The following is a 72,089-nucleotide window of genomic DNA, read 5'->3' on the forward strand; positions in this document are numbered from 1 at the left end:
GAAGCGCAACGCTAAATAAAGAAGAAAAAAAAGATTTTTATTTTTAGTTTACTTTTATTAAAATTCACTTTTGTAAAAATACGTTTTTAATTATTCGAAAATATAAAAAGAAAACAAAAATTTATATATTTTTTTTTAAGATTTTGTTAAATATTTAAGTTTTATAAAGTTTCTTTATTTTTATTTTATAAAAATATAAGTTTTATTTAAATATTTTTATTTAAAACATAAAAAAAACCGAAAAAAAAATTAATATATATATAAATCTATTTTTAAGATATTTTTAAAATTATAAAGTAGTTCTATTTTTATTTTAGTTTTTAAATATAAGTTTTTATTATATAAATATTTTTATTTAAACAGAAAATATAAAACAGAATATAAAAAAAAAAACGCGTCGAATTTTAATCAACCTGTCATCTGAAAATTGGAACCCCGCGACTCGCGGAGTTTGCAGCTTCGAATACCGCGACTTGCGGAGACACTCTGACAGAAACCCTAATCAGGCATTAAATACGGGGTAATTATTAATTATTATTATTATTAACCCTAATTACTTATTATTATTGTAATTAGTTTTAAGTTTCTTTTTATTTAATTTATATATTTAGTTAAATTAGTTTAATTAATGTAAAATTACTAGTTTTAATAAATAAATAATATAAAAATAATATTTTTATAAAAATTGTACTTTTTACAACTTTTTGTATATTTTTATATTTTCTCCCTTTTTAATTGTTTTAGCGTAATATTTGTATTTTTCGTTAATTTTTAGTTTTAAACTTAGTTTTTGCCATAATTATTTTTTACTTCTAGATTTTTAGGCTTTGCCGTAAAATCCCTTAAGTGCCTTTTCTTTAGACTAAGATTTAGGTACTTTAGAATTTTGCGACGCCTTTTTAAGTTTTAGTTTCTTTTTAAGTTATTGCCATTTGGGATATAGTTTTTCTTGTAAGCTTTAATATTTTTAGACACCTTTTACCTATGTATCAATTATCATTCCAATTAGTAATCTCAATTTGCGATTATAATTTTAAGTTAGTGATAGTAATAAGGTTGGGTTAGTCGAGTGTTTTTAAGTTCTATAAGTCACTCTTTTTCTTTCTTATTTTTATTTTTCGATCTTTTTCCGACACGCTCTTTTTCTTTCTTATTTCTCGCTATTCTAGTTTTTAGGACATAGATTTTTTATTCTACTTCTTATCTAAATTTCTTAAAATTACGAAAATTTATTTTAAGTGGTTAAATTGATAGACATCAAAATTTTCTGGTTCGTAGTAATAGTTGGATTTGTACGTGGACCGGGTTATTGGAGCCAAACAGTCCTCAATTATATTGAGACCAAACGAATCCTGCCCCTCTGCTGCATCTTTTGGCTATTCGAAACGTGGGCAAAATCAGAAAAGTCTATTAATTGGATAACTTATATAATTTTTCTTTCCTTTTTAAAAACTAATAGGATATTCAGTGAATGCACCGAGCAAGACGTTCACCACCTTTTGTACGTTCACCACCTGTAACTAGATCAAGACATTTAGCAAATATTACCGCCGTTGATTTTTCTTTAGAATCGTCATCCAGTCGACCAAGTACTCCAGTTCAAATTTCCAATAATCCATTTTTTGAACCCGACCTCACAATTGAGAATCCGGAGAATATTCATGGACGATTCATAGATCCTGAACCACTAAACTTTCCTCCGGAACCACCAATCATTCAAACAGAGATTGTTGAGGAACGAACCATTAAATCAGAATCCTCTAGTGATTCCGATTCAACAAATTCAATTATGGAGAATCTAGAACCTTTAAGTATGGAAGACCGAATGAGAGCTAAACGCACTGGCCAAGGTCACGCAATTACTCATCCTGACATTAATGCGCCAGATTATGAAATCAAAGGACAAATTCTACACATGGTGACTAATCAATGCCAATTTAGTGGTGCGCCGAAGGAAGATCCAAATAAACATCTTCGTACCTTTAATAGGATCTGCACTCTATTTAAAATAAGAGAAGTTGAGGATGAACAGATATATCTCATGTTATTTCCCTGGACTTTAAAGGGAGAAGCCAAAGATTGGTTGGAATCGTTACCTGAAGGGGCGATTGATACATGGGACGTTTTAGTTGAAAAATTTCTTAAACAATTCTTTCCTGCATCTAAAGCCGTAAGACTTCAAGCAGAAATTGTTACGTTCACACAGAAGCCAAATGAAACTCTATATGAGGCGTGGAAAAAATTTGGAAAGTTATTAAGAGGATGTCCGCAACATGGTTTAGACACCTGTCAAATAGTATAAATATTCTACCAAGGATGCGACATCACTACAAGAAAAGACATCGATATAGCAGCTGGTGGTTCCATTATGAAGAAAACCGAAACTGATGCTTATAAAATTATTGATAACACTGCTTCCCACTCACATAAGTGGCACCAAGAAAAAGATATCGTTAGATCATCTAAAGCAGCTAGAGCCGATTCTAGCCATGACTTAGATTCCATTTCCGCAAAGATAGATGCTGTCGAGAGACGAATGGAAAAGATGACTAAGGATATTCACTCAATACGAATTAGTTGTGAGCAGTGTGGAGGACCACATTTGACAAAAGATTGTCTTAGTATTGAATTAACAATGGAACAAAGAGAGAATATTTCATACATAAACCAAAGACCTGGAAATAATTATCAGAATAATTATCAACCGCCAAGACCTATTTACAATCAAAATCAGAACTATAACCGAAATATTCCATACAACAACCAACAAGGTCCTAGCAATTAACAAGTATCCAACAATACTTACAATCAGCAAAGACCTAATTTTCAAAACAAACCACCACAAACCGATGATAAAAAGCCAAATTTAGAAGATATGATGACGAAGCTAGTTGAAACTCAAACGCAGTTTTTCACATCTCAAAAACAAACCAATGAACAAAATGCTCAAGCATTTAGAAATCAACAAGCTTCTATTCAAAATCTGGAACAAGAAGTAAGTAACCTAGCAAGATTAATAGGTGAAAGAAAACCGGGAAGTTTACCTAGTGATACAAATGCTAACCCCGGAATGAAACAGCTAAAGCCATTACCACAAGAAGTGGTACAACACTTAAACCACCTGAAATACCTATAACTTCTGATGAAGCTATTCCTACTCCACAAGAACCACAACCTGATCAAGATAAGGAAAAAGAACCGGTAGTTGAAAAGGTTAATGAAGATAACACAGTTAAGGATAAACCTTATGTTAAACCATACCAACCACCACTTCCTTACCCGAGTAATATGAAGAAAGAGAAACTTGAAGCCGAGCAATCCAAATTCTTGGATATGTTTAAACAGATAAATGTAAATCTTACTTTCATTGATGTGATTTCAGGAATGCCTAGATATGCTAAATTCATGAAAGATCTAATCTCAAATAGAAAGAAAATGGAAGAACTCTCGGCTATTACTATGAACGCTAATTGTTCAGCAGTGCTGTTGAATAAGATACCAGAAAAACTATCTGATCCAGAAAGTTTCACAATTCCATGTTTTCTGGGTAGTCTTAGTTCAATAGAAGCATTGGCAGACTTAGGTGCTAGTATAAATCTAATGTCGTATTCACTATACGCTAAACTAGACCTTGGAGAATTGAAACCAACAAGAATAAGTATACAACTAGCCGATCGATCAATAAAATATCCTAGAGGGATAATGGAGAACATGCTAGTTAAAGTTGGTACTTTAGTATTTCCAGTAGATTTTGTTGTTCTGGACATGGAAGAAGATTCTCAAGTTCCTCTCATATTAGGAAGACCATTCTTAAACACGGCTAAAGCAATGATAGACGTGTTCGGTAAGAAACTGACCCTAAGTATAGAGGACGAGAGTGTTACCTTTTTAGTTGATAGAGCAATGCAACAACCTCAATCTGCAGATGATACATGTTATTATATTCAAACTATAGATTCACATGCAGAATTATTAGAAGAATTTCCAGAATTACAAGGAACAGGAGAATGTTCTTTAGGAGAAGGAACATAACAAATTGATGAAGCTGAAATGTTAGCTTCACTTATAGCTAATGGATATGAACCAACAACAGAAGAAATTCAAATGCTAAAAGAAGAAGACAGATATCGATATAAATCATCGATAGAAGAACCTCCGAAATTAGAGTTAAAGCCACTTCCAAACCATTTGGAATACGCTTATTTACATGGTGAATCTGAATTACCTGTAATAATATCGTCTTCTCTTACTGAAAATGAGAAATCACAACTCATTTCTGTGTTGAAAGCTCATAAACCAGCCATTGCATGGAAGATTCATGATATTAAAGGAATAAGTCCTTCGTATTGCATACATAAAATCCTTATGGAAGAAGGTCATAAAACGTATGTGCAATGCCAACGAAGACTAAATCCTAATATGCAAGATGTAGTTAAGAAAGAAATTATTAAACTACTAGATGCAGGTTTAATATATCCAATTTCTGATAGTCCATGGGTAAGCCCAGTTCAATGCGTGCCTAAGAAGGGTGGCATGACTGTCATTACAAATGAGAAAAATGAGCTTATTCCTACTAGGATTGTAACAGGATGGCGTGTGTGTATTGATTATAGAAAATTAAATGACGCCACCAGAAAAGATCACTTTCCCTTACCTTTCATTGATCAAATGTTGGAAAGATTAGCCGAAAATAGTTATTATTGTTTTCTTGATGGATTTTTCGGATATTTTCAAATTCCAATAGCACCCGAAGATCAAGAGAAAACCACGTTCACGTGCCCTTATGGTACTTTTGCTTACAAACGCATGCCATTTGGACTTTGCAATGCCCCTGCAACCTTTCAAAGGTGTATGATGGCGATTTTTCATGACATGATAGAAGAATGCATGGAAGTTTTCATGGATGACTTTTCAGTCTTCGGTGATACATTTGAATCATGTCTAGTTAATCTGGAACGAATGCTTATTAGATGCGAACAATCAAATCTAGTTCTTAATTGAGAGAAATGTCATTTCATGGTTAAAAAAGGCATCGTTCTTGGACATAAAATCTCAAAGGAAGGAATTGAAGTGGATAGAGCTAAAGTAGATGTAATTGCTAAACTTCCACATCCCACCAATGTTAGAGGAGTTAGGATTTTTCTAGGACATGCCAGTTTTTACCGACGTTTCATAAAAGATTTTTCTAAAATTGCCACTCCTATGAATAAACTCCTAGAAAAGGATGCTCCATTCATATTTTCAGATGAATGTATCAAATCTTTTAATATTCTTAAAGAAAAACTTACTAATGCGCCGATCATGATAACACCAAATTGGAATCTACCATTTGAACTAATGTGCGATGCAAGTGATTTTGCAATGGGAGCCGTTTTAGGACAAAGGATTGAAAAATGATTTCAACCTATATATTATGCTAGTAAGACGTTACAAGGAGCACAAACGAACTATACAACTACTGAAAAAGAACTCCTTGCTATTGTCTTTGCTTTTGACAAATTTCGTTCATATCTCGTTCTAGCAAAAACGGTGGTCTATACCGACCATTCTGCTCTTATTTTCGAAACAAGATGCCAAACCAAGATTAATCCGTTGGATCTTACTCTTACAAGAGTTCGATATTGAAATCCGAGATAAAAGAGGAGCAGAAAATCTCGCCGCTGATCATCTTTCTCGTCTTGAAAATCCCGAATTAGAAGTTCTAAATGAATCGGCCATACAAGACAACTTTCCTGATGAATATCTATTGAAGATAGATTATAATGAAATTCCATGGTTTGCAGACTATGCAAACTATTTAGTATGTGGATTCCTTGAAAAAGGATTATCGTACCAAAAACGAAAGAAATTCTTCAGTGATATAAAACACTATTTCTGGGAAGATCCACATCTGTTTAAAAGTTGTCCTGATGGAATAATACGCCGATGTGTATTCGGAGATGAAGCTAGTAAAATTTTAAACCATTGTCACACAGGACCAACAGGAGGGCATTATGGGCCTCAACTAACAGCAAGAAAAGTTTACGATGCTGGATTCTATTGGCCTACAATTTACAAAGACGCACACCTTCTTTGCAAATCCTGTGATGCTTGTCAAAGGGCCGGAAAAATAAGTCAACGTGATGAAATGCCACAAAATGTCATACAAGTATGTGAAGTATTTGACATTTGGGGTATTGACTTTATGGGTCCATTTCCAAAATCTCATAATAATCTCTACATTCTCGTTGCCATTGATTATGTATCTAAATGGGCGGAAGCACAAGCTCTCCCAACTAACGATGCACGAGTTGTAGTCAACTTTTTAAAACGTCTTTTTGCAAGGTTTGGAACACCGAAAGCTTTAATAAGTGATCGGGGAACTCATTTCTGTAATAATAAACTTGAGAAAGTTCTTAAAAGATATGGAGTAACTCATAAAATCTCCACTGCTTATCATCCACAAACAAGTGGACAAGTTGAAAATACCAACCGAGCTTTAAAACGTATTCTAGAGAAAACCGTAGGATCAAATCCGAAGGAATGGTCCATTAAATTGGAGGATGCACTCTGGGCTTTTAGAACAGCCTACAAAACTCCAATTGGAACCACACCTTTTAGACTTGTTTATAGAAAAGCATGTCATCTTCCAGTAGAAATTGAACACAAAGCATTTTGGGCTTTGAAGACATGTAATCTTGATATGCATGAAGCTGGACGTCTACGATTAAGTCAACAAAACGAATTAGAAGAATTAAGACATGAAGCATACGAAAATTCGTTAATCTATAAAGAAAGAACGAAGAAATGGCATGATAAAAGAATCAGAAGTTTAAAAGAATTTAAAGAAGGAGACAGAGTTCTTCTTTTCAATTCACGATTCAAGCTATTTCCTGGAAAATTGAAATCAAGATGGTCTGAACCATTCATAGTCAAAAGAGTTTTCCCATACGGAACGATAGAATTAATAAATTCAAATGGGATTGAATTTAAAGTTAATGGTCACAGAGTTAAACACTACATAGATAGTCCAATGGAAGTTGACAATGAAGTTAATCACAATTTCGATACCACAGCTAACTAAGTGTGGGGAGAATCAAGTCTTTAAAGGATAATATGTATTTCTGTTAGAGTTAGATTGTCTGTTTTCGTGTAGTTCTCGAAAATGGAACCCGAATGGTCTTTCCCTAGCTGACCCTAAAGAACTAGTCTTCTCCCCCCATTCTGAATTTTTATTTTTTTAGGAAATGAAGACTGCCTGTGAACTAAACCATGGTCTAATGCTACACGCTTTGATCACTAAACGTAATAATGACACACTACCAAGTGAAATAGTATCAGTAATCAGAGAAAGATTGGACGGAGTAAGAAAAGAATCCAGATGCGAAGATAATAAGTTACAATTTGGTAAAGGAAAATCAAAATCCGCAGCGAAAAGAAGAGCACGACACCTAAAAAGATGTCACAAATGCGGAAAATGGTCACATGGAGGTAAATGTTCAAATAATCAAACCTATTCAAATACCGAATTTGTTACTTTATGCAGAGACGGACCGTTCATATGTTTAGAAGAAAAAACACTGAATGCTCGAGGTTACGCCTATGTAGCCATGGAAAACCAATTAAACCGGCTATCTTATGAATGGGATAGATCATATAACTAAGAATACTATCTCACAGGTAAGTCTGTACAGTTTTTTATTTTTATTTTTATTTTTAACCTTTTGATAATAAATGCTAATTTGTTCGCTATAAAGTATTAAATTGGTATTGAATAAAATTAGGTTTGGCTACCGAAATTATTGATATCATACAAAAATTTATTACATCACTGCGAAATTTAACGTTTATTCTTAAGGTATAAAGATCTTTAATCAATCAACCCAAAATATTTCAAAAATTCGTCATGAGTTAAATTAGGTCTTGGAACCGAAATTACTTTCCCGAAAAGAGGGGCGCATATTTTTCATAATATTTGATTGATTAAAGTGGGATAAAAGCCAAAAAGATTTTTAATTTTATTTTTACCATATTTTTAAAATTAATATATAAATCTTAAATTAATCAATATATTTAAAATTGTAAATATTTGAAAAATTAATATAAGTTTGGTGTGAATTTATAATATAAATTTTTAAATTAAGTTTGGTGTGAATTTTTAATTTTTAAAATATGAATTTTATTTTTATGCATTTTAAATTGTAAGTTCGGTGTGAATTTTTAATATTAATTTTGAATTTTATATTTAAGTTGTGTGAATTTTAAAAACAAAAATTTACTTTATTTCGCTAAGTTAAAAATATGATTTTTAAAATTCGTCGTAAGTTGAAGACTAGGTCATTGAACCGAAATTGCTTTACCTGAGGGAGGGACGAGAACTTTTATTATCATTATTTTTAATCTTATTGAATTAAAGTATGCCAAAAACATATAAAAAAAAACCCCAAAAATCTAAGCTTTTAAAACAATCGCTTGAAAAAGACAAATTTTAAAATTTTGTTGAAGGACGGACTAGGACATCGATCCGAAACGACCTCGTCCTAAATAACAAGGGAAACAAAATTTTAAAATTAATTACTTAATTGTTTTAATTAGTATAAGATATATAAAAAAAAAATACAAACTCCGCGACTCGCGGAGTTTGAAGGGTCAAACACCGCGACTCGTGGAGGGACCAAAACCCAGAAAAAATAAAAACGTAATCAGCTCAGTCCACACACCACAACACAAAAATAAACTGCGAAAATACTGCGAAAAAACCCGAGAAAACACTCCCAAATTCACAATTTTTCACCGTTAATCATCAAATCTTTTACTAAAATCATGTTAAGAAGGATGCTATCAAGGAATTACTCAAGAAAAACGGTAAATTTCTACACCTAAACACCATTTAATCCGAAAATTAGTGTTCTTGAGCAATTTTATACCCAATTTGATTTTGATGCTTTTTAGTGTAATTATGCTTAAATTGTTTATGTATTATGCTTGTATAACCTAGATTGATGCTATTTAACATGATTAGAAGCCTTAAACTTTAAATTTTGAGTAATCTAGGGTTTGTGTTCTTGAGCAATTTGGGGCTTTTTGATATAAACAGGTTATGGCCGATTTTTGTCATGAATTGTTGCTAAATTAAGTAGTGTAACATGTTTAGGTAGTTAAATGATCCAAACTTTGAGCCTAAACATGATTTTGAGAATTAAAGTGGACTTTTTCAAGTCTAAAATTCATGAACTTGATTTTTGAGAGATAATGCCATTTGAAACTTGTTTAATTGCTATTAATGATTATTTTGACATGTTATTTGAGTTGAATGCTTATGAACTTGGCGAACATTTTCGTATATGCTTAATTGAAAAAGTGTAGATTTGATGAAAATATGAAAATGAACTTAAGTTTGATATAAATTGATCATGTCATTGTAATTATTTTGATTGATGATTTTGCTGACACTAATGCATATTTGGATACACAAAAATTGTGTTTGATGTGTTTTGCAGACTGAAAGGGGTGAATCTTCATCCCAAGCTCGCAATGCTCCTGCTGAAAATGCGGAACAATAGGAGGTGGATAACTACTACAAACAAGATATACCTCATCCAGTCATAACATTTTCTGATATGCACTTGGAAGATTTGCACCCGAACCTGAGATTTGACAGACTTTGGATAGATTATCCAAAATACCAAAGGGGTTTGCATACTCTTCATTCTAAAGCTGTTGAAGTACCTAGGGTCATAGAATGGGGACCATTAGAAGCTGTAGAATTGGCCAGGCCAATTAGGGAATTACTTGCACAGAGGTATGGTAATTCTACTTTTAACGATTGGGTACGGTTATTCAACATGCGTAGACCTGTATATAAAGTATGGTGTGAAGAATTGTTGTGTAGTATAGAATTAAATGATCGGGTAGCTAGTTTAACCGATCGATCTTTTATTAGATTTTTGTTAGGAGGTTCGATGCGCCACATGTCTTTACTAGACATGGCTCAGGCTTTACGTATATATACGCCTGAGGAGCTAGCATCTGCCGATTGTAGAGGGTTGATACTAAATGGTAGAAAGATAGACGAAAATTTTGATACGCATGGTGTATGGAGTCAAATGACTAGCCACCACCGATTTAAAGGGGGAAATTACTCTTATTTGGATATAGATAGAGCTGAATTAAGAGTAATTCATAGGTTTTTAGCCAATTCGATTACACAACGAGGTAAGAATAAGGAAAAGGTAAATGAACAGGATTTGTTTTACCACATGTGTATTCGAGACCCACAAAGTGCTGTAAGTATACCTTATTGTGTGGGTTATTATTTATCAGCTATGGTTAGGGGGATGAGACCGCATAGCATAATAGGAGGTGGTATATTTATTACTTTGATTGCTGAATATCTCGGTGTGGATATAAGTCAGGGGGGATTACTAATCGAAGAACCAGAACCCCGAGATACAATAGGTTTAAATGTATACCATGGTGCGAAAGTTTTGAAGAGGTGAAATAACGCCGCAGTACGATATAATGGTAGACATCTACAGGTTGAGAGAAACCAACAGCAAGGTAATGTAGGAGGGGGAAATGAAATGGCAGAAATGCAAAGGTTTATAGCTTCACAAGAGTATGAAAATGCTAGACATAGAGCATTTGAAGATTGGCAAGTTCATCAAAACCAAATCATAGCTTATTGCCAACATATAGGTAGAAACTATATTCCTACTCCATCGCCCATATTCCCTCCCTGGTCTATAGAGATCCAATCACCGTATCCTACGTATAACCCAGCCGAAGCATTTTATAGCACATATGGTTATGCATGGAACCCCTTCTGGTATCAGTATCATCCCTAGTCTACTTAGTTTTTTTTATTTTATTATTTGTAATGTTGATACATTTAATACTTATGTTGGATTTGTAATAGTTTTATTATTTTCTAAATTTTATTATTAGATTTTAATAATTTTTGAATGTGGGGTAATATACCAAACTTCAAAAATATGTATATATGTTTGCAGTTTATCTTATATACACAACAGGGTAAAACAACGCATTTTCAAAGACTGGCATTAAGTTCAGCAAAAGCAACTAATTTTGACGATAAGATGCAAAATATATGTGAAATAACAACAAGACGGAATGAACAAATGATATGCACCATTTATCATTCAGCAAGCAAACACAAATATGTTTGAAAACTTTGGTAAAATTTAATCATTTTCACACAAATCACCCTCAATAATTTAAATTGTTACTGATTTCTTGCAAATGAGGGCATTGCAAGATCTTAAGTGTGGGAAGGGGTTAAATTCTTTCGGATTTTAAAATTTTTACTTTATACACTTGGTTACCATTAGAAATACTAGTAAAGTAGTAGTTGTATTAGAATCTAGTGCTCTCTGATAATAAAGAACAGCCCTAATCTTATATACTGACTACCCAATTCTAATAAAATTTTTAAAAATTTTCAACTAAATGAACTCAAAATCATGTTTATACATATTTATGAACGATAAAACTAGGTGTTAACACCGAAATTATTGTTACCTCGGAAAGGACATAAATTGAGAAACAAACCAAAATGTTAAAATTCATTTAAAATGGAATAGAGGACAATAAAAAGGAAAATAAAAGCCAAGTGTGGGAAAATTCTCCAAGTTATTCAAAACATATGTCACATATTTTTATACAAATAACTGAAAATACTTTTGCTTTGGACTAAACTAAAAAGTTTTACCTGATTTACTGTAAGAAAGATGGATCTACACGATGAATCAATTCCATCGTTAAAAGGAAGTAAAGTCTTTCGAAAAAGAAACGCGCTTCTTGATTTAGGTCAGGAAATTATCGTCCAGACCAGCTGTAGGTTGACGAAAAATCTAGAAAAGTCATCACTAAAATCAGCAGGAAATCCACGGACCTCAGCATTAAACAGGGTCGCCAAGTGGTCAGATTTATCCTAACCATGAGAAGGATTTATCTCGTACAATGGGGGGCACCATGCAAATTAGCTGGATAAGACTAATGAATCAGATCCCCAGAAAGGATAATCTCCTTAAAAGATCAAAAATCATCTTTTAAGCCTGATATTACTCAATCCTTGAGATTGACCTTAAAGATTGAGAATTACAAACTCATGGAATTCAATGATATCTAAACTCGAGCCTGAACGAGAAAATATTTTGATCAAAATTACAAACCGATTTGTTTTCTAAAAACCCATTTTCAATGCGTTCATTACCATTGAACGTAAAATCCTAGGAATTCACATGGAATTCATTAGGTCTCCTGAACCAAATCGGGTGTCAACTGTAAGAACGGTGGTTGCATAGCATGGTCAAAGACAGGACCTTGTGCCAGACCGACAAATTAAGAGGGTGAGCTTTACTATTGCTCCTACAAAGGATAGTAATTGCGTCCGACACGTTATAGACCATAATTAAAAGCATGTCACTTTCCTTTACAACCGGACGGTAGTTTACCGAAAGGTAATATACGGGACAAGTAAACTGGACGTGTTGCTTTCCTAATACAAGGTTAGCAAGTGGGTGACACAAAACCATAAGTTTTGAGCTAAAATTTTCAAATATGAAACCCGCCAAACCCATAAAAAGAATTTGCAAACACCGGTGAAGGGTTATTCCGGAAAACTTATCTAGGGTAAAAACTAGATTTAATTTTCAAAAGATCAAATGTTTTCATAAAGATCCAATTTCCTTAATGGATCTAAATTTTATAGTCATGTGGGACTGTAAACCATATCGTTACTACCATTGTTTATACCGCCGTAAAGAAATCACTGATGTACAAAGTGTGAAGAATAAAGAAGTGATTCTAGTATTTCAAGACTATATTTCTTGAGGACAAGCAATGCTCAAGTGTGGGAATATTTGATAATGCTAAAAACGAACATATATTTCATAGCATTATTCCCCAAGAAAGACAAGCTTTTAGTTGCAAATGTTCTATTTACAAGTGATATTCATTTAAATATTAAAAGGTGAAAACAAAAGACAGATTCGACGAATTGAAGACGCAAACGACCAAAAAGCTCAAAAGTACAAAATACAATCAAAGAGGTTCCAATTATTGATAAAAAATGTCTCGAAATTACAAGAGTACAAGATTCAAAACGCAAAGTACAAGATATTAAATTGCACGCAAGGACGTTCGAAAATCCAGAACCGGGACCAGAGTCAATTCTCAACGCTCGACGCAACGGACTAAAAATTACAAGTTAACTATGTATATAAATATAATATAATATATAATTAATTCTTAAAATTAATATATATATTATAATATATTTATAAAACGTCGGCAAATTAAAAGACAAACCTTTGTGAGCTGGAATTACGAACTCCGCGAGTTGCGGAGTATGGAGGCCAAAAATGCCGAGACTCGCGGAGCAGCCAAATACGAAAATCCCTATAAAACCCAACGAATTCTGATCATTTTTATCATTCAATATATATCCATCCATCTATCTATACGTAATATTTATATTTATAATTTATATTTTAATTTTAATTTTAATTTTAATCCTAATAATAAGGGTATGTTAGCGAATGTTGTAAGGGTGTAAGTTGAAATTCTGTCCGTGTAACGCTACGCTATTTTTAATCATTGTAAGTTATGTTCAACCTTTTTAATTTAATGTCACGTAGCTAAGTTATTATTATGCTTATTTAAAACTAAGTAATCATGATGTTGGGCTAATTACTAAAATTGGGTAATTGGGCTTTGTACCATAATTGGGGTTTGGACAAAAGAACGACACTTGTGGAAATTAGACTATGGGCTATTAATGGGCTTTATATTTGTTTAACTAAATGATAGTTTGTTAATGTTAATATAAAGATTTATAATTGGACGTACCCATAAATTACCATATACACTCGATCGAACACGATGGGCGGGGTATTTATATGTACGAATAATCGTTCATTTAACCGGACACGGGAATGGATTAATAGCCACTAGAATAATTAAAACAGGGGTGAAATTATGTACAAGGACACTTGGCATAATTGTTAACATAGTATTAAAACCTTGGGTTACACTCAGTCGACATCCTGGTGTAATTATTAAACAAAGTATTAAAATCTTGTTACAGTTTAAGTCCCTAATTAGTTGGAATATTTAACTTCGGGTATAAGGATAATTTGACGAGGACACTCGCACTTTATATTTATGACTGATGGACTGTTATGGACAAAAACCAGACGGACATATTAAATAATCCAGGACAAAGGACAATTAACCCATGGGCATAAAACTAAAATCAACACATCAAACATCATGATTACGGAAGTTTAAATAAGCATAATTCTTTTATTTCATATTTAATTCTCTTTATTTTATATTTAATTGCACTTCTAATTATAGCACTTTTATTTATTGTTATTGTATTTAATTGCACTTTTAATTATCATACTTTTTAATTATCGCAAGTTTATTTTATCGCACTTTTATTTATCGCAATTTCATTATCGTTATTTACTTTACGCTTTAAATTAAATCTTTTATTTATTTAATATTTTACATTTTGTTTTAACTGCGACTAAAGTTTTAAAATCGACAAACCGGTCATTAAACGGTAAAAAAATCCCCCTTTATAATAATAATATTACTTATACATATATTTGTATTTTTATAAAAGTAAACTAATATAGCGTTAAGCTTTGTTTAAAGATTTTCCCTGTGGAACGAACCGGACTTACTAAAAACTACACTACTGTACGATTAGGTACACTGCCTATAAGTGTTGTAGCAAGGTTTAAGTATACCAATTCTCTAAATAAATAAATATCTTGTATAAAATTGTATCGTATTTAATAGTATTTCCTTGTAAAATATAAAGCTATTTTATATACACCTCGCATAACATCACACATTCAGCGACTCCGAACCAGAATTCTCAGATAGTGTTCCAGTCATTAACCTATCCGATGATGAAAACGACACCTTTGGGGAAGACTCACAATTTCCGGATGAATCAATTGAAGAGGAACCAGAAAGTGATCCTGAGGAGGAAGAAATACAGGAAATTACAAAAGACAAGTTCGAACGAGGAAAGAAACGAAAGGCTACTGAATTGGAAAATCCAAATCCCGAGTTTAGTGAGGATGTTGTGGCACCAACTCTACTAGACACTTCCACCCCTATTCCCGCTATTCCTATTAGTTCTATTCCGACATCCAGTTCTTCGGTCCCTCAGCCAAAACGCAGGGAGACAGCCAGGATAACCTTTAAGCGATTTCTTTGAACACAAACGTTTTGGGTTAAATGATGCGCTGTTGTTTTAAACCATGGGATCATATAACGTTTTGTATAATATTACTAGTGTGGTTTGCTTAATGTTTGATGTAAGATAAGCATATGTAAAATAGTGAAGTGTGAAATGCAATAATTTTCCATGGTTGAGTATTATTTGGGTGGTAGTAATTGATTTTCGTACTAAGCTATTAAGTATGAACTTTAACGGGTAGGTACTACCCTAGATATAATTATAAAATGCTAATAAGAAGAAAAGGCTTTTATAATAATAACTGGTTCATATTATTAATAAGCTACGATGTACTGTAAATACACACTACATCTATAATATTCCATGTGAATAATTATTTTTTTTTCATTCTTATTGAAGATTATGGCGCGATTGAACCGAATGACGGAACAAGAAATCGAGGAACTCATCAATCAGCGAGTGAACGACAGAATGTTATGGGTCGAGGCTGCAAGAGGTGCTGCAGTTAACCCAAATCCTCGTGTGGGATGCACCTACAAAACTTTTCAAGGTTGCAAGCCCTCATCATTCAGTGGAACAGAAGGACCAGTCGGTTTAACCCGGTGGATCGAAAAGATTGAGTCTGTGTTTAAAATCAGTGGTTGTATTGAGAAGGACATGACCAAGTATGCATCGTGCACCCTACAAGATAGTGCACTCACTTGGTGGAAAAACTATGTGAAGGCCGTAGGAGGAGATGTAGCTTATGATACTCCATGGGAAGAATTCAAAACAATGCTAATCAACGAGTATTGTCCAAGGAACGAGGTTAAAAAGTTGGAAGCTAAATTACGAAGCCTGAAAGTTATTGGTACTGAACTCACCAACTACAATCAGCGATTCATGGAATTAGCTTTGCTATGTCCCGAATTGGTACCAACCGAAGAACGGAAGATAGAACTGTACAAAGACGGTTTGCCTAAAAATGTCAAGGCAAATGTTACAGCATCGAAACCCAAGACTATTCACGAAGCCATCACCATGGCAAACGAGTTGATGGACCAGATTATTCTGGATAAGAACACCGATGTCAAGACATCGGAAAACAAAAGAAAGTGGGAAGGTAATCATCAACAATCCAACAAGAAACAAGAAACCACGCAAGGTGCGGGTAGTGGTTCAAGCTCAGGTTACAAGGGACGGAATCCTTTATGTAACAGATGCCACAAACATCACTCTGGTTATTGTAATGTGGTATGCAACAATTGTAATCGAAGGGGTCATCTTACTGAAGATTGTAGGGTTCCCGTTACAATTACCAATGACACCAAGACTCCTGCCACCAATGCAAATAGAACTGCCTTGGCCACTGTTACTTGTTATGGGTTTGGGAAACAGGGTCATTATAAGAGCCAGTGCCCGAATCCAGAGAAGAATAACGGACCTGCACGTGGAAGAGCATTTATTATTAATGCTAGAGAGGCGTGTGAAGACCCGGAGCTTGTTACGGGTACGTTTACCATTAATAACTTATCAGCATCTATTATATTTGATATTGGTGCCGATAAAAGTTATATGTGTAGAGACTTTTACGCTAAATTGAATTGTTCATCATTACCTCTAGATGCTAAGTACATGATTGAGTTAGCTAATGGTAAACTAATTAAAGCCGATAAAATATGCTGTGATTGTAAAATAAATTTAGCCGGAGAAACGTTTAAAATTGATTTGATACCCGTAGAATTAGGAAGTTTTGATGTAATAGTCGGCATGGACTGGATGTCCAAAATAGGAGCTGAAGTTGTGTGTGCCAAGAAGGCAATTCGCATTCCTCGTAAGGATAAAACGCCGGTAATGATTTATGGAGAGAAGGGTAACTCAAAGTTAAAACTCATTAGCTGTTTGAAAGCTCAAAAGTGCTTGAAGAAAGGGTGCTATGCTATCCTAGCACATGTTAATAAAGTCGAAATGAAAGAAAAAGAGAAGTGCAACCAGGAGCTGCACCAGTGGCTCGTGCTCCATACAGACTTGCACCATCTGAGATGAAAGAATTACAAAGCCAGTTACAAGAATTATTGGACCATGGTTTCATTCGACCGAGTACTTCACCGTGGGGAGCTCCAATTTTATTCGTCAAGAAGAAAGATGAATCCTTCCGAATGTGTATAGATTACCGTGAATTAAATAAGTTAACTATCAAGAATCGGTATCCACTACCGAGAATTGATGACTTATTTGATCAACTGCAAGGATCATGTGTTTATTTGAAAATCGACCTAAGATCGGGCTATCATCAACTACGCGTCAAAGAAGAAGATATTCCGAAAACTGCTTTCCGGACACGCTACGGTCATTACGAATTTTTGGTCATGCCATTTGGATTGACGAATGCGCCAGTTGTATTCATGGACCTCATGAATCGAGTTTATAGTCCGTATCTAGATAAGTTTGTTATCGTTTTCATTGACGATATTCTCATATATTCCAAAAATGAGCAAGAGCATGAGCAGAATTTAAGGTTGGTATTAGAATTGTTAAGAAAAGAACAGTTATACGCCAAATTTTCTAAGTGTGCATTTTGGTTGAAAGAAGTGCAATTTCTTGGTCATGTTGTTAGTAGCAAAGGAATTCAGGTTGATCTAGCTAAAATTGAGGCCATTGAAAAATGGGAGACTCCTAAGACACCAACATAAATACGTCAATTTTTGGGTTTAGCCAGTTATTATAGAAGGTTTATTCAAGATTTTTCCCGAATAGCTAAACCATTAACAGCGTTAACGCAAAAAGGGAAGAAGTATGAATGGACTTCTGAGCAGGAGAGTGCATTTCAATTACTGAAGAAGAAGTTGACTACAGCGCCTATTTTATCGTTACCTGAAGGGAACGATGATTTTGAGATATATTGTGACGCTTCGCGACAAGGTTTTGGTTGCGTCCTTATGCAACGAAATAAAGTTATTGCGTACGCATCCCGACAATTGAAGATTCACGAGCGAAATTATACGATGCATGATCTAGAACTGGGAGCAGTAGTGTTTGCATTGAAGATATGGAGACACTACTTATATGGGGTAAAATGCACTGTGTTTATCGATCATAAAAGCCTTCAACATATTTTCGATCAGAAACAGCTGAACATGAGGCAATGTAGGTGGGTCGAGCTGATAAACGACTATGATTGTGAGATTTGCTATCATCCCGGGAAAGCGAATGTAGTGGATGACGCTCTAAGCAGAAAGGAACGAGAGCCAATTCGAGTACGAGCGATGAACATAAAAATTCGCATGAATCTCAACTCACAAATCAAAGAGGCTCAACGAGAAGCTCTTACTAAGGAAAACATAGGAAATGAAATAATGAAGAAGTATGAGAAGCAACTCGTTATACGGGAAGACGGAATTCGATGTTTTGCAAAACGTATTTAGGTACCAAAGTTGGGTGGATTAAGGAAGTTGATATTGAACGAGGCACATAAGACAAGATACTCGATACATCCTGGAGTTAGAAAGATGTATCAAGATCTTAAGACGCATTATTGGTGGCCTAATTTAAAGACAGACGTTGCAACATATGTCAGGGAATGTTTAACTTGTTCCAAAGTCAAAACAGAACACCAGAAGCCGTCAGGGTTACTTCAACAACCAGAAATCCCAGAATGGAAGTGGGACGGTATTACCATGGATTTTATCACAAAGTTACCTAGGACTGCCTGGGGTTATGACACCATTTGGGTAATAGTTGATCGTCTCACCAAATCTGCACATTTCTTGCCTATAAAGGAAACGGATAGAATGGAGAAACTATTACGATTATACATAAAGGAAATTGTTTCAAGGCATGGAATACCTATTTCCATTATATCCGATCGTGATAGTAGATTTACATCAAAGTTCTGGCAATTACTACAGGAGGCCTTGGGAACTCGTTTGAATATGAACACCGCATATCATCCGCAAACTGACGGGCAGAGTGAAAGAACAATTCAGACTCTTGAAGACATGCTCAGGGCATGTGTGATCGATTTTGGAAACGGATGGGATAAATATCTACCATTAGCAGAATTCTCGTATAATAATAGTTATCATGCGAGCATTAAAGCTGCACCATTCGAAGCACTGTATAGAAGGAAGTGTAGATCCCCTATCTGTTGGAATGAAGTAGGAGATCGACGATTAACTGGTCCCGAGATCATACACGAAACTACTGAGAAGATAGTACAAATCAAGGAGAGATTGAAAACAGCCCGTAGTCGCCAAAAGAGCTACGCCGATGTCCGAAGGAAACCATTAGAGTTTCAGATCGGTGACATGGTTATGCTAAAGGTGTCACCTTGGAAAGGTGTAATACATTTCGGCAAAAGGGGTAAACTGAACCCAAGGTATGTAGGCCCGTTCAAGATCATCGAACGCATTGGACCGGTAGCTTATCGACTCGAGTTACCACAACAACTCGCCGGAGTACATAATATGTTTCACGTTTCAAACCTTAAGAAGTGTCTTGCAAAGGAAGACCTCACCATTCCTCTTGAAGAAATCCAAGTCGACGAGAAACTACAATTCATAGAAGAACCAGTCGAAATCATGGACCGTGAAGTTAAACAACTCAAGCAGAGAAACAAACCAATCGTTAAGGTTCGTTGGAATGCTCGAAGGGGTCCCGAGTTTACTTGGGAATGAGAGGATCAGATGAAACAAAAGTATCCACATTTGTTTCCCGACAACGCAAAATAGGTACAACTTTAAAATTTCGGTACAAAATTTATTTAACGGGTAGGTACTGTAATGACCCTGATTTTTCCGATCGTTCTATACTTATAAGATTAATATTTACATAAATTAAACCTTACCAACATGATAAGCAATCCAAATTGTTGAGTTTTGTGTTTTTGAAAAGAGTTTTACACAACGTTTGACCGTCCAATTTGACCGATGATATCACTAACTATATAACATACGATAATTATACATTTGTGTATATATACGTATTTATATATATTTAACATGATCTAAGGATGGTTTAACATCTCATTGTGTACTAATAACAATGAGTTATAAGTATACTTTGAAACTACTAACTTAAGTTTTCAAAACGATAACTATACGTAACGTTCTTTGATATATATACTTATAACCTATAATGCTTATACAAGTATCGTATAAATATATATTTAATCACTTTTAAAGGGCTTATATACATAAAATAATATAAGTATATTCACAAAAGATAGCTATATTTGAATTCTCGTTCCGTTTCCTCAAGATTTCTATACGTATATCTAGGGTATATGTACCCGTATCATACCCAGCTTCTATACGTATTTACTATTGGTATATACATATCAAATCAACATCCTAATCAGCCATATTACTGCCCTAGATATGAGGTAACTAGGATTTGTAAGCTAGCATGGATATTATTACAAAATAACAAACTAAAAATCTTGTCCTTGTCTCCCCATTCACGTTTTTAAGGGCTCTCCCCATTTCATTTCTAGTTCACCATTCTCACTTCCAATTACTCCCTAACTCACCTACTTACAAGCCATAAGAAACCTATATCAATTCAGCAAGTAACCATGAAGATCTAGCTTCAAAAACAAGCCTTAATCATCATAAGAAATTCCTTTCAAGAACACTTCAATAATCCTTCCAAGTATACAAGTTTACTTCCAACCTTTTGATCTAACTCCACCACTCTTTGATTCCAAGATTATTTCTTATCTTTTGCAGTAACTTTGTCCAAGTAACTTGAGGTAGTAACCTTGTTCATAATCTTATTCAATTCATATTCATATAGCTATCTTATTTTGTGATATAAAATTTTAACAACAAGAACATAGTTTGAATGATTTCAAACTTGTTCGCAAACTAAATAGATCCTTCTAACTTAACTTTTAAAACACTTCAAGACCTGTAATATATCATAAGGATATGCTAACTTAACAAGATACAACTTGTTTTTACAAAGAACACCTTAAAACTGAATCTACGTCGGAGTGCAACCGGGGGCTGTTTTGGGTTGGATAATTAAAAACCATCTTAAACTTTGAATTGGAAGTTCATATTCTGAAAAAATGATATTTCTTATGAATATGTTAATATATAAAAATCTCATGGTATAACTCAAAGTGTAAGTATTTTTATAAAAATGATCATCTAGATGTTGTTTTTATGACGGAAATGATCACTTTCATAAGATTCACCAAAGTTTGACCTATAACCTGTGATTTCAAATGCAAACTAAGGTATTTACAGTTCATATTCATAAATAATGACTCGATCCAAGAAAGTGGCAAGTTGAACCAACAAAAACGGAGTTATATTGAAGAAACTACGGCTAAAACAAAATTGGGTATCCGAAGCTAGTTTAGCTACGAAATTAATTGGAGTAAAACTAAACTAATCATATCTTTGCTAATTAATATGATATTTTATATATATTTACTTATGATTTGATTTTATATATTTCAGGACCACCCGTAAACAACGCGAGAAGATTAATTATAAGACCTCATGATTGTACGCAACACGTCATTTGACAACACGGTACTTTATGTACGCAACACGTCATTTGACAACATGGTACCATGGGTCGAGATTAATTCTGATCAATACGAATATGATGGGGTCTTTATTTATTTTATTGAGCAACTAATTGTGGACCATTAACATCGGACTGCTAACTACGGACTAATAGATATTAAAAGTATTATAAGTATATATGTAACGATTATTTGAAAAGAAAATATGTTAATATATTATATATATGGTTAGGTTCGTGATATCTATCGGAGACCAAGTCGTGTTAAATATCTTCAAGGCAAAAGTGAGTATATAGTCCCACTTTTAAACTCTAAATATTTCGGGATGAGAATACATGCATTTTATGATTTACGTTATGGACACAAGTGATTAAAAATATATATTCTACGTTGAGTTGTACCACTGGCATACTTCCCTGTAACTTGGTAACTACTATTTACATGCGGTATTGTAAACGCGAATCCTGTTGATAGATCTATCGGGCCTGACAACCCCAACCGGACTGGACGACCAGTATTCAACGGTTGCACAGTACTTCGTTTCGGTGACTACACTTGGTACGGTGTAGTGAGATTTCATAATAAAGGGAATATGCGACGTTGATTAAATGTTAAGTATGGTTATCAAGTGCTCAACCACTTAGAATATATTTATTAAAACATTTATGTATATTAAATCTTGTGGTCTATATTTATAACGCTGCTAGCATTAAACCTATATCTCACCAACTTTATGTTGACGTTTTAAGCATGTTTATTCTCAGGTGATAATTAAAAGCTTCCGCTGCATTATGCCGAATTTAAGCAGGATTTGGAGTATGCATATTTGTGTCAAAAATAAAACTGCATATCGGAAGATTTGTAATGTGAAATATGTTGGAAATCGTATTGTTATTATCAAATGTAAAGTTTGTAAAACTAAGATTATCGCTAAACGATAATCATTATTATGCTGTTTGAACCTTTGATTATAATAAAGATTATGGTTTGTATTATAAAACGTATGCAGATTTTGAAAAATGTCACATATAGAGGTCAATACCTCGCAATGACACCAATGAGTACGTGACGTTTATATTCGATATGAACGGGACGCTTCAGAACTTTTATCGAGTGAAATTAATCTTACTTATTTTCTGATGTGGACGATCCACTCCCGTGACAACCACAGAGCATACGATACGTAGATTAATACACACTAGATATTAGAACCTTAGCTCTTGATACCACTTGTTGAGAAAAGTGACACCGAATTATAGCAAACCGCTAGTAATACTTGAAATAATGACAATAAAGGAACACCAAGATTTAACGTGGAAAATCCCAATAGGGTAAAAACACGGGCAAGGAAAGAAACGTTTCACTAATATGAATAATAGGAATTACACTTCTCTCTAATTACAAGGATAAGTACCAAGTTATATATCTCTTGTAATTAGGAGATTTATCACTTACTAATTCTCTATTAGACTACTAGAACACAAGAAAGAAGAATGTGTTGGTATGATTTGAATGTGCTTCCATTGCTCTCTATTTATACTAAAAGAGAATGAGACTATGTGTAGTTAGTGAACCATAAGTCTTCACAATATTTTGGCATCAATTGTGTTGATTTAGTTTATCAACTCCACAATTCATCTACTCCATCACAACTTTATGTGTCACCTTTTTTTATTTCAACAAGTACGAGTATAAAATTGGATAGAATTTATTTATTCCTTTATCAATCAATTAATACAAAGTTATAAAACACAAACAAATTTTCAAGACAAACAAATTTATTAAACAAAGACACCTTGATATTTTATTGCACTCAATTTATACAGTATTGAAAGAGAAACCAGTATGTTCCAATGCCTCTCAATTGAATACATCATATGGGCAAATTCAAATGACATTGCATCGGATATTTTTGTATCAATTATTATTAGATTGCCACCAAACAAGCCACCATAATTGTAAAAGTATTAAACATTTGTCAAGACATTTGTCTTGGAATACTTGAACATTATCGACATAATTATTACAATTTAAAGGTCAGACTACACACAACAATGCACCACGATTGTTAAATGAATGTGCCCCGCTATATTTTTGTATACATAAACACTAAGTGGTTTTAGATGGAAATATAATTTCTGGTATTTCAACGTGGGTGCAAGTTCAAGTTTAGTTAGCATGTGTTTCCTATAGCCTTATATCAGTTAAGCAATGTAAAGCAACATTTTATACAAATATAATTTTCTCCCCTTCAAGAATGATGCCCCTTCAAGAATGATGCTCAAAATATGTGCTATAATTTACGGGTTTGGAGTTTTTTAAGTGTTTTAATTTATCTAAGTTTAGAAAAGAATATATCACACGTATTGTAATGTTAACCCTCGTTTTCATTTAACATTAATGAATTGATTAATTGAAGATTTATGTGACATGTAATTTTAAGCCTCATTTCCATATAAGAAAACTTTGTCAACAACTTCTAAATATTCAGGCGATTTTGCTAGTTCTTACTAACTTATAAAATCAGAATTAGTCGATAACAAACCAGAATCAGATTCTAAACCGGTAGGCAAAACCGCAACAGCCTCCTCGAGTTCATCAACAGAAATTTTAGGCGCAATAGAAAGGAATGTTGTAACCGGGGTAATCGATAGTCGGAAGAAAAGCTTTGATCGATGAAACCTTACAACGAATATCACCAACTGAATCCGACTGTAAAGCAACCGGAAAAGAAATCGGCACCTATATACTCTTGATCGGAGGAAGAAGTCGATATATGTTTATCATCTATTTAGACATTTATTGCCATCCGATTAATAGTACATCCATTGGCATCTATTGACTAATATGGCGTATTAACTTTGTAAACTTTTGTTTTACTTTGCAAGTGTTGCATTGCTAAGATAACCGCTACAAATGGTCTTCAAACCTACTATCAGACTTGGATTTTTTTTTTAAATAGTAATTTTTTCAAACGATCTTTAAAAAATGGAAACTGAATCATAATCTTCGCAAAAATGGTAAAACCGAACTTCCAAAGTTCGATTTTGGTCAAACCCGAAGTTTGGAAGTTCGGTATTGTTATTTTATTCGTTTCCACAGTGACTTGGCAGACAAGTGTACTAGGTTAGCCACCCGTGCCCTAAACTGAAGTTTGAAACTTCGGTTTTGCAGGCTTTTGAGCAAAACCAAAGTTTCAAACTTCGGTTTTGGTCCTGCCATCTTTTGTTCACTTTTTACCCGAATCTTGCTTTTGCAGGTCGTAATCTATGCTTTTGTACATCTATTTATACCAGTTGAAACTTCATTCTCAATAACAACATCACATACAACACAACCACATTTCAAACATCTGAAACTGAGTTTTAATTTTCACTGAATTCAACAGTTTAAAACTAAAAAAACACAAAATCAGATTCTAAAAAAATGGCCAATGATGAGAACGATGGATGGGAATACCTACTTGATATTGATGATTCCGATCTCACTCAATCTGTATCAGTTTCAAAACCCAATCAAACCATATTGGTGCCCACTGAGGCGCCCCCATTCCCCCGACCTTTAGAGTCCCCCCAACTTAACCGTCGAAAACAAAAGCAACCTATTTCACCACAACGACCTGTTCTTCGCGGTTCCGGGTCTAACAAAAAGAACAAATTATCCTACCGAATCCCTGGACCCACTGGTGTTTTCCAAGATGCGTATGAACTTCGAAATAACGAGAATAACGTTGTGGATGACATGTCTACGCAAGATTTTGTAAGGGAAATAATCAACAGACCTGAAGCGGATGATTCGTTTACACTGGATCCGTGGCTACGCGCGATGGAGTTTGCATATCCGTACGGAGGTAAACAACAAAATTGTATACTCATTCTTGAAACCATAAGCTAACAGTTTATGTGTATTGTTGTAACTGCAGGTAGATCTGATATAGCAAGCATTTTGAGACAACGTAGATTTTTACTAGCTGATCAAGTTGTTGGTGTTGTTAAGACTTGTGAGAAAAATTGTGTCAGTGATCTGTCTGTAACGCTCAAAGTGAGTTTACATCACTAACTTATGTATATTTTCATATTTGTATTGCGTTGACTAAAACAGGTTAATGTAACTGTATTGCGTCTGAGCGGGAAGCAAGTGTTTAACGCCTGGAATTGGCTGACCCCATCCAAACTGCCTACAGACCCGATCGGGAAGATGTGTCTCAATAGTAGCCCAGAATATAATAGCCCCACGGTATGACCATAAGGGTCTGTCAGCTACACACTGCTCGGGTAGTCGGGCGAATAACTCATCATCATAGGGTTGCCATATAAACTGCATCAACATATTATAATACTTAATAAATGTTTTGTATTTAACATAGCTTCTATAGTTTCACACCAAATAAATGTTACCTGTCTAGGCGTTAATGCCGAAAGTAGGGAGCGAACTGTTGACAATACATGTGCTGGCGTATTTTTGTTAGTCCGTTTACCATGCCACCTACACATGAATAACACATACAAATGAATATAGTTACAATAACTAAAGGTTTAAAGTTACAATGATCTCTTACCTAGAACCATAGGGTGCTGGAATAAGTGGAATCTGGTTCGGTGGCAAGTCCTCTGGAATCTTTCGTACATCATTTTTGAGCATTGGCGCGAGGGATGGAATTCGTTCATACACCCACTGTTGTACTAAAAGTAGCGAACCATTAATGGCCTTGGCTTCATAGTTTGTGGCCGCTTTACACAAATTTCTATAAAGATGTGCGAGAACCGCACTACCCCAACTAATACGATTAGCTGGACTCAAGTCCACGATGGTATGCAAGAAACTCAAAGAGACATCATACGCATTAGCATCAGAAAATAGAATGCCACCCATCATAGCCAAAATATATACTCTAGCCCGCTGTTGGTGAGACTCGATAGTGTCTCCAACTTCTTCATTCAACTCCGTCATTAAAACGGAAATTAATATCCTCCCTCTACGTATACCCCTATCACCAATAGCCTGAGGGGTGATCCCTAAGTAGGTAACAACAAACGGTATCCAATCGCTATCATTGGTTTCATACCAAACACCGGAGAATACATCCCCGTCTATTGGTAAACCAAATAAAACCTGAACGTCTTGCAACGTTACAGTTGCTTCTCCTACAAATATTAATATGGATTATATATAGTATTCCGATATATATATATATATATATATATATATATATATAAATATATTCTATTCGTAAATACTATTTTAAACAATTATCTAATACGTAGTATTTATATATTTATATATATATATATATATATATATATATATATATATATATATATATATATATATATATATATATATAAAATATAAACTTGACTAAATTAATGATATATATTACGAAGATATAATAATATATATTAAAATAAATAATTAATATATATATATATATAAGGTAATTATTTTGTACCAATCGGTAAATGAAACGTATGCGTCTACGGGCGCCATCTTTCAATCATAGCAGTAACAAGTGACCAATCCAGTCTTTGTTTACCCAATTTACAAACTAAACCCAAACCCAAATTATCGAGATACACCTGCACATGCTCATTAATTCTTTCGTTTGATAGTCGTGAAATATGCTGCCAAAAGCTCAGATCAGCTCTTCGTGGTTTGATCAACGTCTCCTCGTCAAGCTTCTTTGTAAATACCGCATACGATCTATGATTCCTTTCGGCTTGTAAAAATAATAAAGAACTATCAACCGGCTCCGATCTAGCACGTACTTGGTGTCGTTATTTCATTCGCCAGTTTAATTTTTTACGGATTATATGTATTTATGGGGATAAAAATGCAGTAAATGGGGTAGCTGGAAGTTAAAGCAAAACCGAAGTTCCAAACTTCGGTTTTGCCACGTTGCCCATCCAGTCACCAATTCAACGGACCAAATCAATAAAATAACAAAACCGAACTTTCAAACTTTGGGTTTGACCAAAACCGAACTTTGAAAGTTCGGTTTTACCATTTTTGCGAAGATTATGATTCAGTTTCCATTTTTTAAAGTCCGTTTGAAAAAATTACTATTTAAAAAAAAAAAAATCATCAGACTTGTGCATTTTTTTCCCTCTAACAATTAAATTCACAAAATACATCCTCGTGTTAAATTAAAACCTTGCAACTCCTTCGTTTCAAGTCCTGCCATGCCCCAACATCATCGTTATGCATTACAGGTTAGGGTTTATGTTAGCATCTAAATCCAAAACAACAACTAAACATCTTCTTTTAGCTTCCACTTTCATCACAAACAAAACCCTAAACACTTGCTCAACTCCAATTCCTCACCATCGTTCTTCAATAATCAATCATGGCGGTTCATTTACACGATTCCTTAATTCAATTTCTCTCTCCGGTAATAGTACACGATATCTCAGTAGCTACGCAATTGATCAGTTCTCAGATGATGAATACGAATGCGATTACGAGAATCATCCCGTACGTTTTATTTTTAACTTAATTGTTTATTCATTTGGTGTTAATATTTCTTCTACAAATGATTGAATTCAAATAAGTACGAATTGCACTCTCACAGGGAGGCATGTGTTATAATTGCTTATTCTGTTAGAATTGCATCATATTAGCAGATTAATTCACTATTATCCATTGAAAGAAGTTGAAATGATTGCAAATTAAAGTAAAATTGTGATGTAAATATTTGTGAATGGAGATACAATACCTCAATTGAGATAAAGAGTTTTGAACTTAAATTTTAGCTGACTTACATGATTTGAATTCTGTTTTTTTTTTTTTTTTTTTTGAAACTTCTTTCATGGATTAATATGTATTTAGGTTCTTATTTGAAGTTTGATCTGTGCACTATGTGTGTGTGTGTTTTGATTTGATATTGAAATGATAAATTTGTAATTATTGGTCAAGTAGTGATACTACTTTACTATATTAGTGTATAAGTGAAAGCTTGACTTTATAGGCATCGTCTTCGGTGGCAAATATTGATGAGTGGAAGTGGAAACTAAGCATGCTGTTACATAATGAAGCTGAACAAGAGATTGTGTCTAGAGATAAAAGAGACAAAAGGGACTATGAGCAAATATCTAATCTTGCCAAGAGAATGGGACTTTACTGGTAGTTGACTGTTCAATCATGTTCATGACTATGACTATGTATGTATTTGATGCTCTCATTCATCTTCTTACACTAATAATCGATGTTCAGTGAAATGTACGGAAAAGTTATGGTTGCAAGCAAGGTGCCTCTTCCCAACTACAGACCAGATCTTGATGATAAGCGGCCCCAAAGGGAGGTAAAGATCATTTGCAGTTTTACTTTTACAAATTTGTGTTTTTAAGTGATTGTGTGACTATGAATAATCATTATAAGATAGTCGTTTAATATTTGGATATGCGTTTGCTGTTTTAATTTAGATTATTAGATACTTTGATGTTTGAGTGTTTGGAACTTTTTAAATTTTGTAGATATTGATTCAATAGGTGTAATTACCAAAGAAGACATCTATACGACAAGAGTACATAATTTGTTAATGTTAGTTAAAGAGTCTTAAGATATGCTTAAAGAAAGGGTTAACATGTAATTATGTTTTACTCTTATCTAATATGATCTGTTAGCTGGTTAGGTACCTTATATGTGATCCCGAAATGAAGTTAATATACGCAGAATATGTGTATCTCTTTTATGTAATTGTGATAATCTAAACGTAAAAAACTGTTTAGTGCGACCATATAATCTGCTCCGAACCACATGTCCAAACTCTCATAAAATTTAGCGTGTATGTTTTGAGAATGTATTAAAGCTTACACTTTTTGGTATTGTATGTATCAAAGTTTTAATGTTCTATTGTGTGTATGAACTTTTCTAATAATGTCTAATGTATGTATTGAGTAACTGGCTTTACCATCACCGGTAATTTCAAGTTTCTTGGATACATACAAATATACAATAGCAAAAAGTTGTTAACTTGGATACTTACAATAGCAAAAAATATAAATTTGGATACATACAATAGCACAAATGTAAACGATGTTCAGGTTGGTGGTCACTCGATACATATTTTAGACATTATTAAAAAGTTTATACACACGATAAAACTTCAGAAACTTGGATTCATACAGTAGCAAAAAAGTGTGAACTTGGAAATAGACAATAGCAAAAATCTAAGTAATATTCCGGTTGCCAGACTTTCAAATACATACTTAATACATTTGTAGAAAGTTTCATATACAAAATAAAACTTCAATACATTAAGTATATGAAATTAGTGATGTGTATTTCATGGTTTACGAGTGTAGGTAGTTATACCATTAAGCTTGCAAAGAAGAGTAGAAGGTCTGCTTCAGGAGCATCTTGATCGAATGCAAATGATAAATGGAGATGTTGCCACCTGTAAGGATGAAGATAGTCATGAGGCTGAGGTTGTAAACAGGGCTGGTAATTCAGATCCTTTGGTAGATGGGTCTTTAATGGAGAAAGTACTTCAGAGACGAAGTTTGCAAATGAGAAATATGCAACGATCTTGGGAGGTACATTTGAATAAATTCAGTCTAAATTTTAGTATATATATTGAATAAACTTGGTCCGAGTTTTGGTACTTTTAATGCTTGAGTAGCCACTTCAATCTTGTTAATACTTTCAAGTTAGGGGTATCTTACATTGAAAGGTATGGCTTTATACGCCTTTGCCATGAGTGTTTTAAAGTTCCTTGAGCATTACACTAGAAGTTCTAAGGTGACCTTATGAAACAACCCCAATCCGTTAAACCAAAAACGGAGTACATTTTTTTTTTTTTATTTATATAAGTTAGGTCCCAATAATACACAATATTTCCAACTCTGTTTTAACCAAAAACATAACATCGTGACATTACGTTTAACAACTTACAATGACCCTTGGTATCCAAATGACACCTTACAAAAGCATTTGTAATAATAATCCAATTACACAAACACGGGTTAATACTCGATAACCCTACCCAATACCAAGAGCATAATCCTGGGGACTACCAAATCCCCAATTCGCATCCAAATCATCCAAAAGCTACCCCATCGAGCCAAGTGCTCCTACTCGTCTAGTCTAACAACTAGCTAGCTTCACAATCTCAAACCCTGTAAAAAGTAAACAACGAGAGGGGTAAGCTTAAAGCTTAGTGAGTGCAATAGTTATACATATACATATATAACCTACTTACTTGCAACCACTTACACAATACCGCATACAAACTTGTAACTCAAATAGCATGTCATCATACTCGTATTACTAACAAGTTGTACAATATCACAAAAACCGCATTAGCATATACTCATCACAATATATATATATATATATATATATATATATATATATATATATATATATATATATATAGGGGCAGGATCAATGGGGAAGTAACCAATCGGGGGGAAGCGGGGGGAAGCAAATTTTTTTTTTTTTTCCGTTTTTTTTTTTTTTTTTTTCCGGCATCAAGATCACACGAAAATATGAACATTTAGAAGAGACACTTCGTGATGAATGTTATTATTTAGGCGGGAAAACGATCGACAAAAATAACATTCAAGATAATATTGTTCGTGAAGAATATGAACCTTTTTTTTTCATGTTTTATGAAGTAAAATTTAGCCCGATTTAGAGTTTAGGGTTTAGGGTTTAGGGTTTAGGGTTTGGTGTTTTGGGTTTATTCCATAAACCCAAAACACTAAACCCTAAACCCTAAACTCTAAACCGTTCGTGTTAAAAACTCAATCTAAATCCTAAATCTAAACCCTAAACCCTAAATTTCTAAACCCTAATATCTAAACCCTAATATCTAAACCCTAATATCTAAACCCGAATAGCTAAAACCTCAAAATACGCTCGAAAAACACGATAATTGTTATATATTACTTCTTCGAGCGTTTTCCCGCCAAAATAAAAACATTTATCACAAAGTGTCTCTACTAAATGTTCATATTTTCATCTCATCTATAATGTTCGTGAACAAAGTTTTTTCAAAAAACGAAAAAAAAAAGTTTTTGCTTCCCCCCGCTTCCCCCCGAATGGTTACTTCCCTCTTGATCCATATATATATATATATATATATAATATAATATGCTAAACAATCAACAAACCCCCATATGGTTAACCATAAACGCTATGGTACTACCGGCTCGATGGTTCACAACATACGCATTTGAGTCATACTCTTTTATAGTGCTACCGGCTCAATGGTTCACACTTTGTTTTATAGTGCTACCGGCTCGTGGTTCACACTTTGATGCTACCGGCTCGATGGTTCACATCATAATTTTATAGTGCTACCGGCTCGATGGTTCACACTTTGATACTACCGGCTCGATGGTTCATATCATAATTTTATAGTGCTACCGGCTCTTTGGTTCACACTTCGGCGCTACCGGCTCGATGGTTCACGCCTCATTTTATAGTGCTACCGGCTCGATGGTTCACACTTTGACACTCGTCACATACATGTTATGGCACTACCGGCTCGATGGTTCATACCATAACATTCACAAATAAATACGTCATATACACATACGTATAATTACTCCACTCACCTCGAAACGCCCGCGCAAATCATGTATGTAAAATCGCCTTCAAACGCCACCGAGCAAACCTTTACCTATAATACGCATATAGGTATACACATAATCAACATACATTCTCTACAAGAGAATTCGACACAACACCCTTAACCAAGGGTTTATACCTACTTCCGCAATCCGCCCATTTAGACACTTAAGTGCAAAGTTCACCTTTTTATACATTTAATGACACCCGAAGGTCCAAACTAACGAGACTAGTTCCCGCGTTCCCGAAATACCAAAATACAACAACTTTAGCCTTTAAACGCATACTATCTCGTATATTACCCAAAAACCCGCTTCATGGTTGACCAAGTTTGACTTTTTGGTTAAAATGCCAATTTTAACCCGAAATCATTTCCCACGTTTACATTCAATCAAAAACGCCATTTAACACTTAACAAAAGTGTTTAACATCCCTTTGACCAAAACTAGAGTCATCATCAAGTTTGACCCAACTCAATTTACCCATTTTGACCAAAGTCGTAAAAATGCCCAAACTAGTCAATAATCACTAACACAAGTGAAAATGACCCTAATACACGAATTAAACCAAATCACAAGTGTTAAACACTTAGCTTACCCAATTTGACACATAAACCCTAATTTTGACCCATTTCAAAATTAATCAACCCAAATACACCCAAAAGGGTTTCAACACTTTCAAAATCACTAAACTAAGTGATTACACCCAAAACTATAGCCTAATCATGGCCAAAACGTCAATCAACCCAAAACCCGCCATGTAACAAAAATAACTAGTTTTCATAAACCCACTTCATCATCTAAATGGGTTTTACAACTAAAAAGCTCAAAACCCTAACTTGAATATCAAATCATAAAGATGAATTTCGGAGTTAGAACTTACCATCACTACCACAACGTAGCCGTGAACGAGGAGAACAACTTTAACTCTTGTGACCTTACCCAAAACACTCTTCTTCTTCCTCGATTCGAGCTTTCTCTCTCTAAACCCTTTACTCTCTCTCTAGGGTTTGGTGTGTGAGCGGGAGGGAAGAGAATGAAGAAAATGTGGTTTGGATAAGATTGGAATCAGTTTTATGGCCAAAAACCCGTCCACATGTGAAATACCAACTTTGCCCTTCATTTAACTCATTAAAAGGCTGAACAGCACCAGATCGTGCCTATTGTCGCGCCGCGGAGCAAACCCTCCGCGCCGTGGCCCAGAGGGTGATTTTAGATCACTTTTTTAAGCTTTCTGACCCTTAAAATAGGCATTTGTCGCGCCGTGGCCATTCTGGTCGCGCCGCGGCATTTGCCTGTTTCATCCGAACTTCAGCAAACTTGTTTTGGCCATAACTTTTTGACCGTAACTCCGTTTTCGATGAATCAAATATCGTTGGAAACGTAATGAGATTTCCTTTCTAATGGTAAGGTTTTGAAATATCAACTCAAACTTTATTTGGGGTCGAAAAGGTACGTACACGCCTTGTAACTCAAACAACGTCCAGTTTTCTTCGACATTCGAACAAGAAACGCGCACACGCTTGGTACACTTCATGCAATCATCGTACCATCATCTTTATACTATTATACAACCAAGTATGAACATTCTAAAGTTCATCACGTACCTTGGACATGTTATGATGAAAAACGGTATGTTACACCTTATCTTGAACGATGTTTTAGTTTTATACGGAGTGTTAGATTGTCTTTGTTCCATGTTTTTCGTTGATCCTTAGTTTCCATTTTAAAGTCAGGTATAGGTTTTCTGATTTAACTGGTATCATTACTCTAATAATATGGTAGAGTGACAATCTTGGCCCAATTTCTCATGAATGTGTTGGCTTTGGCTGTGTTTATATCAACAAGGTCAAATCACCTTTTATAATAAAAAATGGGAACGTGTCAAGTACGTTGAACGGGTTAATGTCCCGCAAAGTTTAACTATTTGCACACACTCATAAATTCTTTTTTTTTTTAATTTGCAGATCATTTTTTCGGTATTTTTTTTGTAATGATAACTATTTTGTAACTTTTCAAAGAGCTGACAGCGTTGTGGGCCAACACAACTCACCTGGCCCTTTCGGACCCTTACTAAAGTGGACCTAACCCATTTTGATTCACTATCCAACCCACCCATCTCACCACCATCATACAGATCAAATTTTATTTCTAGAGATGATCTTCTTGGCAATGTATTATTTAAAAAGAATTATTTCTTGTATCTACAGGAATCCCCAGAAGGCAAGAAGATGCTAAAGGCACGCATGTCTCTTCCCTCATTTAAAGAAAAGGAAAGACTGCTCCAAACAATTGCACAGAATCAGGTTTGTCTTCATAAAATCAGTTTTGCTTGAAAGTTAATAATCCACTTTAAATAAAAAATATATTCATCAGTCGTATGCCATGTACATATCATAAAAAGTCAAGAGACCATGTTTGCATGTGCTTATGCTAATGCATAAACATAAAATACTATCTTACATCGTGCGTTTGTAATGATAGGTTGTTGTCATTTCTGGAGAGACTGGGTGTGGTAAGACAACTCAACTACCACAATACATATTGGAATCTGAGATTGAATCTGGTCGCGGTGCATTCTGTAACATACTATGTACACAGCCTCGTCGAATTTCTGCCATGTCCGTTGCCGAAAGAGTTTCAACTGAAAGGGGAGAACCCCTTGGTGAATCAGTATGCTTTTATTACTCTTCACTTAGCTGTAGAGGTGGTAATTTTGTCCCATTTTTACTTATGGAGTTATGGTTGGAATAGTTTGGTTATATGTAGTTCTTTTTTAAAGGTGTAATAAATAAATTTTTTCCTAAAAGAACAGGTCAAATAGGTTGAGAGTCATATAAAAGTGTATGTGTTAATGCATACAACCTCCTAAATCTTTGTTATTCAAAGATTTTGATTTTTATACTTTTTTTGCAAGTATAGTTGATGCATTAGTTATTGTGCATATATAGGGTAAAGCTCTGGTGAAAACAAGGGGTTTATGTTTGCTTCACATAAGTTTTTGAAGCAGTGAAGTCTTATTTTCAACCTTCATTCTATTATTTTAAATTGTGAAGCTAAGAACAAAGTTTCACCCTTTCATAAACAGTGAAAGTCCTCCCGTTTTCACCTTTGTTTTATCTCCTTGTTTTCACACGCATGCACATATTATAAATGGACATGAAAGTGTTTAAGGGTCAACCCAACCTATTTCAGCCTTTTCTTTTTCCTTATTAACCCGCCACTCAATTTGCCACCTTTACAGTTAATTTGTAACATTCTTGAAGATGGTTTCCCTAATTCCAGAGATCCCTAACCTATGTGCATATGTGTGATGATTATAAACAGGTTGGCTACAAAGTTCGATTAGAGGGGATGAAAGGAAAAAACACCCATCTGCTTTTTTGTACAAGTGGAATTCTGCTTAGGAGGCTGCTGAGTGACCCCAATTTACACGGTGTAACCCATGTTTTTGTTGATGAAATTCATGAACGAGGCATGAATGAAGGTGCACTTTCTTATTTGACTTTGTTCACTGTTTTTTTGCTTTTAATAATCTTGTTACACTATTTATTTATTGTTTGTTCTTAATTATCAGATTTCCTATTGATTGTATTGAAGGACCTCCTTCCACGTCGTAGGGACCTGAGATTGATACTGATGAGCGCTACATTGAACGCACAACTATTTTCTAATTACTTTGAAGGAGCTCCTGTGATTCATATTCCTGTAAGAGCTTCTCTTTTCTTGTTACATCAAAACAAGTGAATTGACTTACAAGATAGCACTGGTTATCATGTGTAGAGGTTAAAATGGGTAGGGTCTATGATCTGAATTACATATATTTCTCAAAAATATTTTATTTACTAACGAATGAGGTGTAAAACATGATTAGTTAGATTAATCTTTCAATTATAATTTATAAGGTAAATCTTTAAATAAAGTGAGGTCAATGCTTTATTAGTTTATTCAAACCATGTTAGATATAATACACAGGATAGGAGAACTGGAAGTGGTGAGATAGACATGTGGTAAACCATGTTAGTTATAATACCTAATGGATTTTATATGGCGGAGCTATATGTCACAAGCATCATCAACAAGTTAAGCAAGTGGGGGACTAATCGGGGACTAGTAGGACATTGACATACTTTGACTTTTACTGTATTTGACTTGCTTTGACCGAATAAATCTGACTTTGAACTAACAAATTCGACTTTGACTGACTAAATTGGACTTTTGACAACTTTGACCGAATAATTCAACCAAGTTAGGGACTAGTCGGACTACTTCAAAATTCCGACAAGTCGGGGGACTTTTACAACCTTGCATACAGTCTGCCGAAGTTTCTTGCTTTCTACTTTCGGGTAGGGGTATGACGGTTTACGTCTTACATCTCCTAGACCCTGCCCTCAACAGGATTCTGTATTGTTGTTGTACATTTTGTGTGACTTTCGACCTGTAACCTTTCCGTTTTAAGTTATTTTCTTTCAATTTTTTTGATGGAAATTACCCGTTAGAGATTTGACATATCCGAACCTACTACTCATTAGTATATGGGTTGAAATTTCTTTTAGCTTAGTTATCTTCTTTCTGTTTTTTAATGAGAAATTACCCATAAGAGATTTGACATATCTGAATCTATTATTCATTAATGTATTGAAATTTATATTTAGCTACCATGTTTCTGCAATACAGGGTTCTTTTTTCAGAACATTTATTTATATTGGTTCTTAATGACGTCTATTTCTAGTTTCTGTAAGAAGATATATATTATGGTGATAGTGTGATACAAAGAATTCTTCATGATGTAGAGTATAGTCTAATATGATTGTATGTGGTGTTTTCTGACTATAGGGCTTCACTCACCCAGTCCGGGCACATTTTTTAGAAGATGTATTGGAGATTACTGGGTATAAATTAACTCCTGAAAACCAAGTTGATTATTATGGCCAAGATAAGTTGTGGAAAACTCAAAAACAGCTAGTTCAACGTAAAAGGAAAAACCAGATTACTACTCTCGTTGAGGTATGTCCTTGCGTAAACTTAATCAAACAACTTCATAAATTGATGACTATTGCTTTAAGTTGTTTACTTGAGGCCCATTTGCTTATGAAAGGGGGAACAACTGAAACAAGTTAGAACTTAGAAGGCGCCTGATGCACACAACCCTAAGTCCTTTTATTTAAATGGCCTAAGTTATTCTGTTATATTGTTTTGATATCATAATTAATTCATTAGTCAATTATAAAGTTCTTTAAACCAAACATGTTTCGGTGGATAAACCATTAGTAATCAAATGTTTAATATCATTAGTAATCTTAATCCTGTGTTTATTATCATTAGTAATCAAATATTGCATATTTATCCTCAGGATGCATTGAGTCAAGCGAGCTTTGATAACTATAGCTCCAAGGCACGTGATTCTTTGTCTTATTGGACATCAGATGGCATTGGATTTAATCTTATCGAGGCAGTTTTATGCCATATTTGTCGTAAAGAAAGACCAGGTGCTGTTCTAGTATTTATGACTGGTTGGGACGACATTAGTTGTTTGAAAAACCAACTTAAAGCACATCCTTTAATCGGAGATCCTAACAAGGTTTCTCTGTTAACGTGCCATGGTTCGATGGCAACATCCGAGCAGGTACTGCTTGCATTCTTTTACCATCATACAATTACAATATTATTACACTTTTTTTTCCCTTCTTTTTTAGGGTTTTGTTGAATATATGAACTTGTTATGTCTCAGAAACTCATTTTCGAGAAGGCGCCACCAAATGTGCGTAAAATAGTGCTTGCTACAAATATGGCAGAAGCAAGTATCACGATCAATGATGTAGTATTTGTGGTTGATTGTGGAAAAGCTAAAGAGACAACTTATGATGCTTTGAATAATACTCCTTGTCTGCTACCTTCATGGATATCTCAAGCATCTGCTCGACAAGTAAGTTACCTTTTAGTTCTCTTCCCACTTTTCACAAGGGATAAGGGTCTTACAACCTTTAAGAGGTCTCAGGTTGGGGCCTGAGTTCCTTGCAAGAGGTCTCAGGTTCGAATCCCGTATAGGGCGAATATTTAGTGGTGGCGAGGGATGGGATGGAAACAGCAAGGGAGTAATCAGAGTATGGGGTCGGATTACTCGCCCGCCCGGGTAGCCCGAACATGGAAAACCTTCTACCTTTTACCTTTTACCTAACCTTTAAACCTTGTAGATGGTTGGAAGGTAAGTATATTTCTCCAGTTTTAGGCATTTTAAATATTGAAAGATGGTAAAGTTGCAAGGTCCCTTGGCTCTATTTATTGAGGCAACACCAAGCGTCGATTAAGTGGCGTCTTGACTGCTGCTTAGAGCCTAAATTGATTTTCAGGCAGACTTTTAAACCCATGAAAATCTGATTCTACCATTTTCATGGCGTCTTAATTTTATTTTACTATTTTTTATTTTAAAAAAAAAAATTCCCTATTTTTTGGCCGGAGGTCCAGTCGGAAGCAATCTCTTTATCCGCCGAATAAAGAGAGGGATGACTTTCTCTAATTTCGAGATCACTCTTGGTGGAGAAAGGACTTGTTTTTATTCTCGGGTAGGGGAAGGATTGTCTACATCCAACCTCCCCCATACACCACTCATGTGGTATTGGGTTTTGTTGTTGTTGGTGGTGGTGGTAAAGTTGCAATCTTGAACAATTTAGCTTTGAGTGGGTTGTTGTGGTTATGTTCAAACTCTGATATGTCAAATTATAAAAGTTGGTTAATAATGGAAAGGGTTCAGCTGGGTGGGCCGGCTCAACCAATATGTTGCACACAATGTATTTATCAATGCATACAATGTCGTAATTCTTTTTGTTATATTAGTTCATTTTTTAAAAAAATTTAGCTTATCTGATCTACATAATGCCAAAGTTATTTACAGTTAACTTTATTTGTTTCTATTCAGAAAAGGTATATGAAAATATATGTCATTCAATCCAACCTAGGTTGTCATTTTCACTCGTTACAAAAACAAAACCGACCCACCCATTTTGCCACATCTACTTATTGTTGTTTTTACTGTTTTGTGTTATAGAGAAGAGGTAGGGCTGGACGTGTGCAACCAGGAGAATGCTATCATCTATATCCTCGATGTGTTTATGAAGCTTTCTCTGAATATCAACTACCTGAACTTTTAAGAACTCCCCTAAATTCTCTTTGCTTGCAAATCAAAAGTTTGCAGGTTGATAGTATTGGGGAATTCCTCTCGTCTGCTTTGCAGCCACCCGAGCCGTTGGCTGTAAGTATCAACTATTCATCATCTCAGTCATCTGTAATCTGTAATCTCATTAATTAGGTTTTTACATATATATCTTAAATGTTAAATCATATTATAGGGAGCTAACTTTTAGTTGTTTTAGGTCCAAAACGCTGTGGATTTTTTAAAGTTGATTGGAGCATTAGATGAAAATGAGAATCTTACACATCTTGGTTAGTTTAAATTTTATCACTAATCATTATTTATATTTCTGATAATGCACACTTATCTTATTCCTTGTTATTAATATAGGTAAATATCTTGCAATGCTTCCACTCGATCCGAAGCTAGGGAAAATGCTGATAATGGGTGCTTTCTTTCGCTGCTTTGATCCGATTCTTACAATTGTTGCTGGACTTAGTGTCAAAGATCCTTTTCTTTTGCCTCAAGAAAGGAAAGATGTGAGTTATCTTTTAATATTATTAGGCTACCTATCTTTAACTACTCAATTGGTTAAAATTTGAATTTCTATGAGCGGGGAGTAATGTCAATTTAGCAACCACAAAAATGTTCATTTAGGGGGGGGGGGGGGGGGGGGGGGGGGGTGGGGGGAACTAAGGCTACTTATTTACCCGTCTCTTTTTACATATTTGAAAATTTTCTAAAGCACTTGTCTTTCTAAGGCTCCTTTTTTTGAAGTCTCCGATTGATCCTTCAAATTTATCGGTAATCAGCCGGAAAAGGTAAAAATGGCCGGAAACTGTAAAAAACGGCCGGAAAATCTTTAAAAAACGGTCGGAAACTGTAAAAAACGGCCGGAAAATCTGTATTTAAAAGTCAGCATTGGTCAATATCAGATTAATCCCCTATTAATCCGATTAATCCCCTATTAATCCGATTAATCCTTTTAAGGTCCCGACCGATCAATCCCCGTTTAGCGTTTTTTGGAACCTTGGCCAATTCAGTCAAAAAATTTATTAGTTACTTTATCTATTAGCTTTATTGTATTATTACAACTTGAAAAAAACTAAAGCACATCCAACCACTACCAAATATCTGAATCTGAGTATTCATATTACATAATCATTTATTAAATGTTCAGTTTTTATGTCTGAATCAGTTTCCATGATTATGGTTTGGTTGTTATACTCTAATAATGTAACTGTATTACATCTTTTTCAGCAAGCTAGTGATGCAAAAGCTAGATTTTCTGTAAAAGATTACAGTGATCATATGGCGCTTGTTCGTGCTTATGAAGGATGGAAAGAAGCTGAAAGAGAAGGATCTGCGTATGAATATTGCTGGAAGAATTTTCTTTCTGCTCAAACACTTCAAGCTATACATTCTCTTCGTAATCAATTTATCTACATTTTAAAAGATGCTCAATTGCTCGAGGAAGATACAAGCATTAACAATCGATTGAATCATAATCAATCATTGGTTCGAGCCATTATATGTGCAGGCCTCTTTCCGGGCATAGCATCCGTAGTGGTATGTTATTTTATACATAAATTGTATACCTTTTTGATCATATTGACATGTTCTTGTGTTAGCTACCTATTTTGATGTGACCCGTTTGACACAAAACAGTATCCAAATTGCTAGATACATATTAAATGAGCCAGAGTTGCCAACTTACCATCTCTAATTCAAGCGTTACAAATTTTTTCTGATGTTTTTAAAAAGTAATTGTCTAACTTCAAGAGTTTTGTATATGTGCAGCACAGGGAGGTATCAATGTCCTTCAAAACCATGGATGATGGCCAGGTGTTCCTCTATGCGGTAAGGATACTTGTTGACTTAAGACTTGACATGTATTTTTAAATCTTAAATTCGTGACTCGTAAAAATCGACATCTATCTGTGTATGATATGTATGCATGTATTTACACACACACATACATGTATAAGGTGACTTGGTATTCATATGAGTCTAACAACTATATGATACTTCAGAACTCTGTTAACGCACGGTACCAGACGATACCATACCCGTGGCTGTTGTTTGGGGAAAAAGTGAAAGTAAATAATGTGTATATACGAGATTCCACCGGTGTTTCAGATTCAATCTTGATTCTCTTCGGTGGTGGTCTACTCAATGGCGTTTCGGTAATTTTCAACCATGGTAGATATAATCAGATGTTTTTTTACGCTAATGGTCCTAATATATGACTTGATATTGTAGCCCGGACACTTGAAAATGCTAGGTGGGTATATTGATTTCTTCATGGATCCATCTTTGGCCGAGTCCTTTGTCAAACTAAAGCAGGAACTTGATCAGCTCTTGCAAAAGAAGGTCAGACCTTTAGCTTACTTTTATTAGATTAAATACGTAAATGTTCACTGGAGGATGTAATCTTGACCCATTTACTTATATGTTAATGTAAAAATGGAGATGGATAAATAACGTGTTTGCCGGTCAGGTTATTACTTCTATGTTTTCATGAGCACCTTAAGTTTTCAAAAACAATGTTGCACCTAAATTGCTTTGTGTACCCTGTTTAGTAAAATGTGATCCCATTTTCATTGAAAGTTAAGATGTTACATATCTGGACTAGAAGAAAGGATAAAATGACTAGAATACCCTCGTGTGCGTGACATGTGACCTGATTTAACGGAATTTTTTAATGACCGTCACACAAAAGGGTCATCCCAGCAACTTTTGCAAGCCACGAGGACTGTATTGATAAAAAACCCTAAGGACTATTTAAGCAATTCACTACAAACCACAAGATCATCTTAATAATTATGTCTATTTTGTACTTTATAATTTATATATCATTTTGGACTTTTTTGCGCTTGTGGTCCCTCATTTTTACATCAAATTGCATGTGGCGTCCCGCGTACTCCGGTAGTCCCTTATTCAATTGTTGCGTGGGTGTTTCCTCTGTCTAACTTCCGTTAAAAAAGTTTGCAATGCACATGTCAAGAATTAACAGACTTTTTCAACGGAAATTAGACGGAGGGACCACCCACGCAACAATTGTAAAATGAAGGGATTACCGGAGTTGAGAGAAAATGTCAAGGACGCCGCATGCGATTTGATGTAAAAACGAGGGACCACAAGCGCAAAAAAGAAGTCATCATTTTGATCTGATAACAAAAGTAAAATTGTTTATTCATGTGTTGCTGTGCAGCTTAAAGATCCAAACATTGACATCCACAAAGAAGGCAAGTATCTGATGCTTGCCGTTCAAGAGATTGTATCAGGAGATCAATGTGATGGTAGATTTGTCTTTGGGCGTGAAAGCAAAAGGTTAAAGGAGTCAACTGACAACGATAACTTCACAAGAGACGGAGCAAACCCAAAAAGCTTATTGCAAACCCTGCTGATGAGGGCAGGCCACACTCCTCCAAAATACAAAACGAAACATCTGAAAACAAACGAATTTAGGGCGTTAGTTGAGTTTAAAGGAATGCAATTTGTTGGTAAACCGAAAAGAAACAAACAGCTTGCGGAACGGGATGCTGCTGTTGAGGCGTTAGGCTGGTTGACTCAGACGTCTGGTTCGAATAAACAAGATGATGATGATGATACTTCTTCACCTGTTGATCTTACTGACAATATGCTTAAGCTTCTGAGTCAAAGAAGAAATACAAAATCTCATTCTGGAAGAAGGTAAATTAGGGTTTAGAAAGTCTACAAATTTTGAAAAAAAAGCGCAAGTTTTGCTCGTACGGGGTACGTGAAATCCCGATCGGATACCGTGGCTGCAGCTCCGGTTAGTGCCTGTCTGTGTCGTTGCGATATGTTTGAAACCTTTGTGAAGTGTTGCTAAAGGGAGCTGGCCAGATTAGAAACCATTGGAGAGAAGAGGTTTGTAGGTTGAATAATCAGATATTTATTTGCTTATAGTAAAGCAGATATTTGTAAATATGTATTTAAGGATTCTAATTAATTTTTTGTAAGGGTTGTATTGTATGGATGTGTCTTGAAAGGTTTAAAAGCTATTATATGTTCAGAAGACGCTGATTTTTAAACGGTTAAAGCTATCATCAGATTATATACTTTTAGTTTTGTTTCAATAGGTCAAGCTTTAAAAATGTGACCGTAACTAATTATGTGATATTTTTTTTAACTGAAAAGTTATGCGAACAGTCCCTTAATTTGCTCGTTTTGCATGTGTAGTCCTTGAGGCTAACGAATTTATGAATAACTCATATACTTTCATTTTTATTCCGAATGTAGACTATATACAAAACAACGCAAGTATTATGAGGAAAACTTTTTCAAAGATATTATAAAATATAAAAACTTCAATAAAAATAATATCACTTTTACTTTTTAATTATTTTTTCTAAAACAAAAATATGTCTTCCAATAAAAATTGGGAAAAAATGATCATTTAGCAGCAACGTAAGCATCCAATTAGATGCTACTTTATCAAATCAGCCATGTCAAAATTCTAACTTTTACAAAATTAATGCGATACTTTTTGGCTCATAATTTAACTATCACAACCTATTTCAAACAAAAAAAAAAAAAAAAAAAAAACTATCACAACCTAGTAAATATTACACCATACGAAATGTAACAAGAGTGTTGAATGTTGTTAGACCATTTCAATATTCCCATCATATAGATTATTGAATCTTTGCATTTATCTATAATATCAAGATAAATAAACAACAATTGTCAAAAAGAAAAGAAAAAAAAAGTTACTGCAACCATGAATAATCCGAATAAGTAGGCATGACAATATAAATAATAAGTGAATGTATGACATACAGAAGTTTTCCATTTATCTCGTATAACCATCCATTAAGTCACAAAAAATGGCCTTTTTACCGAGTCAAATATCCACATTACAAAAATCAGCATGTCTCAATGCAGGTTATATGCACCATTTTATAACACTTGATACAGTTCTATACCATCACACAGGTCGAAATTAACTCTAAGTTTTCCCTCAAAATACATAAAAGAGAGACCGAGAGGCAGTAAATATAGATACATACTTATAACAAATTATACGTTCGAATTAAGTGTGTCTCTTCGAGAAATAAATATGACCACTGAAACTGCTGCCATCGCTCCTATTAATGTCACGAGCCCAGCTCCTGTTAATATCACCAACCCTGTTCCGGTTAATGTCATGAGCCCTGGTTCGGTTAATGGCATGAGCCCGAAGAAGAACCGCATTCAAGTCTCTAACACCAAGAAACCTCTTTTCTTTTATGTCAATCTTGCTAAGGTAATTAATGTACCTACTATGCGTTTAGAACGGCAAATTCACGTATACTACATAATTTTACACGAATAATGTTCTAAACATGACTTGAAGTCTTGAACCCATGACATCAAGGTCAGGGGCTCCTCGATACCGCTAGGCCAAAGGCTACCTACCATACGATGTTTTGTTGGGAAACTGATATTTAACCAAGAATAAAGTTAAACTTTCTTCGATGTAATCATTAATTTTTATTCGTGATACAACACAAGAATATAGCTAGCATGATCCTTGAAAGCATGAATCATAAAGGATATATGGAAATCATCCTATATATACGATATCAATTTAACAAATTGTATATTGGAAATTGATTTTATGATGAAACTGAAATAGTCTTAAGATGATTTAATATTAATATGTTTATTTACAAAGTTACATGTTTGTATTAAATTTGCTCTTTATGTTTTTTTTCAGAGGTACATTCAACAACATGATGAAGTTGAGCTATCTGCTTTGGGCATGGGTACAACATCTCTGTTCTATTTTATCATCATATATAATAAGAACCACAACAATATATATTAATTATCTCATTATTATATGCATATTTAAATTTTAATTAATTTATGCTTTGGGCATGGGTACAACTTTCTTTTATGTATGTATAATATGATAATCTAGCGGTTGGGGTCTTGATATCCTAATGAAAATATTTAAATTCATAGTTGACTAGTGACATATCTTAGGGTGATCAGGAAAAGGGTCAGAAACGGTCACGAGATAACCGTATAACCTGGTTAGTCAACGTAAATCTGGGTAAAAATACTCGGCCTCACCCCGAGTAACCTTAACAGGGTAAACCTTATTCTTTAGTGCATACTCTTTTACACGTTAATGATATTTTTAAGTTGTGCTAAGAATCGTAATTTTAAGATGAGTTTGTCACTATGATGACTAATGAGATATAACAAAACCACAAAACATATTTGAGGATACCATTATTAAGTTGTGCTTGAAAGCTTGTTGAATCGGCATTGTTTCCTATTGTTATAGCCATCACTACAGTTGTTACAGTTGCCGAGATACTCAAGAACAATGGCCTCGCAATTGAGAAAAGTAAGTAAACAACGTAAATATAAATTTTAATATTATGTACCTTAAGCGCTAATACATTAATACATATATACGCTAATGACAGAGGTTGTGACATCCACCATCGGCATGAAGGATGAAACGAGGGGCCGACTCATTCAAAAGGCCAGGGTAATCAATTTTATATAATCATCATTTAAAACAAACATATGAAACACTTAGACTTAAATTTTGTGTAAATCTTTTTATTTTTTTTAACAATGAAATGTAATGTAGATTGAGATCGTACTGGGGAAGACCGAGAAGTATGCAACAATGGCAACTCCGCCCAGTGCTCAAGCACGTGAGAAGGAAGCGCTTGCTAACAACAATAAGGAAGAAAAGAAAGAGTAGACGACATTACTATTTCCTCGTACAAATTGATGTGATGATTAATATAGTATATTTTGTGTTTCGACCAACCCAGATTTTAAAGATTTGAGGTTGTAATTTTTGAGTCAAAACTTTGTGTTAATATGTTGTTTCAGTTGTGTTTTGAGTCCACATCAAACCATTGGTATTGTACAGCAGTACAAGTGGTATACTATATATGCCTGTGTAAATAACAACCTTCATGCTTGCAAAATTGTCATTCTTTAAATCATAATATTAAAAACTTATTGATGGTTGTTGAAAATAACTAGACGGAGATTATAACAAGTTCAATCCCCACATGCTTTAGGAGCTCACCTTTCGAAAAGAAAGTGTGATATACCGCTACTAATCATTATCAATAAGTATACAATTTTTCAATTATGATTTACTTAATTTGAAACATTGAAGTAAATTGCCAACTAAGATAATCAAAATGTCATTTTAGGGAACATAGCATAGAAATAATTGATTATTGATGTATGAACAAGAAAAAAACTATTATAGCTTCATTTTTACACTCTAGAAATTGTTAAGGTTCAGCTCTATTTCTTCAAACAAAACATTCTTTCATTAAATACTATCTTAATTGCGCTAGCAATAACAAATATGAGGAAGATTGTGATTGGTAGTGGTTTTCGACTATGGTAACGATGAAAGACAACCAGGAAAGACATGCATCCCAGATTTGGTTTTTGGTTCCCATATGACTGCAGTTATGTTTAAACAGGGTACAATCAAAGTAAGTATACTTCTAACGCAACTCAAACAAATTTATAGCTCTGACGAGTTATTTGGCTCGTCAAAATACAAAAACTAACAATAAGAAAGTCATGTAGGAGAACAATATGCGAGACAACTTGTACACTTACAAACAAGGATATTGTGTGTGCAAAACTTGTAGTTATAATAAAAATAAAGAAAATAAAGAGATGCAAAACAGTTGATCCTAAAAATCTAAATCGGAAATACAAATAAATGAGGTATGCAAGAAAACCACCCTAGCAAAATGTGTACAGCTGAAATGAGTGGGATTTTTGTGAGTGATCAATGGCTCTTTAAGAAGTATGTATGAATAAACATCTCTATAACAATAACATCAATGGTGCTTTTGTCGATAACTCCGAGAAAACCCGATAAAAGCAACTTTACAATCAATCCATAACTGAGTCTTTCATATTTTTAAGTGACGCATAGGCAAATTTCTTCATCCAGTCAGGTGGTTGCACCAACTACTTGTTTGTGTTGCTGCAAAAGTAGCACAATGTAAATGTATAAAATGCCACAGATATATATACATAGTAGAGGTGGCAAGTTGGGTATCATGTAGAAACGGGTCTTTTATAGTGTAGGTGAAAGCAGGCCGTGTTGGGTATGACGACGGTGTTGAGTCCCAAAAACCTTATTATTCAATTCTATTAAAAAAAAAATGACAAACTTTTTTGATTGAATACTTTAAAAAGTTCGTCAGTTTAGATTATAGAATTAGGAGACTTTTCAATCTATTAACATGTTCTCCTTTGAACCAACTTTTATAGCTTGTCCACTTTGTGTAAAATATATAGCCCAAATCAACTCATCCATAACTAAATATGGGTTGACATGAAACCCTTACATTTTAAAAAGAAAACGTTGAGATTTAAAAATCATACTTTGTTTTTCACTACAAACAAATCATCATTCTCCATTTTGCAAAAATATGAATAAATTAAAAAAATTAAAAAATTGTTTCGTAGAAGAAGGCTACTCTTTGGGAAGCTTCTATATTTGCTTGTTCTTGCAAACCATAATGTTATATGAAGTTTTGCAAGAATGATGGTTGTATGCAAAAAAATAATATCAATTTCACATTTATTAAGTAAACAAATCGCTGTTAACAATTACCATCAAGAACGGACCCACATGGGTTCCAAGGATGCTGGCTTTTCACTTCTACTATGAGACACTGTCGGCGTGAAAGGAGGTGCGTGCACAGTTATCGGAAGAACCCATTCGCATTTGTCCCTCCCCTCTATTAGAAGTGGATGCTCATATCTGCCATAAAATTACAAAATAATTAAAAATAGAAGAAACCCACAACGATCAATTTTAGTCTGGTTTCAAGTTTACAGTACAATAATCTTGTTATTATTACTTTCTGAGCCCTAGAGACTATTGCTTTAAATTCAGTTAGTGACATCCAATGTATACCAACATTTGTCTTTTAACATAATCAAGTAAATACAAAACGGATGATAAATTAGTACCTCCCTATTCTAATTCCTTGGTCTATTTGGTTAACTTAATGGTTCATGATGGGATAGAAAAGTTAAAATCAAATATAAATTATGAGATTATTAATGAGTCAAATATGATCACTGATTTCAACAGTAGTCTATATTTTAAATAAAAGGACTAGGAAGTTTTATGCAGTAAAAAATACACTTTGGGCAACTTTTAACATGTCCGGCCCATTTCTTATTCAGATCCGAAACCATTTCACCAATTGAACACCTAATGTATAACCCAAATCAGTCCCTTCATAACTAAATAGGTCAAAATTGCCACATCTATGAACTATGATGGCAACTAGTAATGCTAATAATAACCACAAGGAGCAAATAGGCAATAGTTATGTACTTATGTTGTAACTTACCTGGTCCAATCTACATTCTTTGGAGTGGTAAAGAATTCAAACCGAAGCACCCATTGCACAGAAACATGTCTAGTGGAAAACGTCATTGGCCCGTCCATGGGAACTGAGAATAAAACGCTGGTCTGCACCAAATCTGCGACAACTTCATGGTGATCACTCTGGATCTGCATATACAAATATATTCATCCATTTCCATTTAGCATAGTGATTTAAGATTGGCAAACCATATTGAACTTGTGAGTAGACAAAGGAAGGTCGGAAATGGGCAAGGGGCTACCCCGGTAAGGCCGCATACATCCGAGTAAAAAATACTTATCATTTCCGGTCACACACACACACACACACACACACACACACACACACACAAAAAAACAAACACGCACATATACGGAGACATTGGAGGTGGCAAAATGGGAGGGTTGAGTAGCAAGTCAAAAAAGCGCTGGTAAAAATGGGAAAACTTTTAGTACCATAAAAAAGAAGATAGGATAATCCACCAAGATGACCCGCTAACACTTTTAGTCATTTAAAAATTAATAAAAATATTAATGTAGTAGTTGAAATTACAAAAGTTATCCTACTAATATAATAACCTACATTTTCCAAAATGTTTTAGGAGGTTATAACTATTTATATACACTTGGAACCTTCTGACTTGTTTCCTTTATAGCTAAACTTATCTAGTTTATCCATTTTAGAGATTAGAGTCGATTCATTCTCACTCTTCCCATATAAAACATTCTATTATTTGTTAGAGCATTAGTAGTCCCTCATTCATGAAATGATCACAAGGACTTGCCTCTTGCTACTTTTGATAGCACCTATGCTCTATAAAGCTCATGTAGCTAATTACCAATGTGCATATTCCTTTTTTTTGGAACGGCAATGTGCATATTCTTTAGAACTTCTCCTTTGATAAAACATTTTATTGATACTTTATTTCCTACATGAGGGTGATAAAATGATACTAGATGGTTCCTACATATACTCTCTAGCGGCAATTAAAAGGTAAAGATAAATTTGATTGCTTTCCGACCAAGCAGCATCTATTACTCAGCTAACTAGATAAAGTTTTATATTCATCAATAAAGTGAATTTAATAAGAGTTCATGATAAGAAGATAAAACCTTGGTAATTGTTGGTGAATGTCTTCGAGATGGGTGTGCAGAACGACGACTGATGGTCTCTGATAATTCCAAAGTTACTGAAAGCTGGAACAAATAATTTAAACAAGTAAATACTTAAACATTGAGCAGATAGTTCTAGAAGTGGTATTCTGACCCATTCATATTTGAATGGGTCAATTAAGATCAAACGGTTTCAAATGTGCTTAAATGATGCTAAAACATTATAATCAAAATACTCTATTGTTTTTCAAGAAATATAGCTTTGATCTCTTTGACATGGTGACTAATAATCTACAAACAAAATAATGAACTTCATTGTCTCTTGAGCCAACCCAACTGACCCTTGTAAGCCCAAACATAATTTGACCCATTATCCAACCCGCCCTATTTGACAACTTTACATTCTTCCATATGTGAGCTTGAATACAAGTATACCTCGAGACATCTTCTGGTACCTTCCTCGTGAAAAAAAGTGAGAGTTCCGCCTATCTGTAATCGGAGATACCCATATTGTGTGATTAAATCATACAAAATAATCATATGTAAACAGAGAAGGTTTGTGATTACCATGTCACCAAAGTAATAAGTTGATTCAGGTTTTGTGGGTGAGAATCTTAGTAGAACTTGGTCATCTAGCCTAATGTTGTACGATCTTCCACGAATGAAACCTTCTGCTGCAGAGAAGGTTAGTGACGACTTAATGTTTGAGGTACTAACCTTGAAAACCACCTTATTCTATGCGTAATTATTATGGAAAAATATAAGATACGATTACTTACATGCAACAGGTTCAACGGTTCTTGGGACAGCTGAGGCTCTTGAATCGTCATCCATGAGAAGAGACTTTGGACTTCTTGGCTGCTGACTTGAAGAGACGATTTCGGACGATCTTCGAGGTGACAAATTATCTATTTCCGTAACATAGTGTAATAGGAATTCAAGTTTTAGTTATAACAAGTACAACCGAAATAGAAACCGACCACTCAACTACTCATGTTTCACAATAAATGGGTCAATCAAGGTTATGTGTTATCACTAATGTTAAATAAAATCAACCATAAAAAAAACCTAGTAAATCACGTTACTAAATAAATTCTGGCTATAATTGTATAAGTTTTTATCCAAAAAAATATCATTGTAAAGTTAAGTTTTTGTAATCAAAATTAACACATTAAGTTTTTTCTTAAATCTGCATGATGTAACAAGCTTACCCAAGATCAACCAGTTTTGATCTGTTATCCAATAATCTAAACCACACAACCCGTCGATTTTGCCTCCTTAAGAGTTACTTCTCCAACCAGATCAATGAATATACTTCATTTATATTTCATTTAACAAGACGTATCACAAGCATTTTAAATATCTAATTCGCTTGTGTTCGAGAATAGCTTACCCACACTGGTACCATATAGCACCTCAGATGCAGACAGCCGAGGGGGTGCCATATATGAAGACATGGTGGACCTTTGGTCATGGTTTGATCTTGCTGTAGATGATTGCAAAGATAATGAACTGCCGAATGCTTTCTGTAAACTTCCCATTCCTGGATTGTAGGAAGAGACAGACGAGACATCATCGCGCTGACTTTCATGATCTTCCTCTACCCCATCAAAAGTTTCATTTGCTCTCGCCTACACAAAAGTAAAAGGGCGAGGATTCATTATTATTATACAAAAGCATGAGTTTATACCGGCGTTACAGGCAAATAAAGTGAGTTGTTAAACGGCCTTTAACAGAACCTAGAAAGTATGAGAATAACTTCTTAAGTGGATAGTAGATGTGACAATCCCAGCCCATATACTTAGAAACCGGTATTCCCAGGTCATGTCTTATCTCTAATGGATAATGTTGGTAAGATAGCAATAGTGGTAACAATGATAATAATATATAATTTTTGAATTATTAATAATAACAAGGGTAAATAAAAAAACGCGTCAAAGGGAACGAACGGGTAGAAGTGGTTGAAAGTAACTCATATATGCATAAACCTCCGAGATCGATTAACCACAGAGATTTGAATATTATTGAGATCGTATAACTTTTAAACTGCAATTGACACACTAATATGGAGAGATAAAAACTGCCGTACAAAAAGGACTTCAAGTCAACCTGTCAGCCCAATTCAGCGACCTTCAAAAGGATCTTCGTTTTAATTTGTTAACCACCCACCCAGTTTGACACCTATAGTAGGTAGCATAGTAGTAAACAGGACAATGGAGATGATATATGCAGCTTACCCATTCAGATTCAGCATCCATATCTTTCTGATAAACATCCAAAAGAATAGGTGTAGCAGGAACAATCCCTGAAATATTGGGAAGATGTTGATCTATCATAGTTTATTGTACTCGAGAAATGCAGGTGAAAGTTTGTCAACATAAATGTTAAATGAATTCGAAAAATCTTCAATAGCTGATGTTCCTTAACCAGACTTCACATACTACATGTGAAACTTTCAAGATTTTTGAATTTTAAATAGCAAACCCCCCCCCCCCCCCCCCCCCCCCCCCCCCCCCGTGTTACCTACAACTTTGTCCCAAATGGGACTTTAACCAAAACCACTAGGTTGAGGGGTACAATGTATGACAATAATCTTCTGTACGAATAGATTATATTGTAATATAGCATCATCTTCACAAATCTAAGCATCAACAGTAGAAGTTGATATATAATATAATAATATAATATAATATATAAGTTACATTAAAGTAAGATGCTAATGGTAAATCAAGTTACCATTTATACCACTTTCTTCATTTAATAAACCATTTGTTTTTTCAGTGACCCATATTTGCAGTGGCATGCGAGCTTCCTGCAGATGTAAATAGTTGCATACGTTGTTGAGTAATGAAGAAAAGAAATGGAAAAACATCTAAAAGAAGAAAGCACCAACCACCACATCAGATCCTAGCGAGGGAATCAAAGCCCTAATTTTTTACCAAGATAAGCTAGAGACTAGAAAGCAAGCTTAACACCATGTATAAACATTTAATGCATATCTTTCTATGTAAATGGAAATTATTTATGGTTTCTCAAGTTATGGTTTTCATTTATATACCTGAAGGACCAAATGATAACCCTGATTTGGTCATCATTTTGGAGTGAACCCAAGCCTTAGTGACAGTTTAAAAGTGACTTAAGGGTATTTCTTATATGGGATATATGAACCCCCTTGAAAAAAATCTAGTAAACGTGTGATTATTTTAATGCTCGTGGGATCATTAGTATATACGTAGTGAACAAACACAATCTATATATATTTTTCAATATCAACCACAAAATCTATTAACAAAAAACCTTAACTAATACTTCATGATAAAAACTTCTCATCCATGGTTTGATACAAATCATTGTTCATGAATGTATATATACAGAAATATGCATGGTGAGTCACTTATTTCAACTTAAGAAAGAAAAGTAAAGAATACCATAAGAGATGAAGTTTATTGGACTTAAAAATTCAGATAACGTATATATGTCAACCAAATAACTGCCAAAAACCAAGCTAAAATTACATATGGAAAATGTTTTTAGCCAGAAGTAAATAAATGTTGAGCAGAAAAGACTAACTATGTCAGGAAGGTTCTGGGATGATCCATCATCCATACTCAGATATTTTCCAGACAATTCACTTTTAACATGATATAGATAGCGCACGGTAGAGCCCCTGTATGATGGAGGTATGATTGTTGGCAAATTCATCTTCAATATATCTGGATATAACATATAACATAACCATTTGTAGTGAAGATTCATTATGGCTTATTTATATAAACAAAATGCTCTGTAATAAAGAGCAACAATTAATGTCCATTATACTCTTCGCAAGACCTTAAACAAAAACAAAAAAGAGAAGATAAAACCAGCATATAACAAAGAATTACATATATGTTAAGATGTGATAATTCTTACTATACTTGTACTAGTAATAATAATAATACTAATAATAATTATAATTCTAACACTTAATGATAATAATAATAATAATCTTAAATACTAATACTTAGATCCAGGCATGGTGACTAATGTTCAAAGATATTTAAACCGTTTCTTGGAATTTTACCTTATTTTCTCAAGAAATATTCTAGTCTTGGATCAGATATATGAATCTAAATTTTCATTTTTTTTCTGCAATATTCTATTTTCAACCAGGAAAAATTCTACATAAAATTCATTATATTGGGAGAATACTATGGAAAAGGACGAGTGTGGTAAAATATTGGTTCCTAGAAAAAACAATTTAATAAAAAGAGCCCAGTAACAAGCTCCTTTCGCACCAAAAATGTATCACCGTGATTCATAATTAATAATCATAACCCAATTATGACATGCTAATCCAGAAACTTCCCACAAGTAAAGAATTTGACGCGGTACATAAAAGATACACAGAAAATACAAAATGATGTGCCTTACATGTTCTAGAAGTCCCAGGTGACAGAATCTGATTTGATACCACAGACGGCACCGTAGACTCCATGAAAACATACTCACCTGGCAATATTTCATATAAATGAAACCATTATATAACATTCATCAAGATCACTACCTTAAATAATATGCACCACCTCTATTTACACACACACACACACACACACAATTTAAATAATATGTACTACCTCCGTTTACACACACACTAGAAAACCTAACTTAGACTGATTAACTTCATATCACTGAATTCACGTTTTCGTACTGACTTACATTCAACAATTTTTCAACTTGGAGTACTTGTTACCAAGAATAATGTAGTTATCAAATCCTATTCAATCTCTAAACACATGAACAACTTCAAAGATTCAAAAGGCAACCCCCTTGATCACTGATTGTAAAACGGTAAGTATAGTCTACAGGTGCAAAACAAGTTACACTATGTAATTATCGGATCATACATCTGATCTCAGTAATAAACAAGTAAATAACGCGTGTAACTAAAAGCACTAAAATCCTGTAACCATGAAACAAACATTTAAATATAGCATCAAAAGTACAATGGCAGTAATAGCAAATTACTCATTTGTTTTTTAAGATGTTTTTGTATGAAGATCTGCGGACCACGTCTGTAATAAAGAAAATGTGGTCCGAAGGTCTGTATGCTCAATAGTGAAGACTGTTTTTATGTCCGCAGAATAACTTAATTCTTTCTGCAGCACTTAGAAGGACATTTCTAAGTCTGCAATCTCGCAGACAGAAAAAGACATTATTTTATTTTATGTCTTCATAAAAACAAACAGTCGGCAGTTAAAAAGTATGCGGACGGCAAGACATAAGACATATGCAAACTGAAGAAAAAAAACAACACCCAAGTGTTCCATTTTGTGTGAATCCAAGGTAACTGAATTTATACAGGTATTAATTAAACTACTTATAGCAATGTTTCATCCTATCGATAGAAAAACCTTCGAATTTTCAACAACCGGAACAGATTTCACAATTTCAGTGACAGTATATACACACATAGTAACATAAATGAATACAAAAGACTATAAATTGAAATAAAATGAGAACCTTTTCTTTTGTGATTAGCAGAAGGATCAAGTAACGGTTTGTTAGTAAACCACTGAGTATCCAATTTCTCAATTCCTTTGGTTTCAAAGCTTAATTTATCAACTAACAACGAACATTCACCAGGTGGATTTCGGATCTCGATTGTAACTGTAACTGCATCGCCTGGTCTATACACTTTCTTATCGGCCTCTAACTTCAATGAAGGTCTATGTGCTGGTGGTAATGATTGCACGACGTCGTATTTAGTTTCTCGCTTTCCGATTCCGAACAATGAGGTGAAGGTTCTGGAAGGTTTTTGAGGCGGCATTGTTTGTTACAAAAAAAAATCGATCTGAATTTAGCCCTAAAATTGAAAATTAAAATTGATGATATTGAAATTGAGATTGATTGGGTGGATGTGATAACAAGTGTTGTGATTGTGATGATCGAATTGTAGTGTTAACAATTGGATCAAGAGGAGGAAAAATGGAGATTCGGAATTGGATACTAGTGTCGGTGATGAGTCAACATGACACGGTGATGGATCTACAAGCAAAAAATTACAATCACTGACATCAGTGACTTTTTTTAGAGAAAAAAAACATAAAACATACCGAAAATAAGGATAATTGAGAATCGAATACTGAAAACGGTACTGGTTCGGTATCGATACGAGTATTTTCGGTAATGTACTTGTAGTACCGAAAAATATAACTTTGGTTCTGTTTTCATTCGTCAAAAACCAAACGAAAAGTTTTGTTGGATTTCTATATTTGTCGTAAGAAATAAATATTGGTTTCTGGGACTTTTGTTCTCAAATAAGAAAGCAGACCAAAATTTCGTGGGGCATTTTTTGTTATCGCAAAACAAGTAATGAGTTTTATAATGGTCTTATGTTCCACGATTGTAGACTTAGTTGTTATTCTTTGTTTTATTTTAAAGCCACCATTGTAGACTTAGTTGTAGAAAAATTGTGTTTTTTTCTTGGTTTCAGTTTTCATATATTGGATATCTTCAACTTTTGATTGCCATACACATATTGATAAGTTTTGTTTTCTCAAGTGGATATTCTTTTTTCGGTACATTTTTTCGTTTTCCCCATCCCCTACCGGTACCGTACCGATTTGTACCGAAACCGAATTCACTTAAAATCAAGAACCGATACCGAATCCCTATCGGTATCAATCTTTGGTACCGGTTCGGTTTCGGTTTTTCAGAATATTTGCTCATCCCTAATCCATCTATCTACCTGTTAAATACAATATACATACATACATAGAATACAATACACTAACAACGAAACTAATCATAACAATATTACATAGCAACAATAGAATAAACAAACAACAAAATTAATCACGTTGAAGCCGCTACCGCCGCTACCACAACCACCACCACCACGAATGTTCAAAAATACATCAAACAAATCCTCATAATTAGTCGTCGCATAAACCATTGATGAAAGTTATATGAAACTCTAGATAACCCTGAGACCGCATGAAGACCCGAGTGATTATACAAAACACAAGCGAGCCGGCCTCAACGACAAAACAAATATATTGAACCATCAAATCAACTAACCACATCCCAACATCGACGACCAAACACACCAAAGCCGCTGCTAAATCTCAAAAGCATCACCTGGGAACCCAAGAACACCTGCCTCAAAATCAAAGCCAACACCCATCAAACCACGAACCGCCAGCTAATGGTAGCAAACCTTTCTAAAATCTTATGAAAATAAAGGCACAACAAAGATCGGCAATATCGTCGATCTTCAGTATTAGGAGACCAACGTTGAGAAATATGGAACGACGAGAATCATGAGGAAGCGGCAATCAGAGAAAGTGAGAAAGGGGAAAGGAAGAGGAGATGCATCGGTGAAAAAAAATGAGTTTGAGGATGTGACGTAAAGGAAAACAATGACAAGAACATTAATATTTCGGTAACAAAACATCAACGAAGTCCGATGACCACCTTCGCCTGAAAACACCCCTGAACGAGTCCCGACCAAAACCAGTCGGCCATGTATACAAACAAACACCATTGTTCCCTCTAGGTGAGTTCTCATTTTGGTTCATGTTGTTTCCCTTTGAGAGGGGATGATTTTGTTTCGAAAAACACCTTAGTCTCTTTCGTCAATCATCTGATATTGTTAGTGATTGACAATATTCCCTATTCTTTATCAATAATGATGTTATTCCTTATTCTCGTCGTAACACACGTTCTTAATAGTATGCTCTTCACCGTCACCCATATATAGTTTTTTTTATTTTCCTTTTCTTTTCTCTACATCAACCACTAATATTTTTTTCTAGACTTTTCATTAATAAAAGATTGGTACCAACCGTCAATAAATAATATTGTAACTATAAATGTATGGAGAAAACCTATTTCCCGCAAAAATGCGTGTGACATCTTTCCTTGAGTTTCATATTTAATTACTCAAGCACACGGTTATCTCCTTAATTTATAAATTCGGTATACATAAATATAAATGTATGAAGCAAACCTATTTTCATAACAACGTGCGTGACATTATTTATGGAGTTATATATATACGGTGAGCATTCAGAGAGAACCAATGTTATGAGAGAACTCGGAGAACTTACAGACTGCGCTCAATCAGTGTGCAGATTGAGCTCAATTTATGAATTTTATGAGTTCTCTGCCACTCTTAGTTTTATCTGGATCTCTTCACTATATATATATATATATATATATATATATATATATATATATATATATATATATATATATATACTAGGTTTTTGAGCCCGTGCGTTGCACGGGTATGTAAAAAACCGTGCAAAAAATTGTAATTTGCAGTTCATATTAGTATGTGAATAGCGATACTAAAAATTATGAAAACAATAAGAATTATTTAAGAGCTCGTGATTTTAACAAATTTTAAAAATTCTTTTTGAGTTTAAGAGCCTGTTGTGACGATCACTCCAAATCCATATGGACGAATACGTCATTCATCGATTTCATTGCGAGGTATTTGACCTCTATATGATACGTTTTGTAAACATTGCATTCTTTTGAAAAGGCACACCATAAATGAAATATTTAAATCAAAGGTTTTTGACATCTGGTGATTTCTACATATAGACAATCACCGTAAATAATAGTTTACAATAGTACTTCCGTTGACAATACAGTCAAAATAAGATGCATGGTAATGATTTGGTGAATGCAACGTTTCCTTGAAAAAAATATGTCATGTAAGACTCCATGCACATAGCTTGTCTAACATATAAGCAAACAGCGGAAGACTTCTAGGGAACCTGAGAATAACCATGCTAACAAGTGTCAACACAAAGGTTGGTGAGTTCATAGTTTTAATGTTTCGTATAATCTGTATATAAAGGTGGGTCACAAGATTTCAGTTGTTTCATCCAGAAACGTTTATCAAAATATTCTACAAGATTGAGCACCCTGGTAACTAAACTTTAACGTATATCTATTAAGTACCCCCGTTTTAACATACATGCAACCAACATGTACAATACACGCAAACCAACGTGTACTACACTCAAATAGCATACGTCTGTTTTATAGTTCAGGCTAGGGTTTCTATACCTGGAACAGACGGGGATGTCAAGTCCTATGGATCCATATACAACTACTCGCGCCCACCAGTTCTTATAACTGGCAGCTACTAGTTACCAAAGCTAAGGGATTTTCGATTCAAACTCGGTGTAGAATTTAGTACGTACTTGTATCCATTGCGTTTAAAATAAAGTGCATGTATTCTCAGCCCAAAAATATAGATTGCAAAAGCAATTAAAAAGGGAAAAAATGAAACTCACCTTAGCAGCACATAAAGTCGTTCACCGAAATGTGACCGAAACTCGAAATACCAAATAACCGTAGATCTCAACCTAGAGAACATATGTTGGTCAATAAATGTCTATCAAGCTAGGTCAGGTCATAGTGTATCACAATCCTAATGCTCGAGATCGACATACAAAAGTTATCAAAAGTCATTTCAAAAAGTCAATTTGACTCAATACTATAGTTGAATGATCATGTCAATCGAAACATTTTAACATTTCACATAATTTCCCAATTCTTGTAAAATTAAGCTATAGTTTTTATAAGGCTTTAAAATATGATAAAACAATCAGTTTTAACAATTGCTCAACAAGACGAGACGTGCCTTATATAAAAATTCACTTACTCGATTAGTAATATTTGAAAATTTAATTTATCAATCTTATAATAAACAAGTTGTTTAAATATCAATTGCAGATTCAAAAGCAATTTCAATTAATGTTAATCATAATTTAGTTGACCATATCTTTAAATTCGTTCATCGAAATTACACGATTTCTAAATGAAAAGTTATTGATTTTTCGCCAGCTTTCCAAAAACATGCATATCATAAACCTTTTATCAGTAATATATGTATTTAATTCGTGATTCATCATAAACTGTTTAATGACGAAATTTAGCATACAAGCATGCATAAACATATATACTCGAGCACTAGCCATGGATACACTATTAATATATAAAAGATAAGATATGAATGCTCACGTATCAATATTGTGATTCAATATTGCAGGAAAGTACGTAGACGCAACAGAGATGATAAACACTAGGTTTGACTTACAAATAATACCCGCAAACATTACCCATAACCTCCATAATTATAATCCATAGTTTCCTTAGCTCTATCCCGCTTGAAAACCCATTTTGAAAGTGACACGCTCATGACTTCATCGTAGTATTTTATGTATAATACTAATAATATTAATACCAATACTACTAATAATATTAGGATTAATAATAATGATAATAATAATAATAATAATAATAATAATAATAATAATAATAATAATAATAATAATAATAATAATAATAATAATATATTAAAGAGACAGAGAGATTGAGAGATAGATTGTTGAGTGAATTCGTCCGAAAAACTGATCGAGCTTTATAGAAGTTTTGTGACCCTAACTGCCATGCGATCGTATGGCTTTGGAGGGTGCTTCCCATGCGATCGCATGGGCTAGCTGTCATGCACTCATCTTTTTAACTTCTAGTTTGTTGACATGTTTTTATAATATAAATATAATATATTTAATTTATGTAATTAATTATATATTATATTAAATTCACGTGCATAGTTGATTTGTAATTTTTGGTCCGTTGACTCGTACGTTGTCACTCGGCTTATGTCCCGGTTCCGGTTTCTCGAATGCATTTTCGTACGCTTAGAAAACTAGTACTTTTTGTTACGCGACGTGTACCTTTATCAAAAATTAAACTTAATCATTGATAAACTATGTCACTCGAAGTGTAGCTTTAATCAATTAAGTGTTTTGGTTATTTGCTTCTATAAATTATCGTCTCGTAGTATATATATATATATATATATATATATATATATATATATATATATATATATATATATATATATATATATATATATATACATTTTCATTTTAAAATAGGGTTTTACTATAGCAAAGTTACTGTAGCAAAGTTTTTTTACTGTAGCAAATAGTAATTTTCGAAAACACTGTAGCTTTTCGGGTACTGTAGCAATTCGAAAATACTGTAGCAAATTAGTGTTTTACTGGTTCATCTTAAACGTTTTAGTTAACTTATCTAAATATCAATCGAATCAATAATCGAATGTTACTATCGTTTACTAAATAACTTGAAATCATATATATATATATATATATATATATATATATATATATATATATATATGTGTGTGTGTGTGTGTGTGTGTGTGTGTGTGTATATGCACATTAAGTTATATATATATTGTTCGTGAATCTTCGAGAACAGTCAAAGAATAATTGATTACATGAATATAGTTCCAAAACTTTGAGACTCGACATTACAGACTTTGCTTATCGTGTCAAAAACATTAAATTATTTAAAGATAAAGTTTAAATTTGGTCAGAAATTTTCGGGTCGTCACAGTACCTACCCGTTAAAGAAATTTCGTCCCGAAATTTGAGTGAGGTCGTCATGGCTAACAATAAAAATGTTTTCATGATGAATATGAGTTGATAATTAGAGTTTTATCACCGTTGAATAATATGGATAAAACAATCAAATTACTCGAAGCGTATGAGAGAAATTATCGTAAAAAAGTGAAATGAAGGAATAGAGATTCGTCTTAATTTTTGATGTAGTAACGATTGATTTCCGGAATTTAAGGAATAAAAAATCTTCATATTATAAATAAGATTTGATTCTTCGGGAATTAAGGAGATTAAGATCTTCTTTAATTAAATACGTAATCTGCCTCGATTACTATGTCTGATATTTCACTATAAATTGACCTCTTCCGTTTCATTTATTTTCACCACTCCTATAAGCTTCTTCCTTATTTCATACTTCCTAATAGATTGTGAAAATGCTTAATCCAGTTCTGATTCTTGATATTTTCTTGGCTATCGTATCCTTCATTCTTCTTTTTCATCTGCCACCAGAGGAGGTTATTTTCTTCTACTATTACCTTGGGGTTATAGTGTTTTTCATTCTCCCGTGTCTTTATATTGCTATACGCATTGATATACACGGTTTGTAATTTTGGGGTTTTTATCGGGCTTTTTATTCTCCATTATATTTCGGAGCTTCATGCTTTTGTTTTCTCTTCCCGACCTTAAGTCAAGCGGATAATGGTCCAAAATTCGTAGTTATGCATTTCGGAATGAACATAGTCAATGTTCTAAGAAAGAAATTGTAATGGCACGATCTTGATTTGTCAAATTACCAGAATATCCGAAAAAGACCGAATCATCAAGAAAAATATTTTCTTGATATATTTAGAGGTTAAATAGAATGAAAGAGTTATGTAACATGGTTCATGATGAGGGTATGATCTGTGAATCTTTATCACGTTCCATTAGAAACTCAGCATGACTTACTGTAATATAATCACGTTGATCAAGTGTCATTGTATTATACTAACTCATGCTTCAATTCCCAACACTACTTCAAAAACATCCATTTTTCGAAATTTTCAGGATTTAGAAACTAAAATAGTTTCTTTTATGATGTAATACAGATAGCGCAAAGAGATAAATGATTTCAGATAAGAATAGTTGTGAAAATATCATCAGAAATATTGAAGATATTTATAATGAAAGATACGATGATATCTTAGTGAAATGTTCCGTTCTTATTGATTAAAAACGTTCCATATTAATTGATTTCGTTGCGAGGTTTTGACCTCTATATGAGACATTTTTCAAAGACTACATTCATTTTTAAAACAAACCATAACCTTTATTTCATAAATAAAGGTTTAAAAAGCTTTACGTAGATTATCAAATAATGATAATCTAAAATATCCTGTTTACACACGACCATTACATAATGGTTTACAATACAAATATGTTACATCGAAATCAGTTTCTTGAATGCAGTTTTTACACAATATCATACAAACATGGACTCCAAATCTTGTCCTTATTTTAGTATGCAATAGCGGAAGCTCTTAGTATTCACCTGAGAATAAACATGCTTTAAACGTCAACAAAAATGTTGGTGAGTTATAGGTTTAACCTATATATATCAAATCGTAACAATAGACCACAAGATTTCATATTTCAATACACATCCCATACATAGAGATAAAAATCATTCATATGGTGAACACCTGGTAACCGACATTAACAAGATGCATATATAAGAATATCCCCATCATTCCGGGACACCCTTCGGATATGATATAAATTTCGAAGTACTAAAGCATCCGGTACTTTGGATGGGGTTTGTTAGGCCCAATAGATCTATCTTTAGGATTCGCGTCAATTAGGGTGTCTGTTCCCTAATTCTTAGATTACCAGACTTAATAAAAAGGGGCATATTCGATTTCGATAATTCAACCATAGAATGTAGTTTCACGTACTTGTGTCTATTTTGTAAATCATTTATAAAACCTGCATGTATTCTCATCCCAAAAATATTAGATTTTAAAAGTGGGACTATAACTCACTTTCACAGATTTTTACTTCGTCGGGAAGTAAGACTTGGCCACTGGTTGATTCACGAACCTATAACAATATATACATAGATATCAAAGTATGTTCAAAATATATTTACAACACTTTTAATATATTTTGATGTTTTAAGTTCATTAAGTCAGTTGTCCTCGTTAGTAACCTACAACTAGTTGTCCCCAGTTAGATGTACAGAAATAAATCGATAAATATTATCTTGAATCAATCTACGACCCAGTGTATACGTATCTCAGTATTGATCACAACTCAAACTATATATATTTTGGAATCAACCTCAACCCTGTATAGCTAACTCCAACATTCACATATAGAGTGTCTATGGTTGTTCCGAAATATATATAGATGTGTCGACATGATAGGTCGAAACATTGTATACGTGTCTATGGTATCTCAAGATTACATAATATACAATACAAGTTGATTAAGTTATGGTTGGAATAGATTTGTTACCAATTTTCACGTAGCTAAAATGAGAAAAATTATCCAATCTTGTTTTACCCATAACTTCTTCATTTTAAATCCGTTTTGAGTGAATAAAATTGCTATGGTTTCATATTGAACTCTATTTTATGAATCTAAACAGAAAAAGTATAGGTTTATAGTCGAAAAATAAGTTATAAGTCGTTTTTGTAAAGGTAGTCATTTCAGTCGAAAGAACGACGTCTAGATGACCATTTTAGAAAACATACTTCCACTTTGAGTTTAACCATAATTTTTGGATATAGTTTCATGTTCATAATAAAAATCATTTTCCCAGAATAACAACTTTTAAATCAAAGTTTATCATAGTTTTTAATTAACTAACCCAAAACAGCCCGCGGTGTTACTACGACGGCGTAAATCCGGTTTTACGGTGTTTTTCGTGTTTCCAGGTTTTAAATCATTAAGTTAGCATATCATATAGATATAGAACATGTGTGTAGTTGATTTTAAAAGTCAAGTTAGAAGGATTAACTATTATTTGCGAACAAGTTTAGAATTAACTAAACTATGTTCTAGTGATTACAAGTTTAAACCTTCGAATAAGATAGCTTTATATGTATGAATCGAATGATGTTATGAACATCATTACTACCTCAAGTTTCTTGGATAAACCTACTGGATATGAGAAAAATAGATCTAGCTTCAAAGGATCCTTGGATGGCTTGAAAGTTCTTGAAGCAGAATCATGACACGAAAACAATTTCAAGTAAGATTTCCACTCGAAATAAGATTGTTATAGTTATAGAAATTGAATTAAAGTTTGAATATGATTATTACCTTGTATTAGAAAGATAACCTACTGTAAGTAACAAAGGTTTCTTGATCTTGGATGATTACTTGGAATGGATTTAGAAAACTTGGAAGTAAACTTGCAATCTTGGAAGTATTCTTGATTTTATGAAACTAGAACTTTTGGAATTTATGAAGAACACTTAGAACTTGAAGATAGAACTTGAGAGAGATCAATTAGATGAAGAAAATTGAAGAATGAAAGTGTTTGTAGGTGTTTTTGGTCGTTGGTGTATGGATTAGATATAAAGGATATGTAATTTTGTTTTCATGTAAATAAGTCATGAATGATTACTCATATTTTTGTAATTTTATGAGATATTTCATGCTAGTTGCCAAATGATGGTTCCCACATGTGTTAAGTGACTCACATGGACTGCTAAGAGCTAATCATTGAAGTGTATATACCAATAGTACATACATCTAAAAGCTGTGTATTGTACGAGTACGAATACGGGTGCATACGAGTAGAATTGTTGATGAAACTGAACGAGGATGTAATTGTAAGCATTTTTGTTAAGTAGAAGTATTTTGATAAGTGTCTTGAAGTCTTTCAAAAGTGTATGAATACATATTAAAACACTACATGTATATACATTTTAACTGAGTCGTTAAGTCATAGTTAGTCGTTACATGTAAATGTTGTTTTGAAACCTTTAGGTTAACGAACTTGTTGAATGTTGTTAACCCATTGTTTATTATAACAAATTAGATGTTAAATTGTTATATTATCATGATATTATGATATATAATATATCTTAGTATGATATATATACAGTTAAATGTCGTTACAACGATAATCGTTACATATATGTCTCGTTTCGAAATCATTAAGTTAGTAGTCTTATTTTTACATATGTATTTCATTGTTAATACACTTAATAATATATTTACTTATCATTTAACATAATTAACCAAGTGTATCAATATCTTAATATGATTCATATGTACCTAGTAAGACGTTGTTATAACGATAATCGTTATATATATCGTTTTCGAGTTTCTTAAAGTAATAGTCTCATTTTTATGTATATAACTCATTGTTAAAATACCTAATGAGATACATACTTATAATAAAATCATGTTAACTATATATATAACCATATATATGTCATCGTATAGTTTTTACAAGTTTTAACGTTCGTGAATCACCGGTCAACTTGGGTGGTCAATTGTCTATATGAAACCTATTTCAATTAATCAAGTCTTAACAAGTTTGATTGCTTAAAATGTTGGAAACACTTAATCATGTAAATAACAATTTCATTTAATATATATATAAACATGGAAAAGTTCGGGTCACTACACTTAGAATTTCTAATATTGAAGGATGATGAAGAAGATTTGTTCGTAAAGGTTTAGAGTCAGGAGCAAGGTATTCGTTAATGACTTCAGCAGATGCTGAATCATTTGGATTCTTTGAAGGCAGGTTTAGTCTTTGTGATTTGTCCACAGCCTCCTTCATGGTCTGCTCAATCCGTTTTCCAGTTCCAAACTTTCTCTTTTTCTGAGCTTTGCCAACACACTATTCTTTATCATCAAACTTTTGGCTTTTAAGGTCGTTTACAGTTTTTGCTGCTTCGTCAGCATTTTTCCAAAATTCGGAGAACTAGTTTCGCAGTTTGGGGTGTTTTTCAGAAACTTCACATTCGAAGTATGTAAGTCTATAAGATAGACATTATATGTATATATATAACTGTTGGCGTAGAATTGCTGCGAAATTCAAAATACTGATTGCTAATTCCCGGTAGTTGGTATGGCAATTACCGTTACAAGATGTGGATGAGTACATGATAGGGTTTCAATGAGTATAATGATTTTTCGGAAGGTCAGGGATCAATGAAGTTGTTGGTAAATTTACTGCTAATGTGGTGGAACATGAAAGGTTCTCCAGTAACAAGAACGTATAGGTCAAGGTTATAATAAGGCTAATCTGAAAAGTCGAAGTTGACTGGTTGGAAGTGTGGTAAAACTGGATACTTTGAACAGGGATTGCAAGATTATTTTCGATAATAACAACGCTAAAGGATCTTTCACAGTTTTGAAGTCAAAGTATAGCTTTGAAAAATGTAGAGATCTAAGAATGATGTCACTTGTTAAATCTTGACTTGGATCTGTTCTGTAATTGAATTTGAATAAGAATGGTTGTTCAGATTTCTATGAACGAATGTATAGCGTTGTGAAAGTAGTTGGTATAGTCAATAATTTTTGAATCAAAATTGAAGAATGTACAGTGTAACATATTAATTGTGAACTTATATATTTTTCGGGTATTACCTACCCGTTAAAAATTTCACAAGTAATATTTGGTACAGAAGAATTTTACTGTAGTCTTTATGAAAATATATGTATGAATATTTTCTTCAGATGTAATACGGATTTAATGAGTTAATATCATATTAAGCTCATTTAATTTTCGGCTGGATTAGAAATGAATAATCTCTAAAACATTAAAGATTTCATAATCTTCGTGGAGTATTTTACTAATGTAACCAATACTTCGTTATTCAGTTTTATTGATATTTCCTCATTGAATTATGTTGGTGCTTATGGAACTCTTGCTAACTTTGCAAGGTACGAATGATGTTTTCTGGAAAGTTTCAAGTACATCGAAAATGAAAGTGTTAAAATCAATCATGTATTTGAATAATACACTTGATTTATTATGAAATGGAATCTATTAAGTCGAAGCAGAGATTATAATTAACGATTGTTAAGTCATTAACAAAGGATGTATAGCATATTAGTAACATGAACTAACCGAGTAGTACCTACCAGTTATGATTTACATGTAATAGCTTAGTACGAAAAGATTTATTTTGATTTCAAATTTCATATATATATATATATATATATATATATATATATATATATATATGTATATATATATATATATATGTATATATATATATATATATATATATATATATATATATATATATATATAATATACATATAATTTCTTCAGGGGAAATGAGTTAATACTTCATAACTCGTTGATACAATATATGCGTTATTGATTTGTGATGATGTTGGTGATTATGGAACTGGTGGAAATCGTGATGTTATAGGTGCTGCTAGTGCTGACGATGCTGATAGTACTGACGTGCTGGTGATACTGACGGTACTGTTGATGCTGCTTGTATAACAAGTCTAGCTTGTAAATCGCGCACTATTCCTGTCAGGGTTTCACTTTATTATTTCTATCCGCCCACTACTAATTTACAATATATAATCTCTAAAACTTTTAGAAACTACATATTCTCTGCAGAATATTTCTTCGATGAAGTTATGAATCAATACTTCATCGTTTGTTGTTGTTGATATTCCTTGGTATCTATAGGGAGTATGACATTGATGCTCGTGGGACAGATTGTGAAGTTGAGGTTTGCGGTGCGGTTATTGTTGGTGGTGGTAATGGTACTGTTGGTGTTGTTGTCGATGGTACTATTGATGCCGGTGATGCTGCTGGTGCTTGTAACCTTTGCACCATATTCTCCAAAGCCACTACCCGAGCGCGAAGCTTGTTGACTTCTTCTATTACACCGGGATGATTGTTGGTTCGGACGAGTGGATGAATAAGATTTAGAATTTGAGATAGTATATTATCGTGACGAGATACTCTGGAAATGAGAGAGAAAATGGTGTCTCGAACAGGTTCGCCGGCAAGTGCTTCAGGTTCTTCGCCAAGAGGGGAATGTGGTGGATGGAAGGGATCACCTTCTTCTTGTCTCCAATTATTAAGTAGGCTACGAACCCATCCCCAATTCATCCAAAATAGGTGATGGCTGATTGGTTGATCCATTCTGGTTACACTGTCTTCGGAATTCAGGTGAATATCCATATCGGAATAGCTGTCAGAGTTTAAGGAATTTGAACTAGATACGGGATCCATCTTGTATAATTAGGGAGATGATTTTTGATATGAATTAGATTATAGAATTTAGTTTGGTATTCTTCAATACATAATTTACATATGTATATATAATACCAAATTCCATAAATCACGGAGAAATTTTCGGAAGATGTCAGGAAAAGTTTACAGTAACAGATACGCTAAGATATGAATTTTTGCCTATACACTATTTATGCAATAAATGCAGGAAAACTTGTATAGACTTAAGAATGATAAGCATGTAATTTTCGACAAGAAATGATAAGAAAAACTTTTAACATGCAGACACGGTCGAAGTCCAGACTTACTAATGCATCTTAACAACTATCAGTTAGACACACTCATGCAAGACCTGGTTCGCTAGGACCAACGCTCTGATACCAACTGTGATGATCGCTCCAAATCCATATGGACGAACACATCATTCATCGATTTCATTGCGAGGTATTTGACCTCTATATGATACGTTTTGTAAACATTGCATTCTTTTGAAAAGGCGCACCATAAATGAATATTTAAATCAAAGGTTTTCGACATCCGATGATTTCTACATATAGACAATCACCGTAAATAATAGTTTATAATAGTACTTCCGTTGACAATGCAGTCAAAATAAGATACATGGTGATGATTTGGTGAATGCAACGTTTCCTTGAAAAAAATATGCCATGTAAGACTCCATGCACATAGCTTGTCTAACATATAAGCAAACAGCGGAAGACTTCTAGGGAACCTGAGAATAAACATGCTAACAAGTGTCAACACAAAGGTTGGTGAGTTCATAGTTTTAATGTTTCGTATAATCTGTATATAAAGGTGGGTCACAAGATTTCAGTTGTTTCATCCAGAAACGTTTATCAAAATATTCTACAAGATTAAGCACCCTGGTAACTAAACTTTAACGTATATTTAATAAGTACCCATGTTTTAACATACATGCAACCAACATGTACAATACACGCAAACCAACATGTACTAAACTTAAATAGCATACGTCTGTTTTATAGTTCAGGCTAAGGTTTCTATACCTGGAACAGACGGGGATGTCAAGCCCTATGGATCCATATACAACTACTCGCGCCCACCAGTTCTTATAACTGGAAGTTACTAGTTACCAAAGCTAAGGAATTTTCGGTTCAAACTCGGTGTAGAATTTAGTATGTACTTGTATTCATTGCGTTTAAAATAAAGTGCATGTATTCTCAGCTCAAAAATATAGATTGCAAAAGCATTTAAAAAGGGAGCAAATGAAACTCACCATACTGTATTTTGTAGTAAAAATACATATGACGACATTAAACAAGTGTAGGGTTGGCATCGGATTCTTGAACCTATATTATTCACATATATATTAAAACATATATATTAAAACATATAATAACATTTTAACAAGTTGATATTATTAATATGCTAGTTATATTAATGATTTATATGTTGCCTTAATAAATATATTAATTATATCTATTTTATATATTTTAATTTAATGGTTAATATTTATATATATATCGGATTCTTATTAAAGTATTCTAATTAAAACATATATAATATATTAAAATTTATATATAAGGTTATATTAAAATATATTTATATCCTATATGTAATTTAATTAATAATAATAATATTTTATTTTGGAAACAAAATAGTTTGTAATTTTAACATAAGTATTATATATGTGTTAAATACCTTTTATGTAGGTTATATTAGTTGTAATAATAATAATAATAGTATTAATAGTAATATTGATAATAACAATAATATATAAAGTGATAATAATGGTACTATAAATAATAAAATGATAATTTTATTTAAAAAAATGATACTTTTAATAATAATAGTAGTTTTTAGTAAAAATGATAAGTTTAATAACAATGATAATGAAAATAGTAGTTTTGATAATAATACTTAATACTTAATAATAATAATTATAACAATCTTACTACTATGATAATATTATATGTATTTATAAACTTAATCTAATCTTAATCATACATATAATATTCATAATCATTAAATATAATTATAATTACTTTTATCTTAATATTTCATTATTTATATTTATATATCTTTTATATCATAATTATAATAAAAACAACAATAATAATATAAATATAAATACTAATAATAATAATAATAATAATAATAATAATAATAATAATAATAATAATAATAATAATAATAATAATAAAATTATTATTATACCATATCATTTTCATCATCATTATGGAATCATCATCATTATCGACATCATTTATCATCAACATCATCACATCATCAAAGTATCATTATCATCATCTAATCATCACGTTATCATGATCATCATCTTCTTCGTAACCATCAAAATCATCATCATACAACATCTTCATCATCATATCATCATTATCTTATTATTATCGTACGTATTATCTTGACCATCACTAACTATCATAATCTCAATAACGACTTAACCATCATAAACATCATCATCAATTCCTAATCTTCGATCATCCCTTGTCATCCTTATCACGCGTTTTACGAAAGGAAAAATTATCATTATTTTATGAGATGATCCCCGTTACCATAAACAATCTAAAATTCCAAGTATCTCTCGGCCCAACAGTTTAAGTATTGGTGATATTCGGTCCATTTAGAAACATAGGAACATGGCAGCTCATTTAAGCAGGACACGACCCAACAAAGAAACTATGTCTCGGCCCAACAGCTAAACTTTTGGTCCAACAGTTTAATTGCCCTGGTTTGCGAATAAATCAGTCGACAATAACAAAAATTGGTGGGGTTTATGAAATAGACAGAAAGAAACCTAGTGCTGCGTCCGTTATCATCATCAATAATGATTTTTAACTTCTCATCAATTATCATCAATGATTGTTAATCATTATCATCGTTGTATCATCATTCTTTTCGTTGTACCAAAATAGTTTAACAATGCTTTTGTAACAGCAAACAACAAGGAGGAAAAAATAAGGTGTTCGTTTGTGTTGGTTTAAAACAGAAAAATACAGCGGTAGTAACAGTGATTTACGGTGATGATGGCTCATGGTGGTCGTAAAAATGAGTATACAAAGATGATGGATACGGTTTTCGATCATAAAGAGATAGATAGAGAGAACGAGAAAACGAGAGAGAAGAAGAGGTGAAGGAGATGGTGATTCTTGGTGGCGGTTGTCGGTGGTTGTAGGGTTGTGTTGGGTTTATTCGATAGAAAACATAAAAGTAGTAACAATAATCGATTGGTGGCTGTAAATGGGAAAAAAAAACCCAGCTGTAGCAGTAGTCGAGCATAAGTATTAACTTACGAGGGTTGGTGTTGCTTCAATGGTGTGGAGTGGCGACAGAAGCTGAAACAACTGCAGCTATAGCAGTAGCTGAAGTAATACTTGTTGGTGGCGGTTCGAGGCTTGAACAGAAACATTCGAATAGCAGAAGTGGGTTTCGAATAGAGTGGGTTTTTGAGTTTGGTACTAGGTAGCTTCGAAAGCTGTGGA

At 33.6% G+C, this 72,089-nt stretch overlaps 4 protein-coding genes across 5 annotated transcripts; 2 read left to right on the forward strand and 2 right to left on the reverse strand.

Moving 5' to 3' along the window:
• Positions 1-25,835: 25,835 nt before the first annotated feature.
• LOC139859626 (serine/threonine-protein phosphatase 7 long form homolog) lies at positions 25,836-27,924 on the reverse strand. The gene is made up of 4 exons (XM_071848404.1): positions 27,894-27,924; positions 26,302-26,887; positions 26,141-26,228; positions 25,836-26,060 (listed from the first exon to the last, which is right to left on the reverse strand). Exons 1-4 carry the CDS (start codon positions 27,922-27,924, stop codon positions 25,836-25,838), a joined length of 930 nt encoding a protein of 309 aa, XP_071704505.1.
• Positions 27,910-43,514, forward strand: LOC139858513 (DExH-box ATP-dependent RNA helicase DExH3). 2 transcript variants are annotated; one of them, XM_071847353.1, is made up of 19 exons: positions 27,910-28,214; positions 28,708-28,862; positions 28,953-29,040; positions 30,044-30,274; positions 34,525-34,620; positions 34,799-34,987; positions 35,642-35,801; positions 35,892-36,022; positions 37,151-37,321; positions 37,668-37,940; positions 38,046-38,240; positions 39,360-39,563; positions 39,685-39,754; positions 39,834-39,982; positions 40,704-41,012; positions 41,226-41,303; positions 41,477-41,629; positions 41,706-41,816; positions 42,658-43,514. In XM_071847353.1, the coding sequence occupies exons 1-19, from the start codon at positions 27,942-27,944 to the stop codon at positions 43,141-43,143; spliced, it is 3,522 nt and encodes a 1,173-aa protein (XP_071703454.1). In that variant the 5' UTR covers positions 27,910-27,941; the 3' UTR covers positions 43,144-43,514. The 2 variants fall into 2 exon arrangements, with proteins under 2 accessions (XP_071703454.1, XP_071703455.1); XM_071847354.1 differs by having other exon boundaries at positions 41,244-41,303.
• A 933-nt stretch (positions 43,515-44,447) lies between these two features.
• On the forward strand, positions 44,448-46,198 carry LOC139858531 (uncharacterized protein At2g34160-like). The gene is made up of 5 exons (XM_071847370.1): positions 44,448-44,715; positions 45,169-45,217; positions 45,748-45,810; positions 45,893-45,957; positions 46,063-46,198. Exons 1-5 carry the CDS (start codon positions 44,530-44,532, stop codon positions 46,177-46,179), a joined length of 480 nt encoding a protein of 159 aa, XP_071703471.1. The 5' UTR covers positions 44,448-44,529; the 3' UTR covers positions 46,180-46,198.
• A 920-nt stretch (positions 46,199-47,118) lies between these two features.
• On the reverse strand, positions 47,119-55,948 carry LOC139858139 (uncharacterized). The gene is made up of 13 exons (XM_071846991.1): positions 55,462-55,948; positions 54,373-54,450; positions 53,530-53,672; positions 52,696-52,771; positions 52,197-52,264; positions 51,353-51,590; positions 50,739-50,867; positions 50,527-50,633; positions 50,395-50,448; positions 49,960-50,043; positions 48,833-48,996; positions 48,082-48,231; positions 47,119-47,445 (listed from the first exon to the last, which is right to left on the reverse strand). Exons 1-12 carry the CDS (start codon positions 55,766-55,768, stop codon positions 48,084-48,086), a joined length of 1,596 nt encoding a protein of 531 aa, XP_071703092.1. The 5' UTR covers positions 55,769-55,948; the 3' UTR covers positions 47,119-47,445; positions 48,082-48,083.
• Between the last annotated feature and the right edge of the window lie 16,141 nt (positions 55,949-72,089).

This window comes from Rutidosis leptorrhynchoides, chromosome 7 (assembly GCF_046630445.1).
Source record: "Rutidosis leptorrhynchoides isolate AG116_Rl617_1_P2 chromosome 7, CSIRO_AGI_Rlap_v1, whole genome shotgun sequence".
Classification (NCBI taxonomy): Eukaryota; Viridiplantae; Streptophyta; class Magnoliopsida; order Asterales; family Asteraceae; genus Rutidosis; species Rutidosis leptorrhynchoides.

Excerpts from the sequence above, each read along its gene's own strand:
- LOC139859626 (XM_071848404.1), bottom strand. The coding sequence starts at position 27,924 with ATGGCAGGACTTGAAACGAAGGAGTTGCAAG. Across the intron at positions 26,888-27,893 it reads TGAAACGAAGGAGTTGCAAG|GAGAAGCAACTGTAACGTTG; the intron begins GTTTTAATTTAA and ends TAATATTTGTAG. Across the intron at positions 26,061-26,140 it reads CGGCATTAACGCCTAGACAG|TTTATATGGCAACCCTATGA; the intron begins GTAACATTTATT and ends ATGTTGATGCAG.
- LOC139858513 (XM_071847353.1), top strand. The coding sequence starts at position 27,942 with ATGCATTACAGGTTAGGGTTTATGTTAGCATCTAAATCCAAAACAACA. Across the intron at positions 39,564-39,684 it reads AGCCACCCGAGCCGTTGGCT|GTCCAAAACGCTGTGGATTT; the intron begins GTAAGTATCAAC and ends TAGTTGTTTTAG. Across the intron at positions 39,755-39,833 it reads TGAGAATCTTACACATCTTG|GTAAATATCTTGCAATGCTT; the intron begins GTTAGTTTAAAT and ends TTATTAATATAG.
- LOC139858531 (XM_071847370.1), top strand. The coding sequence starts at position 44,530 with ATGACCACTGAAACTGCTGCCATCGCTCCTATTAATGTCACGAGCCCA. Across the intron at positions 44,716-45,168 it reads TTTATGTCAATCTTGCTAAG|AGGTACATTCAACAACATGA; the intron begins GTAATTAATGTA and ends GTTTTTTTTCAG. Across the intron at positions 45,811-45,892 it reads TGGCCTCGCAATTGAGAAAA|AGGTTGTGACATCCACCATC; the intron begins GTAAGTAAACAA and ends CGCTAATGACAG.
- LOC139858139 (XM_071846991.1), bottom strand. The coding sequence starts at position 55,768 with ATGCCGCCTCAAAAACCTTCCAGAACCTTCACCTCATTGTTCGGAATC. Across the intron at positions 52,772-53,529 it reads CCCAGAACCTTCCTGACATA|GAAGCTCGCATGCCACTGCA; the intron begins GTTAGTCTTTTC and ends TTACATCTGCAG. Across the intron at positions 51,591-52,196 it reads TGGATGCTGAATCTGAATGG|GCGAGAGCAAATGAAACTTT; the intron begins GTAAGCTGCATA and ends ACTTTTGTGTAG.